At 44.9% G+C, this 69,305-nt stretch overlaps 1 protein-coding gene, 1 long non-coding RNA gene and 1 pseudogene across 4 annotated transcripts; all 3 read right to left on the bottom strand.

Annotated features, from left to right (window-relative positions):
- Window positions 1–24,911: 24,911 nt before the first annotated feature.
- Window positions 24,912–28,110, bottom strand: LOC123112778 (uncharacterized). Its single transcript, XR_006455712.1, has 5 exons — window positions 28,002–28,110; window positions 27,162–27,270; window positions 26,997–27,072; window positions 26,030–26,636; window positions 24,912–25,482 (listed from the first exon to the last, which is right to left on the bottom strand). It is a non-coding gene; the product is annotated as an uncharacterized lncRNA (long non-coding RNA).
- Window positions 28,111–30,684: 2,574 nt separating this feature from the next.
- On the bottom strand, window positions 30,685–51,125 carry LOC123112777 (proline-rich protein 36). 3 transcript variants are annotated; one of them, XR_006455710.1, is made up of 15 exons: window positions 50,126–51,125; window positions 48,366–48,463; window positions 48,167–48,269; window positions 47,875–48,006; window positions 47,177–47,247; window positions 43,212–43,365; window positions 42,643–42,814; window positions 41,887–42,470; window positions 41,279–41,574; window positions 40,885–41,037; window positions 35,935–36,004; window positions 34,621–34,898; window positions 32,353–34,021; window positions 31,613–31,717; window positions 30,685–30,987 (listed from the first exon to the last, which is right to left on the bottom strand). XR_006455710.1 is itself a non-coding variant. In XM_044533868.1 (6 exons), the coding sequence occupies exons 1-6, from the start codon at window positions 50,808–50,810 to the stop codon at window positions 43,327–43,329; spliced, it is 1,128 nt and encodes a 375-aa protein (XP_044389803.1). In that variant the 5' UTR covers window positions 50,811–51,125; the 3' UTR covers window positions 43,028–43,326. The 3 variants fall into 3 exon arrangements, 1 of the variants encoding a protein (XP_044389803.1); XR_006455711.1 differs by lacking the exon at window positions 42,643–42,814; XM_044533868.1 differs by lacking the exons at window positions 30,685–30,987; window positions 31,613–31,717; window positions 32,353–34,021; ... (4 more) ...; window positions 41,887–42,470; window positions 42,643–42,814 and having other exon boundaries at window positions 43,028–43,365.
- LOC123114927 (protein CHROMATIN REMODELING 35-like) lies at window positions 30,872–33,648 on the bottom strand (annotated as a pseudogene).
- Window positions 51,126–69,305: the final 18,180 nt, after the last annotated feature.

Genomic DNA, 69,305 nt, shown 5'->3' with positions numbered 1-69,305 from the left:
GCGGCGGACCGACGGTTGGGAGTGGTTTCTGGGCGGGCGGGGCGGCGCGGGCCGGTGGTGGCTGGCGGCTCAGGGGGTGGAGTTTGATGATAAACTGGAGGCCCTTGATTTCGTATCCAACGGCTGGAAAATCTAATGACCAGAGATGAAAAAGTTAGTCGACTACCATGTAGCCTCACCCCGCACGTACACATGCACGCATGCAAGACACGCATGCATGCAGGCGTGCAACACTCACACGTACACATAACAAATACACGCACGCATGCAGGCGTGCAACACTGACGCGTACACATGCACTCACGAACACACGCACGTACGCACCCATGCATGCAACACTGAAACGTACCCTTGCACGCACACAACACTCGCACGCCTGCATGCACACAGCACACGACGCAAGACACATGCTCAACCTATACGTGCATGCACCCTTTGTTAAGGACATGGATTGTTACGGGTATTGATCAATCTTATCTGTGATAAGCATTGATGTTTGCAGTGGTCTTTATGAATCACAACGTGTCGAATGGGCTATAAACATAGTAGGCTTATCTACATGAAAAAGATGACGTCACATTCAATGATCAATCATTGGTTTATGAAATGCCCGCTTCTGACCGCCCTGGTCCACCAAAGGTTCCTCTGCTGTGCGCTGCCTGCGTTGGGTCACTGACATGCAGGCCATGTACCCAAAGAGCCCACGCGTCAGTGGAAGAACGGCGCGGTGTCCTACGTCAGAGTCGAGGGCGCCACTCGCTGCACGCCCGGCTAAACATGCCTCCTTGCCACATTCAAACGCCTCCATGAAACCCGCCCCTGTGGAAGCCGAGAAACCCACTCTAGACACATGTTCGTTCATGACCGGGCCGGCAATAAACGCAACGCCGGCCAAGCTCCTCCCGTCCGCCATCTATTTAATCTCCTAGTTAAACGAGGCCAAACGCCGGCCAAGAATCGCACACCTTCGCTGCTCCCCTATCTTCTCCTTCACCATTTTGTCCACTCTTACAATGGCTTACAAAGAGTAGTTATTCCGCATCCAAGCCGGCTGGGTAGCCCGCCTGATACGAGCTATGCAGCTCACTGATCCACCTCCCTTCCCTCGCCCGATGGAGCTAGTTGCCGCCCTAAGCCAGCGCGCGGTTCACCAACTCGCCGCTCCAGGCCAGCTCGACGAGGAGCGGCGCACGGGCGTCGTTGCTGCCGTCCACGCTGCCGCCTCGTACCACATCTCCCGTTTCTTTGGCCAAGACTCCCATGCCGGCGGCCACGCCATGCAAGCAACGACAGAAGCCGGGTGCGCGGAGAGCGATGAGTCAGTGGACAGCGCCTCCGCGTCTGCCGCCATCATCGAGGAGAAGGAGAACACGGGAGGCCGCCGCCGCTTGGTTCCCATGAAGGCCACCGCGGAGGCGACGCCGGCATACACAGCAGGTGTCTTGCTGGATCCTTTTGTTGTGAGGACCTTCATCGGCCCCGCATGGGCTCCACGGAAGCGGGGAAGCCCCCTTCCACCATCATCTTCGGCATCAACCAATGATATCAGTTGGGCACTGGGGAAGCAAGCCGTCCTTTGCACTGAAGCATATACCTCCGGGGTTCTCGGCAGTCCGGTGATCGTGCTGCCGGACATGAAGAACACAAATCGATCGGCGTGTTACCATTTAGGTCAGGTATTATATACCTGTGCTGCCCATAACTAGCATCGCATAGTTCATTTGAAATCCGTCATGTTTGTATGAAAATCCGGTATTTTATATGATTTCCGTCGTTGTTTATATGAAATGTCAGTTTTTCTACATGTTTGCATGAATTTCGTCCGGTTGGTTAAGTTGCTGTCATAATGTGTGCGGCTACGGTTGGATGTCATAATTTGTGGGTCGCCGATCAATCTGTGGGCGGCTCGGGCGGCGTGGTGGGACAAAAAACACAGCTCATGCAAGCTCATCTCCAACGTGTGCGCTGGAGGATGCATGAGCACCCAAGCCATTCCTCGTTCATCGGTGGCAAAGGCACCGGTGGACAAAAGGGTCGCCAATATTTTGGCTACCCCGAGCAAGATCCAAACAGCCCCTCCCAACAGATTCAAATCCTTCGTTCGCCGTGGAATTTTGCCATGTGTTGTTTTCATGGACTAGCAAGATGCCCGTGCATTGCACGGAACATCAAGATGCATTTTTTTACAAAACACCTGTTGTGATTGACCCATGCAGGAGTAATCCCATTTTGTAAAAACTAATGATATCTCAAGAATTTTATCGGATAAATGGTATCTCGAGAATTTTATCGGACTCCATTTTTGTATACAAGGCCACAAACCCATATTACATGTACCAAGGCACAAATTAATGTCTCTATGTCAATGTTGCAAGCCACCTTGTTTCCTTGTTTGCTGTGTATTCTTCTCTTTCATGCACATCAAGCCAATGCTCACACTCTCGCATGCATGCAAGGGATAATTAATGTCCTCCTTTGCTAGTACTATGAGGCAAACACCATTAATATTGCATCAATTAGTGTTAGTGGCCTTGTATATCTGCAAATTATAATTTTGATAGTGGCCCCTTGTATATCAAAATGGAGGGAGAAAGATGAGAGATAAGGTGAGGAGGAGTGGGGCATGGTGGTGACTGGTGGTCGGACTGGGCGGAGGCATGGGGATGGACGGCGCATTATGTCTAGGTTTGCATCTCTCTCTCACACACACACGTAGGTGGGGGACGTGCATGAAGAGAAGAGGTGCACGCACGGCACACGTACTCCCATCTCTTTCCCAACCACACCCGCGCGGGTACACGGTGGAGCTCATTTCTATACGAAAAGGCAGCCCACGTGGTAATTTGACACATGTACTGGTTGTCCACTTGGTGGAGGGAGGGTCGTCTACCACGGGTGAACAAACAAATTGTGACTTGACGTGTTATGTTAAAAAAGAGGCAAACCATGTGGGGCCTACCTTAGAGGCAAGGCTCTATACACTGGAGTACTTTTGATGTGTCCCGACAACTCGCAGAACGAGGAGAAGCTTTCTTAGTACGCCGTCTCCCCCGCCCTCGGGTGCGGTGGCTCGTAGGATGAGGTGAAGCTTGCTTACTACTACTGTACGCCTTACGCCCACTCCCTCGCCCACGCGCGCGGTGGCTCGCAGGACGAGGAGAAAATTTTACTACTCCCTCCGTTTACTCCTCATCCCTACTACCTTGGTTAGAGAGATTATCATATTATTTGGAATATATATGTCCTTTAGTACTCCCTCCATTTACTTATACAAGGCCACTATAAAAAAAATACATTTCGCATTTATACAAGGCCACAAATAGTAATCGAGACAAAAGTTACTACTCCCTCCTTTCCAGTGTATGGCTCAATTTCAAAATCTCTCAAACCAAGGTAGACGGTGAGTGGTCGAATTAATTTCGTAGTTTGCACATGTAATTAGTACGCTCATTTTTCTCAAGAAGTTATGTTTACCGAGGCATTAATTAGAACAAATGCATGAATGACCACTAAATTTCCATGAACTTCTACATGCATTGGTGAGTTTTCTCTTCACACTGCTTGCATCGGGTGATCTAACGCACCTCGAAATCCAACATGTGATGGTACTACTACTAGTAGTAGAATTGAGACTTATCAAATGGAAAAACGAATGATTTTAGATGAGCCCTATAAACCCTAGTGGGTACGTACTCCGTAAAATCAGATTTTTCCAAAACTAAGTCGCTCAACCTTTATTTGCTTGTTTCCCTTCCTGCCTCCTTGCCTCGAACAGACTATGCCAAACTCCCCTGACCGGGAAAAGACCCACCCTCGCCTTTTTTAGTTTGGGTTTGTATCGATGGATCGCGCGAAGCAGCAAAAACCCAAGTCGTGTCTTGTATACTCCTCCATCGATGCTGCCTTTCAGGAATTATGTACTTCCTATCGCCAACATGTGGGACATATAGCAACCGGGTCGATGTGTCAAGCACCAAATAACAGTGCAGAAAAGTAGGGGGACGCACCCTAGTCGTACCGCCCCAGTAGTAGTAATGAGCAATGAGACGTCAAATCACAATGTCGCACCTTCCCAGACGGACGAAGCAACCATTATTTCACACTTCGGTTCACCATCATCTCAAACCACGTAGTATTGCTTCTGCCTCAAGAGGGACACGCGCATCGCCTTGGTACATCATGACACATGGGACCACATGACAGGCCATGCTTCCCCGCCGATCGCTCGGTAAAATCACCTCATTTTTACTATACTTCCTCTGTATCGGTTTACATGGCATGCACGTCGTTCTAGGTTGAGAATTTAACTGGCTATATATGTGATGAACAGTAATCTAGCCTTTTAAAAAATGTATACTTTTGTACAGTAGTAGTATCGATGGATTGCGCCATGGAGCAAAAATTAAAATTAAAAAAAGGTGGTACATATAGAGAGAGCTCGTCGCCTAATTATGCATATATTACTATTAAAAAAGTTAGTACGTGCTTAAATGGGGTGCTAAATTCTATTAAAGAAATACTAGTATGTACGTACTGAAGAGTTAAAGTAATGAGAAGAAACATAACATAGTTCTGCTGGGGGCTCACCACAACACACCCCTCAAATGAAACTAAGCACACCTGAAATTAAACTATGCAACTAATCCGGTAGACACTTCATTAGAACCACCATGAGCAACGACACTGCCACCTTACTCGGAGTCCTTGTCCACGTCCTCGACTTCGTCCTTGTTCCTCTTCCTCTTGGCCGATACTTCTTTGCTTGAACCGCACACTTGGCTCTTGCTATTCATCCAACCCTTGTAGATATTGAAACAAAGGTAGCATCCATTGCAGCGTAGTGGATGTGGTCTATATCTAGTACATTCCGCTGCCATGCATGACGATGAAACTTGTAATGAGGTTTCTCCAGTTTACCGTACGAAGGATGAACCATGGCTCCTGCCAGGGTCAGCATTGAAGGCTGACCACTGGAGGGCAGCAGCCGATTCTTCTGGAGGTCGAAGGGGTTGCCTACAACGAGGCCTATCTGACCGAGGACTCTTTTGTCGTTCGTAAAGTCTATAGTAACGAATTTGACTAGGTTACTCTTGAGGAAGTTCTTAAAATCCTAGCATTCAACGTCGGCATGGCATATGTGGTAGACCAAGCATAAGTCATGCACGCAAACCTAGATCACGGCGGGCTTCTTCCTCTCTTCCTCCTTTAGATCCTTCTCTCATCCCAGGACTATGGTGTACTCAACATCTAGCCCAGCGACCCACTCATCATTTGAGTTTTCGAACATGCATCTGAAGAGAGCAAGGCATCCTGTCACCGTCGTGGAAGAACGGGTGTAGATGACGTCGAACTCATCGCCGGTGATGGTTCTAACCTTGTACTCACTGCCGATCATGGAGATTTGGGACACCATGGATTTGGAAGGAGGGTTAGGATTAGTGGAACCGTCAGAATGTGAAGGATGGGACAACTAGGAGCGAACCGCCGTAATATTAAAGGACGTGCGGACGAGTAGGAGCGAACTGCCAGCGTGCGAACGGCAAAGTAGTGGCTTTCCATTCTCCCATGATACAGGCTTCCGAGAGCCGTTGGATCTGAGATCGAACGGTTGCATGGCGTGATTCTAGACCTATGGGAATATCCTATCCTGCGGGGTTATTCTGCAAATTCATGCAACCATTCGATCTTAGATCCAAGGGCTGCCAGCAGCCCGTATCATGGTCACGCCTACCACGACCGTCGTGTCGCTCGCGCGGTCGCGCCCTTGGAGATTTAACACGGTGTGTTAGGCTATCTGATGTTGGCATGTCATACATAGTCATCACTTAGTCACTCATACTACAACAAGGTTAGCTATAAGGTTGGCTATAAGTGTATTTATTTTTTTTACTTCTCTCCATCTCTTTCTTCGTACTCCCTCCGTCCCATAATATAAGAACGTTTTTGACACTAGTGTAGTGCCAAAAACGTTCTTATATTATGGGACAGAGGGAGTAGTATTTATTGCATTTGCCAAGGAGTGACCTCTTCCAATGAAATGGTGCTTAGATGAGGTGCTAAGGGCATTAAATGGCTTAGCAATCAAGTCCCCAATGCATAGGTGCTTATTAGTAGTTTTTTGTTGCTAAGTTTGCTTCATTTAATTAGCTATAGATTCAAAATTGTCTTTTCACCTAGGTACACGCACTTAGCACCATTTCTTCCTTGGGTCACCAGACTAGTCTATCTCTTCTTAATTAACTTGCCACATCAGACTTTATGCCTATGTGGCAAGCTTAGCACCTGTACGAATAAGTAGTACAATAGTGGGCTATAAGCCCGCTTTACATGGCATTTTTGCATATGTGGAGGAAAGAGAGGCAAGGAAAAAGTGGAGAAGTGGGCTCTCATGCAAGAGCCAGCCTCTACATGGTGGAGCATTGGGAGAGGCACCTGTATGGAGGTGGTCAAGAATCAGGAGACTCACGCCGGTCGTAACGCCGCAGTTAAAATGATAATGGCAAGTCAAATCACGAGGCCCCACCTGTCCAGCAGTAACTCGCTGTCAAATCACACAGCCCTACGTTTGCAGCAGCCTACTCCCTCATCTTCTCGCGTCTCTGTCGAACCGACTAGGTGGAATTGCCCCGCCTACCGCGCAGGAAAAGCCCCGCCCTCGACTTTTAAATACAACTACATTCGCTTAAGAATCCAATGATATACTTTTTGTGACATAGTAACTCATATTTAGTTAGTCAAATGGATGACCTAGAACTACGTGCACGCCCTATAAACCGAGACACCTAAAAAAACGAGACAGAGATGGTAGTTCAGCACGTATCTTTTTAGATCAATATAGTCGGGATTCACCAAGGAGAAAAACCAAGTGGTAGGCTACTCCTGTCGAGTTGGCGTAACAACTCAAGCAGGGTCAGTCCGCACACGAAATGGCGACGCACTTAACAGGGCCCCTTTGGCTGACATGTGGCTCATTCACCGTCTTGTTCAGCGTGCAATGCACCAAATTATAGTTCGGAGCAGCGGTTGGAATTGGAGGCACCCCGGTCGTAGCGCCGCAGTAGTAGAAAATGAGCGATGAGGGGTCAAATCACAAAGCCCCACCTTTCTCGTATTAAGCCGGACGGACAAAGCAACCATCATTTCACTCTAGGGTGCAAGAGCACAAAGAAAATAGAAAACAATGATGCGTGCGGCAGCTACCTAGGGCACCCTAGGGTAGGGGCTCCACTACAGATCCTTTTTTTCTGAAAGCGCCTCCACTACAAATTGGCTTCTCCCTCGTCCTCTTGAAGAAAACTGATGGTGAGTGCGGCGGTAGGGTTTGTAGGAGTACTACGGCATGCGGGGCCATGTCATAGTAAATAGGAGAGGGATTGAGTTCGAGTCGACGCCTTAAATATGTGTGGGTCACTTGGTTTTACGGGAACGAGGCAGCATTTTGGGTTCGGGGAGCAGTGGAGATATAGTACGTACAAAAAATTGTGGACGTAGGTTCGACCGAAAGGCAATGATGCATGGGCCCTGCATTTTGATATACCCGGGGCCGCGTGAAATTTGCTACTCTACTCAAAACTAGTAAGGTACACATGCATTGAACGCAAGAGATTTCAAAACCAAATTATGAATAAATACACACTATAGCATGTAAAGCTTTGAGTCATATATGCATGATGTAGATGTTCGTTTAGTTCTTATAGTTCATCTCATTCAAAATCAATTAGTTTTATAAAAATGTTAAGATTCATGGGGTTGTGCATTGTAAAGCATAAAGTAAAAAACTAATAATGGCAATTCATTTAGAGAAAAAAATTCAATTATGATACAGAAGATTCTAGAACAAAGGAGAAGTGCTTGTGTTTTGAGGTTTGTGCATTATGCTTAAGTTCAACCATGGAGTCTTCTAAATTGTACATGTGGCAGATCTGGTGGAATGTTGATGATATCCAACGGCCAGTAGTGCTCGGATTTGCCATCTCTGCAGTGTCGGATTAGCTTCATCCAGCGACCATCTTTCAAAGTTATTGGGCACACTATATAGTTCTTGTGCCATAGTTGCATGTCTTGGAAAAAAGCTACTAGTGGGTTGTACTAGCTATTTAGGAATAGAAGATGTATACATGGAAGTTGTAGGGAAAGAGATGGCATGGAGTATCTCAATTCCTATGAGTAGGGATTGGAAAAGAGATGTCATTTGGTTCACATCATAGGAACTTTTCTATTGAATCTAGAGATGACATGTATCTCAATTCCTATGAGGAGGGATTAGAAAAGAGATGTAATTTGGTTCATATAATAGGAACTTTTCTATTGAATATACGCTAATGTTTATTTTCCTTCGAAATTAAGGGAGTATAGGAATCCATTCATATGAACCAAGTGGCTCTAAAGCTATATAAATGATATCATGCTTATTTCCTTTGAAATGTGGAGTATATGAATCTATTCCTATGAACCAATTGACTCTAAAGGAAAAAATCCTATAAAAATCATATCATATATAGTTCCTATGATATTCCTCGACACCAAAGGATGGTTGAAATTGTTGTGGGTGATACGATGGTCTTTCTTTGTAGACTCCTCCCCCATCTTTATAGTTACCTCTCGAAGATGAATGAAATGATATATATAGGGTATTCTACATGTGCAATTTGGTACATTAAAACTAGGTAAAAGTTTGCGAGGTTCGAATTTCCAATAAAGCTATATGCACTGCATTTTGGAACGGAGGGAACATATGGTAGTTCCTAACACTCACGTGGAAGATTTGTGTGTAGGAGGAGTGGCTGTTCTATTAAATGACATAGCAAAACTGACACTGTCGGATGCCGATCTAGCGGTTCTTACGACGTTCATCAGGAAAAGGCTTGTGGCAAACGTTTGTCGGATAATGATTTACGGACACATGCATTGCATTGATATGTGCCAACCTCTCTCTCACAGACACGCACCCTCACGAGTCATGACTCTCCTGAGTCCTCTCGCACCCACCGTCTATCTGTAGGTAGACATCACGCACATATGTGCTCTTCACACCCTACCCTCAGAATTTCTAAAAAACAAAAGACGTCCCGCACATTTTATTTTAGCTCACATGTCACACACTTATACTATTACTCTTGCGGCGAACGTTCTTTGGGCATAGTATATTGTACTCTCACAAAGAGAAGCGGTGCACGCACGCACTAGTTATCTCACACCCACTCGGGGGTACATGTAGGAGTGCATTTTTTTGAAGCTGGTACAACAAAATCACTCCACTATATATATAAGCAGGAGCCTTAGCACTTGCTTTACTAGGGTTCCTCTCGTTCACTCTCTCATGCTCTCCAGATCTAAGCAAGACATAGGTGGCCACACTCTCTCTCTCTCTCTCTCAGCTCACGGCTGGTCACAAATCCGGCCGGACAACCTCAACCGGGGCAGGGGTGTAGGTGCATCGTTCACACTATCGTCAACGGCAAGGGAGGAGACCAACGACTGCCCCCGTGTCCCGATCGGCGGCCGTGCCGTTCTCTCCGAGAGAGCGCCGGCTCGGGAGGGCCTCCGACCCCTTCTTCCTCCCTGCGTTATTGTGGCCAAGATGCGGCCTCCCGACGCCGTCTTTCCCACATGCCGACGACCCTCAGGTATATATTCCTTCGAAACCTGCCTTGCTCTACTGCCCTAGCTCCCTTGCGGATCTTTTTCTACTTCCGTCTGTTGTTCCAAAGCCACCTAGACTTTTACTATTATTAGAGGTAAAGCTAGTTCATACAGTCGACTCTAAGAGTTGGTTCAAACAGGGAAGAAAGTGGTAAAGTTGTAGCATGAATCTACGACTTGGTTCTAAGAGGAAACGGGGGAAAGTAGTAGATACTGGCTACCCAATTGGTCTCTTGGTTGAAAAGACGAAGAAAGCATGGTGTATGGCGAAGGGTGGGGGGAAGTGGACCTATCTCTTGGTTGAAAAAGGAAAGAAGGTAACAGGTGTTGGGGGACAACGCAAATGAGAATGAGCAGGTCTAGATTTCATGTGCTCACATAGGAAAATGTCGCCGAGGAGATAAAAATGGGACAAATGCAGACATGCTACCTGAGTGTTTGCCGCTCTCGGCAGCCACATCTGCCTCACCACTTTATGCCCCTGCTGTCCCTACGCCCATATCGCTACCGTTAATGTAAAATCACATGAAGCATTAAGCAATGCCACCTAATGTCACTATAAGTAATGGTCTAGTGCCGTCGATAAATTGAAGCAATGCCACCACCATTTTATGAAGTGCTTCCGTCTTGCTTTATTTCCCATGAATTGTGTTTTTGCAAATACACTTAAATCTCACACCGCTAACATTGCTTCATCCTAGTGGAGCTGCACAAATTTGATTGCACATTTACTAACCATGTGCTACTCTCATGATAGTAATACTAATGCTATTGTTCTGCATGTTAATCTAGTGGTAGTGTTGATGTGATGTGATGCTACTTACTTAAGGACACTTCATACTGTCAATCTAGTGCCAATTATAACACAATAGATATATGTTGTTGTTAATCATACGCCACTACAAATATATGTCACTGTTTAAATAAACGTATTTAGTATTTGCGCAAATAGGGATGTCTGTCTCCATATCGTTTCGGGATGTCTGTCTCCGTATCATTTCTATCCGCGCAATCAAAAGCACACACCTCGGTTTTAGTAGAACTGCGCAAAATGAGATGGATATCCCTCGTTACCATCGTCTAACCACCCGTCTTCCAGGTATTCCTACATTGGTAGTTACTAGGTAGAATGACCAACACAATCTAAAAGAAGTTGATTCGTATGTTTTACTTCCTGATTGCAGTGTAGGGACGAGCGAAAACAACTGCATCCTAGTCCGGAATGCACTTTCTACCAGTTCATCCATGAACCAAGGACTAGCTGGCACGGCTGCACGGTGGTTTTTTGGACAGGTGCGCCGACAAGAGGCATTGTGGTCTGCTTATTTCTGCAAATAGCGATGATTAAATTTAGTGGAATGCACAAGAATTTCACCTGGTCAGTACATTGCATGGTTCAGTTCAGCATTCCAGTTGAGACCACAATTATAATTGGTTATTCTGGAATGAGAGAACCTAACCCTGGATGGTGGCAACAAGAAAAAACCAGAGTGAACTCCAGGAAATTTAAGCCTCCCTTTGCTCAGAGAAGCCTTGCTTGTTTTTTCCTGATTTGTAAACCTTCTCACAACTTTGTCTTTTGTTGTGAACTAGTATATGTTTGTTATGTTCTATGAATCATTGAGATGTATAAAATTGCTTAACTTATGCTTTTCAAGTTTTTTATGAAGACGAGTTTAATGTGAGTGTTCCACATGAGCGCTGGACTAGCGTGTGAACGATTGGAATTTACATTGTGGCCTCAGTTAACTGCATGAACCACTGTAACAAGATACATAGTTGCTTATATGTCAGACAGCAGATTGTTGATTGTTAGTTGGTCGATAGCCTAGTGTTGAAGTGAGGTGAGCCAATGTGCCGTGTTTTGCACAACTGCTTACAAGTGGGGTAGCACCAATAGTGTTTACAAGTACTTATGTATACGTCAGCGCACAGTTCTCGAACGAGTGCTCTATTTCATCAAAACACGCACTGCTCGTATGATAAACCGTGACAACTTATGTCTTACCATGCCATATTCATGAAAAAACTAGTGAGCACGCATCTGTTTTGGCAACAATTATGATGGTTCTCACATGATTCACGGGCACACAAAAGTAGCCGCAGTTCCCATAGATGGATTCAAATAGAGTACTAGCCCCAAAGGGCTCGATAGCAGGCAAGGTTCAGATAATTAGACACAATCCAAACTACTACTAAACACTAGCTGGGGCAACTATTTCATGCCTCGATCTAATTTGGGCTGGACACAAGACGGACCTTGCCATGAACATCATCGAGGACGTCCCACAGCAGCTCAATCCTGTGAACCTTCATGAAGACAACCTTGTGGCCTTGCCACTGATAAACTTGTTTGTGGAGGCATGCCACGTCATCTTTCTGCGTAAGCTTGACAAGAACAGTATGCCTCACAAACGAAAGAGTAGCTTTGAACTTCTTGTGCTTAAGTACACCCTGGACAACACGCCTGACAACAGTCAGGCTGGAATACAACTCTTCATTGGTATAATCGCAAATTGCTTCCATGATCCAACAGCCTAAGAGCTCTGTTTTCCCAGTGCGTATATTCAGGTCATCCGCCTCAAAGCGAGTGACATGTACAACCACACAATCCTTGTCTGCATCAGGGCTCTAATTGAAACAGAAACAAATTCTGAATTACTTTCCAGTATAAGAAACACAGGTTATTTAAACCACTATGTATAGCATGGCATTGAAGCTAATAAATTTTTGCATTATTCATCACCACATACTTAGATGAAAAGCCACAATCGAGATCGGCAAATAAGAAAATCACCTTGGGCAGCTCAACGGGGGGGGGGGACACATCCTCAAAGGGGGAAAACTGCTCCTGCAATGCCACAGGGGCTGTAACCTCAAATGGGGCGTTGACCATCTCAGTAGTGGCCGTGAGCGTATTTGGGGTCGGCTCGGTGGCTGCCTCCATCGTCTTGGAGCTCTCTGTCTTGTGGGGATCAGCCTCCCGCGTCTGCTCCAATATCGGCAGATCTTTGCCTGGATCTCCTTGGTCCATCATGAAACTGACGAATACTAGGAGACCACTGAAAGGAAAACACAAGCGCAGTGACAATGAAACAAAAAAGAGAGTGAGGATCGGTTACTGCTTTGCAAAAGTTCTTTTTTTTTCTGAATGAAAATATACCAACATCACGGATCCGATTACCTTCCCTTCGTTCGGTGAGAAGAACAGTGGAAGATGCGAGTGTTGCCTTTCTTGAAGACGGTGAGGGAGAAGGGGATTCAGCGAAGAGTGAAATGATGGTTGCTTTGTCCGTCAAACCTAGACTGCGGGGAGGTGGGTTTTTGTGATACGACGGCTCGTTACTGCTGTGCTACGACTGGGGTGACTCTCTTCCTGCATACTGCCTTCTAATTTGGTGGATGGCATTTGGGCCCGCGTGCTGCATGGCCCGCATGTCGGTGAACAAAAGTATAACGGCATTCAGTAGAGGGAGACGTTTCAATGACCTAGGAGGAGCCATAAGCGGTATTGTATCCACTGTACTAGTAGTAATTGTTTTTCTGGGTAGCTGTAGAGTGTCTCCATTGTACTAGTAGTAATTGTTTCTCTGGGCCCAAGACAAAACAGCCCATCCACACTAGTAAATAGTAAAATCAATTCAAAAGCCCATATATTTACTGAATGAGAGGCGCTACCCACACCCAGCACACCGCCCCCCAAAAAAACCTGGGTGCTCTTCTTCCTCCTCGCTCCCACCCACCTCACTTCAGCTCACTCCACTCGTACCCCCAAATTTCTCACCTCACTCCTACAGAAAACCCCAGCTCCCCTTCTTCCTCACTACTACAGAAAACCCCCAGCTCCCCTTCTTCTTCACTCGCACTACAACTAGGCTCGTCATTCGCTACTCTGCTCAAATCCGTGAGCGCGACGCGATGCCCTCGAGGAAAATGGAGTCGGCTAACCCCAGCGCCAAGAAGATGAGGCTCCCGCCAGCGGCGATGCATGTTGTAGATCCTGCACCGGGCAGCGCGGGGAGAAGCGGCGACCCGGCCCCCACCGGATCCCAGGAACCCGTAGAATCTCGGGTGGACCGCATCAGCGATCTCCTGGACGCCGTCCTTGGGGAGATCATCTTGCTTCTCCCCACCAAGGATTGCCGCCGCACCCAAATCCTCTCAATTCGGTGGCGCTCTCTATGGCGTGTCGTGCCCCTTAATCTCGACTGTCGTCAGCTATCTCTCTTCAATGATTTTGAAATCCCCAGAGCCATCATCTCCTCCCACCAGGGCTCCGTTCAAAGCCTCTGCATCCCGTCATGCTACCTGACCAAGCATACCATGCCCTGCACGGTGGACGCCTGGCTGAAGTCCCCTGAATTCACAGAACTACAGCTGCTTGAGTTCTACTATTCCCCTAGAAATCACATACCACATACCGAACACCATGTACTTGTGCCCTCAGCACCGATGTCCATCTCGCGGTTTTCCTCCTCTCTCCACACCGCCACCTTTGCACTGTGCTACCTACCAGACAATCTGGTACTATACCTTCGACTCCCATTTCTCAAGAAACTTTCACTTGTGCGGGTTCGTATATCGGAGGCCTCATTGCACAGCATCATCCACTCTAGTTGCCCTGCCCTGGAGTGCTTAGTGCTTGTTTTCACAGTTAGAATCGGTTGTCTCCAAATAAAGTCGCCTAACCTTGTAAGAATTGGAATTTCTTTTGACGGAAGGCAGCTCATCATCCAAGATGCCCCTTCACTTCAAAGGTTGATCCTTGATTCTAGTTATTCACCGTTGCAAATAATCGTCCTCTCTGCGCCTAAACTGGAGACCTTGGATGTAATACATGATCTCTGTGCTCATTTCAATATGGTGTTTGGCTCCACAGTTCTTCAGGTACTTTATATTATCATCTACACTTGTAACCATAAGCTGCATTTTATATTTCTGCGCATAAGTTATATATCATCTTGGAGTACACATTTTGTACTAATATTATGTTCTATGCTCAATGAAGAGTTTCTCCATGGATGGCCTATCAATGGTGCTGGATTCTGTCAAGATCTTATATATCCAAATGAATAGTTTTGATCTGAACAAGATTATTAGCTTGCTGCAATTATTTCCATGTCTGGAGAAGTTGTATATAAAGGTGATAATTTCACGCACATTGGAAGCCCGCATATAGTGTACTAGAATTAACCGTTCAGCTGTTGCTCTTTCGACACTCTTTTTTTAGACCTTAACTGTTTTCAATCTTCATGTCTATTTAGGCAACAGGACAGGGTAAGAAAGTTATAACCAATCGGTGGATTCGTAAGCATCGGGATTTTCTCACTTCTCATGAGATTCGATTGAAGACAATAACGCTAGAACGATATGTAGCCAACCGTGCAAACACTAGATTTGTCACATTCTTCCTGCTGAATGCGAGGTTACTATTGTCCATCAGGCTTAAGTTTATCAGTAGCATGGTTTTGACGGATGGGTATGTCGAAGAGCAAAAAAAGGAGTTCCAGGTGGGCAAAAGAGCTTCTAAACGTGCAGGGCTTCTATTTACAACATATTGTGGTCATAATCCAGTAAATTTTATGACCCAGGATGTTCATTCTATGGACGTGACTGATCCATTTGACTGTGACTGCTGAAAACAGTGCTGGAGTTAGATGTTGTTGCCCTTCTCAACCTGGGTTTTTTTGTAAACCTGATAAACAATTAACCCTCATGCTTTTGTACAGTTTGTAAGATGGAGTTAGATGTTCTTGCCCTTTTCAACTCGGCTGTGATTGTCATATTTTCTTTGAAACAAAGCAAATAGCTTGCCATTCGTTTAATTTAGAGTGAAATATTGTAACAAATCCCAACCAAGGGAAATAACATCACCCTCGCCGGCTGCTTGAGCTCACTGTGCATTACAGAAGCCAAGTGATTAGCCCCCATCAGCACCTACAAACTTATTTCGAACTAGCACATCAAATGGGCTGTAAATTTTCATAGGAAATGTTGCATGACCGTGACAGATTTGGATTCCGACATTTGGGACCTGTGAGGAAATAGCCTATCCAAGGTGGTGTCGACTTACTAGCCAGTCAACAAACCATTCTGCCTACAAGCCGTTGGATTGACATCCAACATCTGTCGTGTATCTTCTATCTCTTGTCTTCTTCTTCCTCCAGCCGCCCAAACCAAACCACCCCGTCTCGGCTCCGCCTGCTCCCGCCTCCCATGGCTGGTTGCGCCTCTGCCGCCCTACCGTATGTACCCTCCAACGTTGGCCAGTCCCTCCCTCTATTCCCCCACACGTCCTGTTATTCTCCGGCGATGTCAGCCCCAACATGCACCCGCACCCGAACCAGTCAACCCTCGTACTCCCCTCCGCCTGCGACTGGACCAGCGCATCTTCCACGGCTCCTGTTCGTTCTGTCCGAGGCCTCGCCGTCATCCTCCGCCTTGCGGCCTTGGTTCGCTCGCCGTGCGCGGTGCGCCGCCCTCTTGCGTTGTCAACGTCGTCAACAACCGAGAGGAACTAGGAGATGACTGTACGTGGAGAGGATGGTAGTAGGGACCCACCAGCGTCATGGCAGTACGCAAGCAAGTGCCTTTATATTACAAGCCCAAAATATGGTTCCTCCTAATGGTTGGACATCTAGGGCTCACGCCATTGTCAACATAGTCAATAAACGAGAGAATTACACTACGAGCGGCTGACACCAGGGACCCAGCAGATCGCGCAGTTTTTTTTGAGGAACAAGCAGTTGTTATTTATACTAGTTTTAGCGACGGATCAGGGTAACGACGGGGCTGTGCAGGGGTTGTGGCCCATCTAGCCAGGGTTTTATTTATGTTTACCACATCATGAGCCCCAGTTATGTTTTTTTCTTGCTGAAAATGAATAGCCCGGTTCTATTTTTTTAAAGAAACACCCAAACGAGGCCTACTTGCTTTATCAGCCCTGCTGGGCTGCAAATCTTTCAAAACGAGGAGAGTTTCATTCAGTTTGCCCAGAAATGGGCTGTACATTTTTAAAACACATCAAACCGGGAATTAGTTTCAAATTTTTTTCATTACAAGATTTTAAATTACATTGATTTTTATGCGTGGACAATTATTTGGAATTTATATTTATATAAATTATTTTTCAAAATAGTTTGAATGTGAATCGATATTTCGGGATTAAAAATAGTTGACCGCGCCGAAATATGCAAAATTTCGTATAATTTTTAACCGTGGCCACAATATGGGGTGTAATGCTAACAAAAAGAAGATGGGCTCCAAAAAATGCTTAAGAATTAGCAAATGGGTTGTACATTATTAGAAATAATGGCAGATGGGTTGTATGCTGTTTTCCACAGATTTGGGGCTGACTTGTGCGCCTATTATAGGTTGACGCGTATGCTTTCCTAAAAAAAGGTTGACGCACACGCAACGCCCTGTCAACTTAGTCAACACACGAGAGCAATGACTGTTGGATGTCCATCCAACGGCTGTTGTGCTTCTTCAATCACTGCTCTTCCTACTCCAGCCGCTCAGACAAGCACCGGCGGGACTGCCTGCTCCCTCCTCCCGCGGTCGGCTATGCTGCCGCGCAGGCCTCACGGCCCCATCGTACTCCCATCACTGGCCTAGCCATCTCTCTACTCACCCACACCTGCTGTTATTCTCCGGGGATGGCAGACGAACCAGTAAACCCTCGTACTCCTCCGCGTGGGAAACAACTGCCTAGTATTCCCTGGCTCCATGTCGTTCCCTTCCTAGGCCTCGTCGTCGTCCACCGCCTTGGTGCTCTCGGCGCGGCCTGGTCAACATGGTCAGTGAACGACATCCATCGGAAGTGGACTATACGTGGAGAGGCTGACAGCTGGGTCCACGGCCGCACGCAAGGAAATGCCTCCTTATTACGCGCAAAATAATGATTCCTCCACCTGTACAGCTAGGACCCACGGGAAGGGCCTCTGTATTTCGCGAGAAAAAACGTTCCCCTCGCTGACAGGTCGGACCCACCAGCTATATCTTCGCACGCAAGGAAGTGCCTCCTTATTACACACAAAAAAATGAATACCCCCCTGCTAGCTGGGACCCACCATAGTGGGTGGCTGACTTGTGGGCCTACTAAGTTGACGGGGACGAAGGGCTTTATCAACTTAGTTAATACTCCAGTGACCATATGATGTCCATCCAACGGCCATAGTGCTTCTTCAACCTCTGGTCTTCTTGCTCCAGCCGCCCAAAGCAGCGTCGGTCGTGCCGCCTGCTCCTGCCTCCCATGGCCGGCTGTGCTACCGCGGAGGTCTCATCGCCCCCATACTACTCCCACCGCTGGCCAGGCCATCCCTCCACTAACCCACACCCCCAGTTATTCTACAGCGACGGCAGCCTCACACCGCAGCCGAACCAGTGAACCCTCGTACTCCTCTCCGCGTGGGCATCCACTGCCGCGTCTTCCCCGGCTCCGCGTCGTCCCCTTCCTAGGCCTCGTCGTCGTCCACCTCCTGGTGCTCTCGGTGCGGTGTGGTCAATGTGGTCAACGACCGACTTCCATCGGAAGAGTACTGTACGTGGAGAGGCTGACAGCTGGGTCCACGACAGCCGCAAGGAAGTGCCTCCTTATTACGCGGAAAATAATTATTCCTCCACCTGACAGCAGGGACCCATCGGACGGGCCACCGTATTTCACGAAAAAAAATGTTTCCCCCCTGACTACTGGGACCCATCGGATGGGCCACCGTATTTCACGAAAAAAACGTCCCCCCCCTGTCAGCTCGGACCCACCGGAAGTGCCTCCGTACTACGCACAAAAAAATAATACTCCCAGTTGGGACCCACCTTTGTGGGAGGCTGACTTGTGGGCCTACTAAATTGATGGGGACGGAGGGCTTTGTCAACTTTGTCAATATGAACGATTCTAGCTCCAGTGACCGTACGATGTCCATCCAACGGCCGTAGTGCTTCTTCAACCTCTGGTCTTCTTGCTCCAGCCGCCCAAAGTAGCGTCGATCGTGTCGCATGCTCCTGCCTCCCGTGGCCGGCTATGCTGCCGCGGAGGCCTCACCGCCCCCACTATTCCCACCGCTGGACAGGCCCTGCAGTGACGGCAGCCTCACACTGCAGCCGAACCAGTGAACCCTCGTACTCCTCTCCGCGCGGGCTTCCACTGCCGCGTCTTCCCTGGCTCCGCGTCATCCTCTTCCTAGGCCTCGTCATCGTTCATCGCCCTGGTGCTCTCCACACGGCGTGGTCAACGTGGTCAAGGAACGACTTCCATCGGAAGAGTACTGTACGTGGAGAGGCTGACAGCTAGGTCCACGGCAGCCGCAAGGAAGTGCCTCTTTATTACGCGTAAAATAATTATTCTCCACCTGACAACAGGGACCCACCGGACGGGACACCGTATTTTACGAAAAAATGTTTTCCCCCTGACTGTTGGGACCCACCAGCTACATCTTCGCACCCAAGGAAGTGCGTCCGGGCAAAAAAAACGATTAGCCCCCCTGACTGTTGGGACCCACCAGCTACATCTTTGCACGCAAGGAAGTGCCTGACAGTCGGGACCCACCTGGTCGAAGCGTACGTAGCGTTGTCATTCTGGTCGCGAACGTGTACGTACATACTGGTCGATGTAGAGGCGCGCACGTGTCGTAGTAGAGGCGCGCACGTAGCATGTACACGTACGTACAACGACCAGGGTGCAAGAAAGTAAATACGACCACGTATGTACATACGGGCGGGGTCTCGAACGCCTACTCGCGCATACGTACGGCCAGGGCTCGTGTACATGGCTGGGTTGGAACAAAGAAACTGCGTCGTCGTCATGTTCATGGGGAGGCAATGGAATGTGTCGTGTTCATCGGGAGGCAACGGAATGCGTCGTGTTCATCGGGAGGCAACGGAACACGTGGGAGCTAACCGGCTTGGGTGGAACAGCCATTGGAAACGAGGCATGACGTACCGCAGAACGGAGGAAACGGCCTTGTGTTCGACCGGGCACGTTCGAAACGGGATCTTGTTCATCGGGAGGGGTCTGGCGTACCGCAAAACGGAGGAAACGGACTTGTGTTGGACCTCCTACGGTCGAAACAGGGTCCTGTTGATCAGGAGGCGTGTGGTGTACCACAAAACGGAGGAAACGGACTTGTGTTGGAGCGCTACGGTCGAAACAGGGGTCCTGTTCATCGGGAGGGGTGTGGCGTACCACAAAACGGGACTCCACGGGATACTTTTCATCTCCACCGTCGACCTCCTCCAGCCTCCACGGGCTACTGTTCATCCACCGTCGACCTCCTCCAGCCTCCACCTACGACTGTTCATCCACGGGCTCCTGTTCATCCAGCCTCCACCGCGCGCTACTCCACCGGCTACTGTTCAACCACCCCTAGCCATGGGCTCCTGTTAAACCACCCCTCCAAGGGCTACTGTTCATCCACCCCTCCACCATCTACTGTTCATCCAGCCTTCCACGGGGTCGTCCTGTTCATCCAGCCCTCCACGGGGTCGTCCTGTTCATCCAGCCCTCCACGGGGTCCTGTTCATCCAGCCCCAACCGTCTTGATCGATCGGGGTCTTGTTCATCCAGAGGCAACACCACGGGTTCTTGTTCATCCACCCCCACCGCTCACTGTTCATCCAAACCCACCAGCAACGCTCACTGTTCATCCAGAGGCAACATCGATCGGCTTCAGTTAGCAGCAGTAGCGAAGGAATCGCTCGATTAGGTTCAGTTAACAACCATCGATCGATCACTCGGGTTCAGTAACGCGTAGCCTGCAGTGCAATCGCTCGGGTTCAATTAGGCGACGCCTTGCTCGGGTTTAGTTAGAGCCCAACGCCTCGCACACACGCGCGTACGTGTACGAGAGAAACGCGCATCTCTTGGCCCCCGACCACCCACCATAACCGGGAACTCTCTGAAATTTCCCTCACCCTCGCTTCTACCATGGTTTTTCCGTCAGAATGTCATGCAGCTGCGTCTCCGGGCCGTCCAGGACGAAAAGCCCATTTTCTGTCATGATTTTTTGTCATAGAAGTAGGAGCCCACCACATCTATGATGATACCGGGTTTTGTCACAATTATCGTCATAAAAGTGTCATAAGTATGACAGGAAAAAAATTCGTTCAGCCCAAAATGTCACGGATGTGTCTTTTTTTTTGTAGTGCTAGCCGTCGGCATAGATTAAAACTACGCCGACGGCTGGGCCGTCGGCATAGCCCTGCCCCAGGAGGTATAACTGCGCGACACGTGGCGCCTCTATGCCAACGGTCTAGCCGTCGGCGTAGTTTTAAACTATGCCGACGGCTAGGCCATCGGCATAGAGGTGCCACGTGTCGCGCAGCTGGTGGTCGGCACTTGACGGCGACCACCGTTAGGCGGGGATGTTGCCGTCGGCATAGATGTACGGACACCGTCGGGATAGGATCTATGCCGACGGCCTTTCTATGTCGACGGCCCTATGCCAACGGGGGCCGTCAGCATAGGCATGTCCCGACAGGAATCAGGGCTATGCCGACGGCCAGGGCGAACGGCATAGGGGGCGATTCTGGTAGTGAAGCCCTATCTGTAGCATCAACTTCTTACATTTCTAACAAACATGGATGCATGTACAGGGCAGTTCCTACTGCGGGTTTTTTGAACTTCTCAAAGGCTTTCAACTTAACTTATGAATGATTTCTTTCTACTTGGGACTGAGTTGCAAGAAGACACTGAAGTCTACTAGGCCAGGTAGTTTATCCAAGATATCACCCTTGTAGTGAAGCATGTATTTTGTTAGTTCCCTGAGACTTCTAATAACATGTGTTTTTCTCGTGAAGTTATCATCATTGCAACGGGGTCTCTTTGACTGGGTGAATTTATCAGTGACTCCTTTTTAAATCCTACGAGCTGATATTGATACTTGACTCATTACAGTCAAGATGATAATATCTTGAAAAACTTTGGGCGTACAAGGTTCAAGATGTTGAACACTTCAGCGATGTGATTCTGGAAAAGTGTACCAGATAGGACTAACGTGGAGTATGTACTCTGCGTAGTGATTCTAGCACATTAGTCGACTCATTCTGAGCTGTATGGCCCTCATCCATTATAAGAGCATCTCCAATAGCATGTGTATATTTGGATGTCTATATATTCATATAGACAATGGTCTAAAAAGATTCCCTCATATACACGTCCAGTTTTGCATTAGAATGTCTATATACAGGGACCATGACAGGTGGGCCATCGCTGGGGAGAGGAAGAAATCATGACTGCAGCTGAGTTTAGACAACGCCTTCACATTGTCCAGGCGTGGATATTGTCGAGGTCGATATAGAGGATGTGTATATTTGAACGACCATATAGACAAGCTGTTGGACGCCTGTTTTGGTCTCACGTCGTGGAAAACGAGTACAGACATTCATATAGACAAGCTATTGGAGATGCTCTAAGTAGGTTAGGCAACATAATAAGCAACATGTCCCAGCATGAAGCTGCAACGGTGCCACCCCCATCGCTGTCAACGATCCAAGAGAACCGAGTGTATCCAACCATGAGGATACTCCTATTGGCTTGCCAAGAGTTAAGGATTTCCAACTGATCTGCTTTGGCGCCCTTGACGAATACAAATCATACAGTGGTATGTCCTCCACTTGCCACCGTTGGAGTTCCCTTTTCTATGTACCTAATATGCCTTTAGGAAGTACAACAGGAGGCCTTGCAGAGGGATACTTTGCCAGGAAGCTCTAAATGAAACTAATCAGCATAAATGTTTTACCCGAACCAGGGGCATGAGCTAGATTGGTACCTCCTGGTTTGTCAGAGACTAAATTCTTAAAAGGAAAGTGGAAACCTGCCAACTGATGTGCTCTCATTTGCTTTTCATGTCTTGGATGAATAGAAATGTCTAACGCAATGAGTTCTTCAGCGACTCTAACATCACCCATGACAATATCATCAGAATCCTTTGAACCCATTTCACAAAAATATGATCTTGACCTTGATGCCTGACATGAGGTAAACACAATGTTAATTGATTGTTCCAATGGTACATTTAAATTTCATGAATACCATGTAAAAAATTGAAAATAATGATAATCCAAAGTTCCATATTTGTTACTAAACCCATGTCTTGTGTAATGTAGCTAGGCCACATCATCTATCTATCTATTTATTTATACTAAAAGCAAAACATTGTAGAAATAGAAAGGTAGACTTGAAATTCTCACAAAAATGCAAAACATCCCACCGTTTATTGAACAGACCAGCTTATTGATAAAATTTTGGCACAAACTGTTCCGTTTCGAAAAGTACAGGAAAAAATTGAGCACAAACTGCATGTTCCACATCCTACCATTGTTAATCCTCACATACCTGTCATTTTTATAATGCATGGCAACAATGCACCTAAAAAGAATGGTGCTTCCACTTTTAGGAGAAGCAACATACACAAAGTCATCTATTCTTGACTGATTTCTTCGACAACACTAGCTCACAAGGTACGTAGGCAGTGATAGCCAAATAAAGAATTATTTTGGACAACTACGACTGTAGAGGGATCACGATCTGATATAGCCATTATTCCATAATATCTAAAAACATGAGTGATGGAATCCAGTAACTAGTATTGCAATAGTAAAGTAAGTTAAAGACAATGCAAGCATCTTGACACTGTAGTTAGTATCGCCCAACCCTTCTCTTCAACCAGAAATACAACTAAATGTATATTGCATATACACAGGCAAAACATGGTAAGCATTGGACTAACTAAACTGTAGTACAGTCCTTAGATGTAGAAAAGTTTATTTTAGTTAGATCCATAAATTCCATACAGAAGGGTCCTAGTTCTATGAAGTCAAAATTTGAATGGCAAAAGCAAGAACACTTTAGTGGTTGTACCAACTGTCAAGATGGCATACTAAATCCCTATTATTTATCATTGCAAATTAAAAGAAACAGTTCAAATGTCCAATATGTACTAAAATCTCCAGGTCTTCAAAGCTACATGCTTAATTATGGCCATTGATCATTATACAGGCAGTCCTTGATGCTGTTTTGTTCATAGAAATTAAATAGATTACCCAACAATCTTGAATTTATGTTGAAATAAGGACATGACATGACCGGTGCAGAGAATATGTTAGGGGGATCCATACAAGGAATGATGGGATAAATAGCCATGTGAGGAAGAATCCAACAACTATAATTAGAGTGTATAGTACAAATACATGATACTAAAATAATACATTTGGATTTCTTTTTATATCACACATGCACGAAAAGTGGAAAAAAACTCGCTAGGAGGGCTTGAACCTCCGACCTTGGTTAACAGCCACACGCTCTGGCTAACTGAGCTATTCCAGCTATTTGGATACAAAAAGTATTTAACTATATGTAATATCACTAATGCAAGCTGTAACATACAAAAGCTACATGATCTCTTCCATGGCGAATTCCATCTCAAGTAATTGCAAAAGGTATCCATTTTCTAAATACCAATGTCAATCCAGGAGATTGGAGACGACATAATACACCCACCAAACATGAACCTTTTACTTTTGTTAAACACTAGATGACTCGTTGCGCCAAATGGCGCAAAGACCTGTTTGAAAACCATGTTCGTGTTGATTTTTTTACATTATTTGATAACTTTATGTTTGAGCAAGAGTAAAGATCATGTGAAACCATAAGTGTTGCTAAAATTAGGATTTAGCCAAGTAAAAAAAAAGGTTTCACCAATGATACCAATTTTACCTATTTTAAAGGCAAGTCCTAAGGTAGATAGCACAAAAATTTGACAAAGGAAGAATACATTCAACATAAGATACTATTTCTAAAATCGAAGGACATCATATACATGAACAACATCAGATTAAAGATAAGTATGGATCTTAATCTTATAGAACCAAATTAAATAGAACAAAATAAAAAATGGGGACCGTATATCCACACTGAGAACCAAAAAAGGACAAAATATATGACCAAATAGAAGTGTACACCACAGTACTATTCTCACCAGCATCGTTCAATTTTAAAAAGTAAAAAAAACATCAAACATGGGAAGCTTACCGCCCATCCAAAAAATCATCATACTCATGGCTATCATACATCATATAACATTTTTACTGAGAAGCCACTATTGAGAAGCCATGTGACAATTAACTACTGCATTGTATTTCCCATCACACAATGGACATACAGAACTATCCCATATAAACCCAATCAGTACTTTTTCAGTGTCTATTGCCGATAAAATTGGAGCTTCTCATGTAGATTAGACAAACAAATGAAACTGTAGTTTTAGAGGTATTTTGGATTGACTGAAGCAAACACTCGTCATAGCACAAAGATCTGTTCCAGCCTCTTGCTGCAGCCTAACACATCTGAAGTGCTTTGAAATTACATAAAAACTGAGTCAATCAAGAAAAAGAGCTATAAAAGCAAAATATTCACAATCTTTTGTAACACCCAAAACACTTCGACTTTGCTCACTTCTATATGCAAGTAAATAGGAACACAATGAAGCAAACAAAAACATGAGAAAGCAAACAATGACGGGAAGTGCTTAGGTTTTGTTGCTTAACTACTACTGTATGTTGTGGTGTTATTCTAGGCTGAGCATGGTCGGTTGAAGTATAATCATTCCTGCTTCTAGAGAGAGTGACTCAGATGGGGATGCAGAGTATGGAGAAATAACAGTGCTCTGCTTTTTCATTTTTTGTATCTGCAGTTTATTTTGTACAGAGGTAAGGCAGACGCACAAACTCCTTGCCGTCTTGTCCCGCAGCTGCAATGACGGCGAGGACCTCCACGTGGATCGAACCAATAATGCCAAACACCATCAACCTAGATTATAAGTCAGATGCTCAAACCTACCAAACCTCCTGCAAACAAATAAAAGTGAGTTAATGAGGACATTGTGGTTGATTTGATCTAGATGAAATAGATAAAGAAAAAATGGCACATGCCAAACCGAGTAATTATTCTGCTATGCGTAATGTGGGATTTAATATAAATGGACCAAATTTATTTGAGCCTACAAATCAAAATCCTGATATATGTCACACAAATTACACAAATCAATACTTCTTAAAATACAAATCTCAACTTAAAACATATGGATTGCATCTAAATACAATAGTTATTCACAATAGGCAAAGTAATCCCAGAGTCACACAATGCCTCATGCATAAGGATATAAACAACCAATAAAATTCTATTGTTGTAAATAACTTCTAGTTATGCTCCCAGATTTTCGGCAACAATCTAAAGCACTGAGCAACTGCACTCTTCAGTTGCATTGTCACAGTCTCACAGAGTTATTTATCGATGCAACATCTAAACCGGAAGAACATATGCTTAACAGACAAAACCGAGCAAGAACAGCAGCCTATAACAGAATGCAGGAGACAAGTAGACAACAACACTGACCTAACAGTGCAGTCCTCAGGGGATCTACAAACTCCGGGAACTCGATCTCATCGAGCGCCTTGAAGACGTCTTCAGCGTTGATCGACTGCCTCTTTCCGTCCTTGCACACATCATTGGCCCTGCAAAAAAGACCACCCTCGTGTAACCATCATCATCCCAAGAGTATCACATCACATGGAGAAGCCTAATATTATGCTGAAACTATCGACTCCTTGTGCATTGATTGGTTCTCTCTCTGGCGGCTCCCCCCTCGACCGCAGAGCAGAGCAATTAGCTGAAGAACTACCACAACGACGCATATCAGCCAAGAAACTTCCAAACAATTCACATAAGTATCAAATTCGTCACCCAAATCAGCCAAAAAATGTCACCCTAATTAACCAAATACATCAAATCAATCAGGATTACTCCCAAGAATCAGAGCAAAAACGAATGGATATGGAGGTCACAACCTCTACATAAATGTTACTAAAGTATCCTTCATTCATATTCTGGTCCATGCACAACCATTCAGGTCTAGAAGTCACAAACTCCCCAAATAAAATGTTACAGGAAACAGAAATCCCAAGTGTGTTTCGATACTTCAGTCCAGCCCACAATTTTTTTTCTGAAACAGAAAAGTAAGGAATGAGTATCAGAAACCAACATATGTGGGCTAAAAAGGGGAACAAGCATACATTTGTTCCGACCAGAGGCATGATGTAGACTATTCGATCTCAGTGCACACCCTGGAACAAATCAGAAAATCACAATATAGACACAAAAGGGATTCAAGAAGGTAGAAATAAGTAACAAGATAGAGGGATCCTATCCAAATAGTGAACTGCATTTTTATAGTTTAGACTTTAGACCAACAGGAAATGGGGAATATTGCCTTGACTAAGGATTTGATACATCGTTGTCAGGTAGCAGGGGTTGTGGATTGATACTTTTTGCATGGATGTCAAAGAAAATTTAGTTCATGCACCTGTAAATATCGCCATGGCGGCTATTCCTGTCAGCATTAGGAATCTAGTATGCTACAATCAATCGCTGGTATAGGTCTGTAGACAACCACAACAACAAAAGCATAAATGGTAGGACACTACACCAAAACAAACATAAGAGTGCACAATAGAGAATGCAGAAATACCATTAGAAGTTGTGGTTATCTATCCCTTCAGTCTTGAAGCTCGGCGGATAGCATGTTTGTTCATTTGATTGAGAAGTATCCATTATTTGGCATGTCTTCTAACCTTTAACTGAAAACAACCCAATAAAAGAGTGAGGCCATCCAGCACATGAAATATATTTCTGAAATCACAAAACGATGGCAGCTAATGTGCTAAAATCTGAAATACGTTGTGGCCATCTTAAGGTGGATATATGAGCAATCAATCTGCTCGTCGACCTCAAATTATCTTACTGAACTGATTAACCACTTCCAAAGCTTCTCCTCACAATAGAACTAACTTGTAAATAAAAGATAAAGAAAACAAGGAAGAGTACTATCATATTTCAAAATCCTCAGTGGATGAGCTGGTAACGCAACATGTTAAGAAGCAAAATCTTAAATAAGGACATTTTGTAACTCAAAACCAAATAGGGTTGTAACCAAAGGTTAATTCCATATCAGTATTTAGAAAAGTGAGTGATTTGGTACATGGTAGATAGGATCAATGTGAACCAATAGTATTACTTGGATGCAAAAGGTGACACTTCAAATTCATGCTAAGATGAGAAACACCAGATGCGGCAAATAATAAATCAGGAAATCCTTATACTGAGCCTTGGATTCATCATATAGAGTAAATTTGTGTCAGGACAATAGAGAAATCTCACGAGCTGAGATAAAAAATAAAAATGGTAACCGTCAATGTTGAAGACTGCTCTGCCAGAAAATACATATCAGCATAATGTGAAGGTTTCAAAATATTCATGAAGGAAAGATTTGTAAACACGCATATCATATTTAATCGAAGTTCAGACTGACTCGGTCGGTGTATCCTTTGATTCTTCTATTCCAAAAGAAAAACGGTCTCGCATCTTCTTTGCTTCCTTGCACATGAAACCTCAATTGTTGCATGTATCTGTAGACCATCCACATAAGAAGGAAGAAACATGTTAGAGTATACTACAGAGGAGTTTTACAGCAGGCAAAATATGACTAAAGATTTCTGAGTACGGTACAAAATTTCCACTAAAACTGCAGGGGAGTTACCTGCCCAACTATAGAAAAAATTCAAGTTTTTTTCTTCCTACCTAACAATGGGAGTGTTAAAGTGAAAAGAAAGCAAAGTGTTCAAGTGTTCTAAGTTCTGAATCCTAACAATCATTCCTCAAATAAGAAAAAAAATCTTAACAGGCTAATTTCTAAAATGTAAGTTCAAGTTCAGATCAGTGTTTCACAATGCATTCACGGACATGGCTTCCTTGGGCAGAGCGGCACCATGCAAACCCTATATAATTTTCATCATCTTCAAGTTCGGACCACTGTTTCAACATACATCCACAAACTGTAGGTTTCTCTGAGGCTTAGTAGGAAGAAAAGAGATGGGAATTTGTGTACAAGTGTGTGTGCCTTACCCAATTAGATTGAACCTAAATCATAGCATAGGGGAATCGATCCTGTTCTTGGAACGAATCACCATAAATCAGTGGAATCCATCAAACCCTAGCCTAATTTACTGAACCAAATCTGAACCAAACTAATCTGGGCTTGAGCAAAGGAAGAGGTAGAGGAAGTAGGTTAATACCTTGAGCTCGAAACGATGTCGTCGGCGGGATGCTCAACCTTCTCCTCTCGTTCGCGCCCTGCGCCTCCACTGCCCTGGTTCGCGCCCTTCACACGGACGGGGGACGTAGACCTCCTCTCCCTTGAGGCTAATGCGAGGATCTTGTCGAGCGTGGCCGCCGCCGGCCGGCCTCCCTTCTCGGCTTCTTCCCGCGGTCTGGGCACGGCAGAGGAGTGGCAGATGGCGACGAGGACGATGAGGGAGATCTTTCTCCCTCCTCTCCTTCCTTGTCTCTCTCCCTCTCTCATCTTTTCTCTTCAGCAGATCGGATCGAGCGCCGCCGTTCTTTGCCGCCGCTGGAGAGGGCAGTGAAGAGGAGGAAGAGGCGGCACGGTGGATAGCAGGGCAGAAGGGGAGGAGGCGGCGGCACCGTGGAGAGGGAGGGGAGCGGGGCGGCTAGGGTTGGAGGGGAGGGGATTGGGGCGGACAAGGGAGGGAGGAGCGAGGGGCGCGATGCCGTTTTCTACCTCGCACGGTGTGCTCGCGTGGTGCGCTGCAACCCACGCGTGGCGCGATACGGTGGACTTTTTTTCCTTCGCGTGGTACCGTGCGCTCGATGCCTTCGTTGTGACTACCTACCCCTTCATCCTTTATAAGTTAAAACTGCAGGGGAGTTGCCTGCCCAACTATAGAAAAAATTCAAGTTTTTTTTCTTCCTACCTAACAATGGGAGTGTTAAAGTGAAAAGAAAGCAAAGTGTTCAAGTGTTCTAAGTTCTGAATCCTAACAATCATTCCTCAAATAAGAAAAAAAAATCTTAACAGGCTAATTTCTAAAATGTAAGTTCAAGTTCAGATCAGTGTTTCACAATGCATTCACGGACATGGCTTCCTTGGGCAGAGCGGCACCATGCAAACCCTATATAATTTTCATCATCTTCAAGTTCGGACCACTGTTTCAACATACATCCACAAACTGTAGGTTTCTCTGAGGCTTAGTAGGAAGAAAAGAGATGGGAATTTGTGTACAAGTGTGTGTGCCTTACCCAATTAGATTGAACCTAAATCATAGCATAGGGGAATCAATCCTGTTCTTGGAACGAATCACCATAAATCAGTGGAATCCATCAAACCCTAGCCTAATTTACTGAACCAAATCTGAACCAAACTAATCTGGGCTTGAGCAAAGGAAGAGGTAGAGGAAGTAGGTTAATACCTTGAGCTCGAAACGATGTCGTCGGCGGGATGCTCAACCTTCTCCTCTCGTTCGCGCCCTGCGCCTCCACTGCCCTGGTTCGCGCCCTTCACACGGACGGGGGACGTAGACCTCCTCTCCCTTGAGGCTAATGCGAGGATCTTGTCGAGCGTGGCCGCCGCCGGCCGGCCTCCCTTCTCGGCTTCTTCCCGCGGTCTGGGCACGGCAGAGGAGTGGCAGATGGCGACGAGGACGATGAGGGAGATCTTTCTCCCTCCTCTCCTTCCTTGTCTCTCTCCCTCTCTCATCTTTTCTCTTCAGCAGATCCGATCGAGCGCCGCCGTTCTTTGCCGCCGCTGGAGAGGGCAGTGAAGAGGAGGAAGAGGCGGCACGGTGGATAGCAGGGCAGAAGGGGAGGAGGCGGCGGCGCCGTGGAGAGGGAGGGGAGCGGGGCGGCTAGGGTTGGAGGGGAGGGGATTGGGGCAGACGAGGGAGGGAGGAGCGAGGGGCGCGATGCCGTTTTCTACCTCGCACGGTGTGCTCGCGTGGTGCGCTGCAACCCACGCGCGGCGCGATACGGTGGACTTTTTTTCCTTCGCGTGGTACCGTGCGCTCGATGCCTTCGTTGTGACTACCTACCCCTTCATCCTTTATAAGTTAGATTTGTAATAAAAAACCTTTGGATGCTCACAAAAAGTTTGAACGTTTGATCCACTGTCGCATACTGTCTTGTATGGGTCACGCAGATACATGATAAGTTACAATATGAAATAACAAACTCGAGTATCTCATACAACATGCAACTTATAATACCAATTCCAATTCTAATATAGGCTCATCATATCATATCAGGTAAGGCCCAAGAAACAATCAAGTTGTCCATTCTCGTTCATGAGGAAACAAAAGCAAAGGAAGCAGTTGCAAATTGAAGGTTTTAGATTGATATTGAAGAAACCAAAACCCACAAAGATGCATCAGTTGACCTCGGACCAGCAAATAATTGAAGGTCCAATTTGAGCGAGTATTTGTCATGTATGTCAAACAAATAACCTGCAAAAAGAAGCATCACATTTTGTTTGAAGCCCACAACTGAACAAGTGTCAACTTCATGCTGTAGGCTCATATTTGAAAATATGTACTATAGTACGATAGTGAGTCACATACAAAGTATTACGCTAACAGAAGAAAGCCTGAAATTGATCATCTAGGGAACAAAATTTGATGTGCTAAAACACTAAAGAAACGAAAAATAGTGGTAGCAATACGAGGCACTTGTCACAACATTTAGGTTAGAGCTAGCTGCCAGATGCTGGGTATCAAATGGATAAATTCATAAGGAAAGATGTATGATACATAAAAAAGTAAACACATAACCTATTGGAAGTGAAACATAGCAAAAAAGAACATGGCAAATGGATGTATCGTGCATGCAGATTCTAGAATGTTAACTCTAGCTTAGTAAGAACATGAAAGTTGTGCAACCAAATAAGGAAACAATCAACAAGGATTGACAACTATCATAAGTACTTAGATAAGAGTCACAATTTAGGCACACAATGATATTGATGCAAAGGATGTGCAAACGACACTTCAAAAGATTTAATGACATTAGTATTAAAGTAGGATACTAGAATGTAGGAGACACAACTTAGGTTGACAAAAATGTTATGGTCACCTTGCAGAGACTTCATGGCAGAAATCACCGAGGCAGGAGTTTCTAAGACAGCATAAGCTATTAGGTGTCTACTATTATATCCTCTTTGACCAGCCTTCACAGAACCTGGTAAAAGGGCAAAATATATGTAGAGAAGCAAGAGTCAAGGAGCTTATGCACTAAATGGTGAAAACAAAAAACAGAAAAGAAAAGATTGAGACATAGATTGGTAAGGACAAACATAAAATGTAGTTCAGTTATGAACAAAATGTCAAAAAAAAATATTAGCAAGAGAGTCATATGCATAAAGGGATACGTGCAAGCTCCTGTCTAGCACAGTTGGATGGGACCCCAGATGGATGGGAGACTTTCAACATGTAGAGTGTTTGATGCATCTGAAGCATGGATTTTGAGTCGCTCGACTAGTCACGACTAGTCGACGACTAGTCTACGAGTCACAAAAATATGGTCGACTCAGCTTAGTGTCGACTCGCGACTCTGAGTCGCGACTAATCACAACGGAGGCTCGACTTCTTCCGAGTCGCTGCCCCAGAGCGACTCGCATGAGTCGCGACTCGAAAACCATGATCTGAAGGAAGAGAAGGCCCATAAGAACCAATATAAGGTATCTGTAAAGAGGTACCAAGTCAAGTATTTTTCCTCTTTCTTTTAGTTCTAGAGGAGCCTTACTTAACAACAATGACAATCTCGAACGATCGGAAAGCCATATATACATTGTGTATGTACAACAGCCAGCCTACCTTCACCTTGCATATAAAAAGCCTTGATGTCCTAGCATATCAGCCTGTTGTCCAGCAGCTCATCCCCACTGTCATCGATACCAACTTCGTTCAGCTGGAAGTCCTCCGACGTGCAGCGCTGCTCACTCCATTCAAACCACAGCTTTGGTATCACCTCCTTCTTGAGTGCAGTTTCATAGGTGTTTTCCAGAGAATCAGCTGCTGCGAGCCAACACTTCCTTTTGCTGCCCAGGCCAGTACGCCCGCTCAATTGCCTGACGGGCAACAGAGGGGTTCAAGTGAACATCTAGAATGAAGACTCTTGATGCGCCCACTAGGGAGATGCCCTCCCTACATGCCTTGGTAGAGCCAAACAGGACTTTTGCATCAATAGAGTTGTTAAACTGATCAGTTCTCTATCTTCTGAAGTAGATTTATTATCACCACGGATCACAAAGAACTCTCCTACTTGCCAGCCCCTTGTCTTAACCAATAGACTTTCCAAAAAATTCATGGGAAGTAATGTACTGACTAAATGCAATGACCTTCTCTACCGCAGATTCCACAAGTGCCAGGATATTGGTGAAAAATCTGGCTTTCACACCATCGGCCACGTTGATAGACCGGACCAGACTATCAAGTATCAACAGTTACATCTGTCAAGCTGGAAGCTCTATCTGCAGCATCAACTTATTTCTGACAGACATGGATGCATGTACAGGGCAGTTCCTACTGCGTTTTCTTTACTTCTCATAGGCTTCCAACTTATGAACGATTTCTTTCTGAAGACACTGAAGTCTACTAGGTCAGGTAGTTCATCCAAGATATCACCCCTGTAGTAGTGAAGCACGACTTTTGTTAGTTCTCTGAAGACTTCTAATGGCATGTGCTTTTCTCGTGGTTATCATGATGCAGTAGGGCATCTTCTACTGACTCTGCAACCTGATATTGATACTTGATTCATTATCAACAATAGGATATATGCTGCTATCTTCAGAAACTTTGGGCATAAAAGGTTCAAGATGTTGAACACTTCTGCGACATGATTCTGGAAAAGTCTAAGGACCACATTACATGGAGTAGTTCAGTAAAAAGTTGCAAGTGAAAAGTACACACAGCTAGATCATGGATAAGTTCCTCCTCAGGTCTTTTCTGCAATATAACTCTCTCAAACAGAACTGCTAATGGTTGATAGCTGGCCGAAGGATACTGATTCATTAAAGTTGCACTTGGACTATATGGAACAATTTGACTGTTTTGGTCTCCATCATGCATTGTCTCATTTACTTCATCAATTCCTTCGATTACCACCCTCATGAGAGCACCAGCCTGTTCTGATGTATCAGCTGTTTATTTTTCTCAGGTGTGAGCTGTTTGTTTTTCTCAGGCATCAGTTGTTTGTGTGCTCCTGTGCTTTCATCATCATCATCCAAATCAAGAACTATTATGTCACTCTTTTTCTGTTCTCTTTGCTCAATAGAATTGGCCATATTAGTTTCAACACTCAGCCCATAACTCAGAGCGGGCTCGGGCAGAGTAGAAAGCAAAGTTAACAATTGGACCTTCTGAGCATACAAGCTGTCCCACTCCTCGGTAACACTGCCACATCCCCAACCGCAAATCGTATTTGCAGTAAGTGAGAGATTATTGATGGGGTCGGAAGGCTTTCTTTTTCAACGGTAATACATGCCTACAGAAACACATGACTAATTAGTTATTATCATATAAGAGAGAAGAAATAAATTTGCACCGGCAATGGAAGTAGAACTTCTGCTGATGTTGCATATAAGCCCCATGCAAGGTGGACAAGAAAAATGTGGGATGCGTACAAGGCAGACAGTTACATGTGGAGAACTATAATGATCATAAAATGCAGCGGCCATTATGTAGTAGTCAACCCACTAATTGTTTAACACAAGCATAGTAATTGATGAACAAATAGGCACCTTATTCATCAATTCTTTCTCCTAGGTTTACTAGGTATCTTTATTTTTGGCATCGAGCTCTGTATTTCACCTGGTACAATCCAATTCAAGTAGTAATGAAACTTTATGCATAAAGCTAGTAGCTAGTAGCTACTAGAGATACACTAGAAATATCACCTACAGTAAATTCAGTCCAAATTCAAATGCTGTTATTTGCTTCTAATCATGCACAGAATACCCAGAAAAGGAGTCTCTAAAGAAAAGAAAACACAAAGGTGATGTGAGTGTAAAGGGCAGTGGAAATACTTCAACTGGGCAAACTATATTCACACTAGCATTACAAAGAGCAAAGTTGCTTCAATACCTACAAATATACAAGCTTGCAAACAACAATGTACTAGCAGGAAACAGATCACCACAATAACACCCATGACCGTATCCAGCATAGCAAAGAACAATACTCATGAAACAACCAGAAAGTGGAAACCTGCCAACTGATGTGGTCTCATTTGCTTTTCATGTCTTGGATGAATAGCAATGTCTAACGCAATGAATTCTTCAGCGACTCTTAACATCACCAATGACAATATCGTCAGAATCCTTTCAACGCATTTCACAGAAATATGATCTTGACCTTGATGCCTGACATGAGGTAAACTCAATTCCAATGATGCATTTAAATTTCATGAATGCCATGAAAAACATTGAAAATAATGATAAGCCAAAGTTCCATATTTGTTACTAAACCCATGTCCTGCGCAATATTGCCAGGCCACATCATTTATCTATCTATTTATACTAAAAGCACAACATGGGAGAGATAGAAAAGTAGACTATAAATTCTCACAAAAAGGCAAAACATCCAACCGTTGGTTGAACAGACCAACTTATTGATCAAACTTTTGCACAAACTATTCCGTTTCAAAAACAAAAAATGTTTGAGCACAAACTGCATGAACCACATCCTACCATTGTTTATCCTCGCATACCTGTCATTTTTATAATGCATGGCAACAATGCATCTAAAAAAAGTGGTGCTTCCACTTTTGGAGAAGCAGGAAACAATAATCTGCCATGCTTCTGTTCTAGATTCACGTTAACAAACCCAAACATGTATTAGTCTACAAAACAATATCTCAAATATCCCTGTTAAGCTAGAAAACAACCACAGAATTGACTATTAAGCTTCCCACAAAAAATATTTGAAGATAGGGCTATACTGCTACTGTAGCCCTATGTTTTTTTGTAGACATAACAGAAAGCCAGGCGTACACAAAGCCAACAAACAGACAATTGCATAAGCTACAACCATAAGCATCAACAAAATCTATTGTACTAACTACTAACATAAGCATCAACAAAATCTGATACTGTAGCCCTATGTTTTTTTGTAGACATAACAGAAAGCCAGGCGTACACAAAGCCAACAAACAGACAATTGCATAAGCTACAACCATAAGCATCAACAAAATCTATTGTACTAACTACTAACATAAGCATCAACAAAATCTGATACGATTCCATTTATCTATGCTAAACTACCACATTTATTACCGTTGTCCCTTACACTTTTATATGAATCTCAAGGAACAAAACAAACAGTTAATCTACATAGGCAGAGAAATGAGCAGTAAACAAGCACAAACCAAAGTCAGGAAGTCAAGATTAATGCACATACCTCAGCGAAACACAAGGGCCTTCATCTTATGGTTTCCCATTAGCATACAGAACTACAAAAGGCAGTTGATCTGCACTCCTCACCGTACACACAGGAGTCAGACCAGGCAGAAGTTTGAATCGCATCACAATATCACATGGTCAAATTTGAGCACAAACATCCTACCAATATTTATCTTGTTTTTTTTAATCTTTTATGCATGGCAACACTGCACCTAAAGAAGCGGTGCTTCCACTTTTGGACAAGCATCATACATGAAGTCATTTATTCTATACAATTTCTTCGACAAAAAAACAAACTTGAGTTCATCACACTTAACAGAAGAAAGAAACCCTAGCTGCCAACAAGAGCAATCTCCTCTTCCCTCAGCCTCCGACCGACGATCCGTCGCTGCGGCGCAGAGTGGAGCGGATTCTCTTTCTCGTCCTTTGTGCACTAGGTTTTGGTCTCACAGCGCCGTCGCTCCTACCCTGATGGCGGTGTCATCTCGAATAAAGGTCCACCAGCTCCAATCCTGTCTCGGTGATGCCTGTCGCGGCGTTGTTAAGGTGCCTGGAAGTTTTTGTCCCCATTTTTCTTTATGGACGACGGGCTGGTTATTTGTGTTGTCCGTCAGCATGGACCCATGTGCATCGTCAAGGCAACATCGTGTTCTTTACCAACCTCTTCTCTCAAGCCTTTGCAAGCAAGAATGCCGACTTGGTCTGACGATGCTAGCCCCGATGGCATCTTGACACTAGTCTAGTTAGCGTCGCCCAGCCCTTCTCTTGAGCCAGAGACATAACTAAATGTATCGCCATGCAATTATATGCAGGCTAAAGAAGGTAAGCATTAGACTATCCGAACTACATGTCAACATGGTCCTTAGATGCAGAAAGATTGTTTTGATTTGATCCAGAAATTCCATACAAAAGGGTCCTAGTTCTATGTAGTCAAATCTGAATGGCAAAACAAACAACACTTTACTGGCTATACCAACTGCCAAGATAGCATACCAGTTAATGAGGGTCCTATTGTTTACCAGAGGATTGTCTATAATGCATTAAGGCATATTCGAATAACCAGAGGATTGCACAAAGAATCGAGGTCACACTAGTAGAAAACGACTTTTAGTACCGGCTCGTATGGACTTTTAGTCCCGGTTCTGGAACCGGCACTAATGGGTGGGGACTAAAGCACCCCCCCCCCTTTAGTCCCGATTCAACACGAACCGGGGCCAAAGGCCCACCACGTGGCACGAGCCTGCGCCGTGGTCTGGGGGACCTTTAGTACCGGTTGCCGGTTGGTAACACCAACCCATACTAAAGGATTTTTTTTGAATTTTTTGGAAAAAAATGATTTTTTTTATTTCAATTTTCTGAATTATTTCATGATTTAGTCTCTAATCACCCCTCATAACTGCTCAAGTGTACACCACTCATTCCAAATCGTCTAACTTCCCGGCTGGTCACCCATCCTCTCACTACTCCAGCCTGAAGCACGCTTAACTTCTGAGTTGTATTCCCCCTAGTTTCCAAGTCAACACTTGTTATTTTCCTGACAATAGCAAGTTGTCAATCCTATTAACCCTCAGGAGTTTAGCTTGAGTATGAAGTCATCCGTTTCACTGTTTGAGTTTGAAACTATTATTCTAAAATACAATAATTACTTAGTAATACTAATATTTTTTGAATAAGTAGTTCGACCATAGTTTGACCACAGTTTGACCAAAGTTGACCAATTGAAATAATTATTTAGTAACACTAATATTCTTGAATAATTATTTAGTAACACTAATATTTCTTGAATAAGTAGTTTGACCAGATTTAACCAAAATTCAAAAAAAAACTGAAATTTGAGCATAACTTTTTTTCCTTTTAGAATCTAAGGATTCTAAAAATTTGCAGAACGGCCTACGGCGGTCAAAATCGGATGCGGATTTTCGTGCTGAACATTTTGATATATTATACGTTTTTTTCAACATCGTATGCAAAAGATATAGTCGTTTTACTTTTTCATCACTTTTTTGCAAAACATGTCCAAATTTAAGTTCTAAAATTTTCCTAATTAGTAGATGTAGTAACATAACTACATCTCAAAGGATTTTAATTTTTGAAGTTTTTATTATTTTCTTTTTTTTTCAAAACTGAAATGGTGATTAGGGGGGGGGGTAGAGTTTGAAAATAGCCCTGTAGTGTCGGTTTATGTCTCCAACCGGGACTATAGGTTAAGACCCCTTTAGTGTCGGTTTGTGACACAAACCGGGACTATAGGTTAGACCTTTAGTCCCGGTTTGTGTCACAAACCGGCACTAAAGGCTCTCGTGGGGCCCCTGCCTGACTCCAGTCTGCCACCACCCCTTTAGTACCGGTTCGTGGCACGAACCGGTACTAAAGGTTTAACACGAACCAGCACTAATGCATAGTCGTTCGAACCGGCACTAATGGTCACATTGCTGCCGGTTCAGTTACAAACCGGAACTAATGTGCTTCACATTAGGCCCTTTTTCTACTAGTGTCAAGAAACTAGGTGAACACAAAAAACCTGCTTCAATTATTACCATTAGTGCCGGTTCAGTTACAAACCGGGACTAATGTGCTTCACATTAGGCCCTTTTTCTACTAGTGTCAAGAAACTAGGTGAACATAAAAAACCTGCTTCAATTATTACTACTTCAACTGTGAAGTTACACAAGATAAGACTGGGTAGGCTCATTCATGCCAGGCCATTCCTCATAACCTACATTGACTAGAACAATGATTTTTCTATTAAGCGCCAAGGATTCGAGAGGCTGGGGTTGAAAACGTAAGGAGAAGCCATAAAATGGAAAGATCCATTATATGTTACATTAACATTACTCATGGCCAGAGTAGTTGTACAAAATGATTGTCGTGTGAATCTGCGAAACCACACACCAGTGTGATGAGTTAGCAGCTAAACAGCTATATATTATAAGCATTGTATCCTATGCATAGAGGAATAGTATCTTACACATATCTGAGCAGAAATGGACTCCCAAAAACATATTACACACGCAAATAAAACAAGCATTTCATGGATACATTGAGGGACATTGCCATAAATGCCAAGGAAAATACACTAATATAATCACAATGGTAAACTGACAGGGGAAATGTAAGGATGTATGGTAATGACTTGAATCAAACATACCGGTCTTTGTGTAGACAAACCAAACATCCATTTAACTACTATGGCATACAATCTAATCCAATCCAATCCAATCCAAATTCATGGATAAATTTGAAAAACATTGCAAGATCAAATTGATGGTCAAATAGGTTCATGTTTTTAGGGTCATGGCCAAATAATTTCCTCTGAACTAACACACACACAACATTTCTGCTTGAGTTGCACATTTGTACGGAGCAGTTGCAGTGTCGCACCATCTAAGAATAATTTTACAGAGCTAGCATCTCCTACTTTGTTCTTTCTAGAATAAACATGGAAAGATGCATCATTTTCTTAGAAGAAGAGACAAAGTGGCTGATACAACATTTTTCGGCCTACTGTGCTAACCTGTGGGATTAGCAACCAAAATTGGCAATTTCTATTGACAATTACGGTGACAGCTGACAAGAGAAGTATACAGAAACTAAGGGACGATTGCGGCTTGCCTCGGCTCCCTAGTGGCTGCTGCGTCACCCGTGGTGCGGGTGCAGCCATGTGCCACGATGCTGCCTGTCGTTCCGCCTCCCAACATCCTCCTGCGCGGCGCGCTCTCACCACCGCTGACCGTGAATATGATACAACGCTGCACCTGCCGCCACCGCCATCTCCCTCTCCGTCTCCTAGAGGGGCCCTTTGTGTGCGCCCGCCCGTCAAACAGCAGTGGCTCACAATGGGCTTTCCCGACTGGGCCTCCATAATGTACATCTAACACAATTAAGAGGCCCACTACCAACCTCAAACACAATCACCATTAAGGCTCATCATCTCGCCATCTTCCTCCTCCGCTTGAATCCTCCCATGCCTCATTCTAAAAAAATGACTCCTCACCATTTCCTCCTTCCTCGCCGGCTGCGCGGTTGGACAGAGATCCCCTACTATTTGCCACGGGCGGCGGGTACATGCACCCGCCACCGATGAGGACACGGTACGGCACAACACAACCAAAAAGATCTTCATAGTTCCCAAGCATCCACCGAAAAAGAGGACGCCCGGCGGACAATTCCGCGCATCCCTCCCCTGCCAACGCAAGCCTCGCCCGAAACCGCAAGGAATGCTACCACCCCAACCCTGCGTGGCACCCACACACAAAGGAACATGGATCGAGAGTCATGGCATATGGTTACTAGGTTGGCCGAAGTGTGATGGACACAACTGTGGCAATTTAGCCAAAAGAGCATGACAGGTGGGCTAGGTGACTAAGTGATTATGAACCGAACACAATCAATCTTGCCTGACTAACCCTCCGTTCCTTTATATAAGGTGTATTTGTGATTTGATAAAATACCAGAATGTAAGGTGCATTTCTTCTAATTCCTCATAATTTCCTTATTAGCCCTCCAAAAAAGGGAAAGCATCTCTCTCCTGATTGTCTGTATCTCTCCTTGTAGGAATATAAGGAAAGTATCTCTCTGTCGATTGCATGTATCTCTTACTTTCCTAGACTAATTAATTTACTTGCCACTAAACACCAAATTTGCCATGGGTAATTTCGTCCTAACATGTCTATAATTATATGCCTTGGTCACCGTGCCGAAAATAATACACCTTACATAAAGGAACAGAGGGAACCCCACACGTGCATGTGGGCCGAAAATTAAAAAAAATGTATTTCAAAGTAGTTTCAGCACACCAAATGGGAATCCCACACGTGCCTGTGGGCCACTTTGCCTGTTGCTAAAAAGGTTATTTGCTAAGAACTTGCGGAAAAATAAAACTACATATGTTGCTAAACGGCCTCAGAGTTATAGAAGCATCATCACATATCTTAAACAAATAACATACCTTTCTCCACTGATAATCAATGATTGTGTCAGGCCTTCTCACAATCATACCGCGGACGCGGCATACATGGCCCAGATCTTCATGAATCTGTATTTCATGATTGCAGACGTTGTTCACCTCTTTCTCATTGGATGCCTCTTCAAGTGTGTCGAGCTGGCCAATAAATATAACTAAATCATTACGGCAAACAACATAAATCCAAATAAACAATTTACTGAAGATTAAGTTTGCAGATTTCTCTTATTGAGTTGAGCTCATCTATTCTCAAACTTAACAAGTTGAATCAATTTGCAGACAGAGCACGCTATTATAAGCACAACTATCAAATTACAAAATGATATGTTTCAAAATGTTGCACCAACAAAAGTCATAAATCTGTTATTATAATTTGTACCTTAGAGCTTTCAAGTGCCACTGAGTACTCATTCCAAAAATCTTCAAGATCATCACTTTCCTTTTCTTGTATATTTTCTTCCTCCATAGGCTCGTCTTCCCCCACAGGATTGTAAGGTTCTGAGGGCAAATCAAATACTGCTGGATTTGCTTCATTTTTTCTTTTTCTTTTTCTTGGCACAATTTCAACATCCCCATCTACTTGGGAATTTGGATCAACTTTTCGTTTATTTTTCTCTCCTTAGGAAGTGAAGGGAAAACTTGTGTTTCTGCTATTTTCTCCTTATGGGTAGCGACCTACATTGAGCAGGAAGAGTTACGGCTGGAAGATAAAACTTTCAGCATTGAATTGGAATAGATTCAGCAAATATCAAACAATTATACTCCATTATTTTCAGTACAAGAGAAAGGGGTACTTGTGAACTAAGATGTGACAAATAATTATGGATGAACATTAAAAAAATTGAAAACAAAGATAACAGTTTCGCAGCGCCCTTCAGAGATACAGATGAGGCAGTGCAAAGTTGATGCTACTAGTTTGTCATTACAAACATGTAGAACAAAAAACAATAATATAACTCTCAGTAAAAAAATGCAAGTAAAACGTACATACAGCCAGATCATGGATACGTTCCTCCTCAGGTCTTTTCTGCAATAAAACTCTCTCAAACAGAACTGCTGATGGTTGATAGCTGGCCGAAGGATACTGATTCATTGAAGTTGCAGTTGGACTATATGGAACAATTTGACTGTTTTGATCTCTAGCATGCATTGTCTCATTTACTTCATCAATTTCTTCGGTTACCTCTCATGAGAGAACCAGCCTGTTCTGATGGTATCAGCTGTTTATTTTTCTCAGGTGTGAGCTGTTTGTTTTTCTCAGGCGTCAGTTATTTGTGTGCTCCTGTGCTTTCATCATCATCATCCGAATGAAGAATTATTATGTCACTCTTTTTCTGTTCTCTTTGCTCGATAGAATTGGCCATATTAGTTTTAACACTCGGCCCATAACTCAGAGCGGGCTCGGGCAGAGTAGAAAGCAAAGTTAACAATTGGACCTTCTGAGGATACAAGCTGTCCCACTCCTCGGTAACACTGCCACATCCCCAACTGCGAATCGTATTTGCATTTTGCAGTAAGTGAAAGATTATTGATGGGGTCGGAAGGCTTTCTTTTTCTGCGGTAATACATGCCTATAGAAACACATGACTAATTAGTTATTATCATATAAGAGAGAAGAAACAAATTTGCACCAGCAATGGAAGTAGCACTTTTGCTGATGTTGCATATAAGCCCCATGCAAGGTGGACAAGAAAAATGTGGGATGCGTACAAGGCAATCATAAGTAGAAGCCCAGACAGTTACCTGTGGAGAACTATAATGATCATAAAATGCAGCGGCCATTATGTAGTAGTCAACCCACTAATTGTTTAACACAAGCATAGTAATTGATGAACAAATAGGCACCTTATTCATCAATTCTTTCTCCTAGGTTTACTAGGTATCTTTATTTTTGGCATCGAGCTCTGTATTTCACCTGGTACAATCCAATTCAAGTAGTAATGAAACTTTATGCATAAAGCTAGTAGCTAGTAGCTACTAGAGATACACTAGAAATATCACCTACAGTAAATTCAGTCCAAATTCAAATACTGTTCTTTGCTTCTAATCATGCACAGAATACCCAGAAAAGGAGTCTCTAAAGAAAAGAAAAACACAAAGGTGATGTGAGTGTAAAGGGCAGTGGAAATACTTCAACTGGGCAAACTATATTCACACTAGCATTACAAAGAGCAAAGTTGCTTCAATACCTACAAATATACAAGCTTGCAAACAACAATGTACTAGCAGGAAACAGATCACCACAATAACACCCATGACCGTATCCGGCATAGCAAAGAACAATACTCATGAAACAACCAGAAAGTGGAAACCTGCCAACTGATGTGGTCTCATTTGCTTCTCATGTCTTGGATGAATAGCAATGTCTAACGCAATGAGCTCTTCAGCGACTCTAACATCACCAACGACAATATCTTCAGAATCCTTTCAACGCATTTCAGAGAAATATGATCTTGAACGTGATGCCTGACATGAGGTAAACATAATGTCAATTGATTGTTCCAATGGTACATTTAAATTTCATGAATGCCATGAAAAACATTGAAAATAATGCATGGCAATAATACATTTAAGTTGGTTGAACAGACCAGCTTATTGATCAAATTTTTGCACAAACTATTCAGTTTCAAAAACAAAAAAATATTTGAGCACAAACTGCATGAACCACATCCTACCATTGTTTATCCTCACATACCTGCCATTTTTATAATGCATGGCAAGAATGCACCTAAAAAAAGTGGTGCTTCCACTTTTGAAGTAGCAACATTCTTGACAATTTCTTCGACAACACTAGATGACATGGAACGCAGGCAGTGACAGCCAAATCAAGATTTTTTTTGGACCAACAAGACTGTAAAGGGATCAAGATCCGATATGACCGCTGATTTCTCATAACACTCACTAAAAGATATTCATACATACTGATAAATATAAGGGCCTTTTTGAGATAAGAAAATCCCAAGTTGTCAATTGAGGAGATGGTGATTTATTTAACTTATCATGCAGCTTGACAACAAATATCCAACTAATGCCAAAATGGCAATCAGTCATGTTCTCAGTAAAATACCGGAAGGGTACTAAAAGGAAACAGGAACCAGATTTATTAAACTATTAACTGATGCATGACAAGAAACGGTGATATGACATAGCAGCATGCAAACCCTAAGCTAGATCGACCAGATTGGCGTAAGCACTATTGACGAATCCAATCTTTTACAATTTACAATATAGTTGATCATAAGAGATCCATTTCAAAGCTCTTTATAACAATAGTAGAAATATGTGCTGACAGCTGTGTGGTAATGTTTCAAGCAAAAACTAGGCGACACTAAACCCAAAGGTCAAACTGCTACCAGCACTGTAGAAAAGAACACCAGAACTCTATCCTATAACTGTCCTAGGATTGCCTCAAAGCTTTAACAGAAAAACTTAGGCTAAGGAAACAATAATCTGCCATGCTTCTGTTCTATATTCTCGTTAACAAATCCGAACATGTATTAGTCTACAAAACCTAATGTAGTGATGCCCAAAAACAGCTAAAATCTTTTTTGAGAAAACGCAAAAGACTTGCGTTTCTTTGTATTGAAAAGATAGAGTTTGTTATAGCCTCCTAGGAGGAGCGATTAACAAAGGCAACAGGGTTGACTATTAAGCTTCCCAGAAAAATATTTGAAGATAGGGCTATACTGCTACTGTAGCCCCATGTTTTGTAGACATAACAAAAAGCCTAAGGCGTACACAAAGGCAACAAACAGACAATTGCATAAGCTACAACTATAAGCATCAACAAAATCTATTGTATAAACTACTAACATAAGCATCAACAACATCTGATACGATTCCATTTATCCATGCTAAACTACCACATCTGTTACCGTTGTCCCTTGCACTTTTATATGAATCTCAAGGAACAAAACCAAAAAGTAATCTACATGGGCAGAGAAATGAGGCTTTGAGTGGATTGGGGGGGGGGGGGGGAGTGGAGGTAATGGTTGTCCCGTCATGTAGAGGCTGATGCACCATCATTGACTGAAGTGCAATTGTACGAAGACAGATCCGCTATCAAGGATGGAGCAACAGCGGTGCAACACAGGTCCGCCTTGTAGACAGTGCTACAAAATGGATGGCATGCCAACACAGCTACCATTTGTTTTAGATGAATGAAGAACAACATCAAAGCCAGCAGACGTTAAATATGTAGAGTACAAGATTAATGCACATACCTCAGCAAAACACAAGGGCCTTCATCTTATTGTTAATATTTATCCTCACATACATGTTTTCAAAATTCTTTTATGCATGGCAACACTACACCTAAAGAAGTGGTGCTTCCACTTTTGGATAAGCATCATACATGAAGTCATTTATTCTTTACAATTTCTTTGACAAAAAAACAAACTTGAGTTCATCCAAACACACTTAACAGAAGAAAGAAACCCTAGCCGCCAACAAGAGCAATCTCCTCTCCCCTCAGCCTCCGGCCGTCAACCCGTCGCTGCGGCGCGGAGGGGAGAGGATTCTCTTCTCTCGTCCTTTGTGCAGTAGGTTTTGGTCTCACAGCGCCGTCGCTCCTACCCTGATGGCGGTGTCATCTCGAATAAAAGTCCTCCGGCTCCAATCCCGTCTCGGTGATGCCTGTTGCGGCGTTGTTGAGGTGCTTGGAAGTTTTCATCCCCATTTTTCTTTATGGACGACGGGCTGGTTATTTGTGTTGTCCGTCAGCATGGCTCCATGTGCATCGTCAAGGCACATCGCATTCTTTACCAACCTCCTCTCTCAAGCATTTGCAAGCAAGAACGCCGACTTGGTCTGACGATGCTAGCCCCAATGGCATGTTGACACTAGTCTAGTTAGGGTCGCCCAGCCCTTCTCTTGAGCCAGAGATGTAACTAAATGTGTCGCCATGCAATTATATGCAGGCTAAAGAAGGTAAGCATTGGACTAACCGAACTACATGTCAACATGGTCCTTAGATGCAGAAAGATTGTTTTGATTTGATCCAGAAATTCCATACAACAGGGTCCTAGTTCTATGTAGACAAATTTGAATGGCAAAAGAAACAACAATTTACTGGCTGTGCCAACTGCCAAGATAGCATACCAATACTAATGAGGGTCCTATTGTTTACCATTGCAAATTAAAAGATGTACACACTAAACCTGCAGGTCTTCAAAGCTACTATGTCTAACTGTGGACAACCATTGGCCTTTATACAATGTCTCCAGCATGATGTCTTGTTCATACAAAATAAATAGATTACCAAACAATCTTCAGTTTATGTTGAAATGAGCGCATGACATGACCAGAGCGGAGAATACATTAGAGGGATCCAGATAAGGCATGATGGAAAAATAGCTTGCTGCAGAACGAATCCACCAGGTAAATTAGAGTGTCTACTATAATGCACATGTTGGAATACCAGAGGATTGCCACAAAGAATCGAGGTCAAGAAACTAGGTGAACATTAAAAACCTGCTGCAATTATTACTACTTCAACTGTTAAGTTACACAAGATAAGACTGGGTAGGCTCATTCATGTCAGGCCATTCCTCACAACCTACATTGACTAGCACAGTGATTTTTCAATTGAGCGCTAAGGATTCGAGAGACTGGGGTTAAAAATGTAAGGAGAAGCCATAAAATGGAAAGATCCATTATATGTTACATTACTCATGGCATATGGTTACTTGGTTGGCCGAAGTGTGATGGACACAATTGTGGCAATTTGGCCAGAAGAGCATGACAGATGGGCTAGGTGACTAAGTGATTATGAACCGAACACAATCGATCTTGCCTGAGTAACCCAACAACAGAAAACATCTTTGGACAGAACAGAACTTTGCTTATCTTCAAGATAAGCACCTTAAAGAGCACCAGGCACATGCCATGTCATGGACTTTGTGTAATCAACAATAAAACTATATTTACGTAATAAGCCCACCAAATAGAAACCTTTTACTTTTGTAAAACATTGGTGATAAGAAACCTTTAGTTGCTCATAACTGTATTGTATGGGCCACGCAGATACATGATAAGTTACGGTACGAAATGACAAACTAGAGCATCTCATACAACATTTAACTTAAAAAGACCAATTCCAGTTCTAACATAGGCTCATCATAGTGTATCAGGTAAAGCCTGAGAAACAATCAAGTTGCCCATTCTCACCCATGAGGTAACATAAGCAAGGAAGAATTTGCAAATTGAAGGTTTCCGATTGATATATAAGAAACTGAGACCCACAGGATTTATTGCCTAGCACGAGCCATCAGTTTACCTTGGACGGACCAGGAAGGAACTGGAGGTCCAATTTGACTGAGTACCGGTCATGCATGTCAAACAAATAACCTGCAAAAAGAAGCGCCATTGTTAATTTCAAGCCCACAACCAAACAAGTGTCGACTTCGTGGTATAACACTGACATATTTTGGGATAGTGAGACACAAACAAAAGAAGGGATTATGCTAACTGTAGAAAGTCTGAAATCAATCGTCTAGGAAACAAAGTTGATGCACTAAAATACTAAAAAAAAAAGGAAAAATAGTAGTAGCAATAGGAGGCACTTGTCTCAATATTCAGGTAAAAGTTATCTGGCAGATGCTGGATATGAAATGAATAAATGCTACACTTATATTTGCAAGATGTGTGATATATAAACAATAGTTAACACACAACCTACTGGAAGTGAAACATGGCAGAAAAGAATACAGCAAAGGGATGTATTCTCTATTCTGCATGCAGATTCTAGCATGTAAACTCTAGCTCAGTAAGAACAGGAAAGTTGTGCAAACAATCACCAAGGGTTGACAACTGTCGTAAGTACTTATGTAAGAGTCACAACTTAGGCACACAATGATATTGATACAAAGGATGTGCAGACCAAAGCTCAAAAGAATTGGTAATCTAAGTATCAAGTATAGAATACTACTAGAATGTAAGGGACACAGTTTCAACTGACAATGATGTTATATTCACCTTGCAGAGACTTCATGGCAGAGAAGGCTTGGGCAGGAGTTTCAAAGTCAGCATAAGCTATTACATGTCGACTATTATATCCTGTGTTGACCAGCCTTACTGCACAGAACCCAGTAAAAGGGCGAAATATATCTAGAGAAGCAAGAGTCAAGGAGCTGAAGCACTAAATGGTGCAAGCTAAAACACAAAAGAAAAGACTGAGACATAAGATTGGTAAGAACATAAACATACAACATAATTCACTTATTAATAAAATGACAAATAAACTCAAAATAATAATAGCAAAGGATACGTGCAAGTTCCCATCTAGTACATTTGGGTGGGAAACCTTCAACATGTAGGGTGTTTGATGCTTCTGAAGGAAGATATGGTTCATAAGAACCAATAGAAGGCATCTGTAAAGATGCACCAGGTCAATTAAATAATTCCGTACTTCACATTTACTGACGAAGCTGCTAGTCTTAATGAGGAACAAGGGATTATTGTGTTACCTCATTGTTTATGTAAGGCCCATAAGGCAGTCCCATTGATTCATCAAATCCAGCCATTTCCTGCTCACAACCAGTCATCCGCGGTCCAAAAGGCATGTCTACAGAAGGGTGTAATAACTAAATTATATACTTATATATGTTACTGGGAAGGAATGAACTTCTAAAAGACACTGGGCGGCACGTGACTCATGATTGCTAACAAATAGGGCTAAAGGGGGGCGGATCCCTCCCTTAACTGTCCACTGTTAGGTAGAAGTGAGACCACTCCGCCAATATACGTGGAGAGCACCCAAGCGGATAAGGTAGAAGTGAGACCACTCCATGAATAAACGCGGATAGCACCCAATCGGAGTCCCCATGGGGATTTAAACGCAGATGTGTAGGTTGAACAAGCTGAACTCCTACCACTGGGCTAGCGCTCAGTTCTCTGATCATGATTGCTTGAAATTATTAATTATACCTACCATTTAAAAAGCAAGCCCAATAAAAAGAAACAGGACAACATTAACTAAAATGTGGATCTAACTAGATCACATATCAAGAAAGGGACATCCGGAGAGGGGGAAAAGGCAATCTCACTGTTACGGCGTTACCAATGTGGAAAGGGTTTAAATAAGTTAAAAAATGACGAGTATATCAACGTTTCAGTATCGTGCTAATGATGACCTCATTTGTCAATATGAGGTTGAAATGGGCATATGCATGCTGATTTTTCATAACACACATTAAAGATATTCACACATACTGATAAATGTAGGGAGCTTTTTGAGTAGATGATGATTTATTTAACCTATTACGTGCAGCTCAACGACGACAACAAATATAAAACTAATGCCCAAATGACAATTAGTCATACTCAATAAAATATTGGAATGGTACTAAGAGGAAAGAGGAACTAGCTTTATTAAACTATTAATTGCTGCATCAAAAGTAAGGGTGCTATCGTGCTACGACGTAGCAGCATGCAAACCCTAAGCTAGACCGACCAGATTGACGTAAGCACTATTGACGAATTCCATTTTCTTAAGACTTATAATATATTTGGTCATATGAGGTCCATTTCAAAGCTCTTTAGAACAATAGTAGAAATATGTGATGTCAGTTGTGCGCCAATGTTTTTAACAGAGCAAAAGCTAGGCAACACTTAATCGACATGTCAAAATGCTACCACCACCATAGAGAAAAAAGATCCCAGAACTCCATCCTATAACTATCTTAGGATTTTATTTTCTTCAAAGATTTAAAAGGAAAACTTAGGCTAAGGAAACAATAAGCTGTCATTAACAAATTCAAACCTCCAGTCTACAAACGTGATGCGGTGATGCTTAAAAACAGGTACAATATGACAATCAACAACATTTCAAATATCCATGTTGAACCATAAGAGAAACAACCACAGCGCTTACTATTAAGCTTCCCAGAAAAAACTCAAAGATATGTCTATACTGCTCGCTGTAATCGTATATATTTTATATAGACATAATCGAAAGCCTGCCATGCATATGGCCAACAAACAGACAATTGTATAAGCTACAACCATGATCATAAATAAAACATTGTATGAACTAGAACCATAAATATCAACAAAATCTACTCTATAAACTACAACCATAAGCGTCAACAAATCTGATACGGTTTCATGTCTCTTTGCTAAACTATCACATCTACTACTGTTGTCCCTTAAACTTTTATATGAATCTGCAGGAATAAAACAAAGCATTAATCTAACAGAGGCAGAGCATTGAGCAGTAAGGACAAACCGAAGTAGTCAGGGCGGTGACGCTTGAGAGGAGGGGGGCCAGCGGGCAAAGGCGGCCGTGCCATCATGTGTACAGCCTGTGGGAGATGCAGCGCCGTCATCGGCAAAGGGCTGGCACGCAACAGCGGGTGCCCCATCATGTATCCGGCAGGTGGAGGCTGCAGCCCCGTCATGGGTTGAGGGCCGGCAGGCAACAGTGATTGCCCCATCATGTATCCGGCATCATGGATGAAGGATGGAGGACCGGCAGGGAAAGGCAGAGGTGCCATCACAGGTCTGCCTTGCGGGGGCACGGTAATGACCGGCTCCCGCAGGGAAATCGGCACCACCGTGTTTGCCCCTTGCATCACCAGATGCGTCACGGGGGGCCCTTGCGGGGGCGTCGGCGCCGCCATGTACGCGCCCTGCTGCGGGGCCGTCTTCATCACAGGCGTGCCTTGCGGCGGGGGCGGCTCCGTTATGTACGTGGCGCGCTGCTGCAGGGCCATCTCCGGCGCTGCTTGCAGGGGCGGCAGCGCCGTCAAAGACCCTTGCTCGGTCGGGAGCGCTCCAGGAACGCCGTCAATTCCCCCCGACGCGGCGGCCTGGTGGAGCGGGTCGGCGTCTAGCACGGGCGACTTGGGGACGGCCATGGCAGCCTGGTGGACCGCGTCGGAGGCGAACGCGGATGAGTTGCGGGCGGCCATCTCTGGCGACTGGCGGCGGAGAGGGCAGGACGTGCCGGATCTATCCGCCGGAGTGGGGTAGGGTTTCGAGAGACGGCGGCGGGTGAGGGTCGGAGGAGGCGCGGGCTGGGGCTAGGGCTAGGGAAACGGGGCATCCTTATATGCGACGGCGCGCGCTCCGGGTTGCCGGTTTTGGCATCCGGCCGTGGCATCGGGGTCGCCGTTGTGGAAGGAAACGCGGAAACGGCGAGGAGGTGCGGCGCGCGTGCCTGGCGAGTGTGAGCGCGCGGAGGCGGCAGTGCGAATGGGGGCGTGGGTTTCGCGTGCGGGGCCTGCGTGGGTTTCTGGTGGGTTGGGTCGTGCTCTCTGGCTTGCTTTCGGCGCAGGCCCAGATTGCAGGTAAAGACTGCCCATGGCAGAAAATGAAAGAATTCTGTGCTCTACAAGTTTGTTTCCAAGGTCATTGCAAACAGGAATTCAAAAAAAAAAGGCCATTGCAAACAGATTTCATTTTGCGGGAAATCTTTTTATCTATTCATTTTTAATCATGACAGCACAACGAACATCTTAAAAGATAAAAATAGAATCCAGATCCGTAGACCACCTAGCAACGACTACAAGCACTGAAGCGAGTTGAAGACACGCCGCCTTCGTCGCCCCTCCCTCCCGGAGCAGGTCATAACTTGTTGTAGTAGACAGTCGAAAAGTCTTCGTGCTAAGTCCCCATAGGACCAGTGCACTAGATAACAACCATTGTCGTTGAAGAGTAGCCTAGATCGGAAGGATCCAACCTATAGACACACGAATGTAGACGAACTACGACCAGATCCGAGCAAAACCACCAAGGATAGATCCATCACAGACACACCTTCACACAACCCACCGACGATGCTAGATGCACCACCAGGGCGGGGGCTAGGCTTATTTCATCTTCAGGGAGCCGTCGTCGTCTTGTCTTCCTGAGTAGGACACAAACCCTAATAAAACTCGAAGGAACATCTAAAAATGGAGCCCTCCCACCGGTAAGGACCGGGATCCACCGCGCCGCCATGGCCCTAAGGCCACCTGAGACGAGGTGGACCGGCGGCGCCGCCGGCGGGAGGCAAAGGAACCCTAGTGTCGATGCTAAAACCGGTAGACCTCGGGGTAGGGGGTCCCGAGCTGTGGATCTCGGATCAATGGGTAACAAGGGACGAAGGAGACAGTGTTTACCCAGGTTCGGGCCCTCTTGAAGAGGTAATACCCTACGTCCTGATTTGATTGTATTGATGATTGTGTATCGAGTACAAGCTTGATCTACCTCGAGATCGTAAGTAGTGTTCTAACCCTAGGGCTAGGTGGATGTGATTATGATCGGATCCCTTCTACAGGCCAAACCCCTTGGCTTATATACACGTCAGGGGGATACCTAGGGTTACATGGTCGGTTGTTGGTCTAGAGATGAGCATGGCAGCGGCCGAAGCGGTCCTTGGAGTACACGCCAGGTCTTCGGTAGAGTCCATCTTGATCACGTCGAGGTGCGAGACTTCCGAAGTCCTTCCTTGTGAGAATGGTGGCCCATAAGCTCGGCTCAAGGACTGTGGGCCAACTAGGTTGGTACCTGTTGGTGTCAAAACCGGCGGATCTCGGGTAGGGGGTCCCGAACTGTGCGTCTAAGGCTAATGGTAACAGGAGGCAGGGGACACGATGTTTTACCCAGGTTCGGGCCCTCTCGATAGAGGTAATACCCTACTTCCTGCTTGATTGATCTTGATGATATGAGTATTACAAGAGTTGATCTACCACGAGATCGTAGAGGCTAAACCCTAGGAGCTAGCCTATGATTATGATTGTTGTTCTCGTCCTACGGACCAAACCCTCCGGTTTATATAGGTACCGGAGGAGGCTAGGGTTACACAGAGTCGGTTACAAAAGGAGGAGATCTAATATCCGAATCGCCAAGCTTGCCTTCCACGCAAAGGAGAGTCTCATCTGGACACGGGACGAAGTCTTCAATCTTGTATCTTCATAGTCCAACAGTCCGGCCAAAGTATATAGTCCGGCTGTCCGGATACCCCCTAATCCAAGACTCCCTCAATAGCCCCTGAACCAGGCTTCAATGACGATGAGTCCGGTGCGCAGATTGTCTTCGGCATTGCAAGGCGGGTTCCATCTCTGAATACTCCAAGATAAACTTCGAACACATGAATCGTGTTCGGCTCTGCAAAATAAATTCCACATACCACCGTAGAGAGCATAATATTCCATAAATCCAATATGCTAATAGCTTTTCCTAGCATGACATCACGCCGTGGCTCGGTTACTATGAACCGTTTTTCCCAGCCCGCCACTACACGTGTTGTGAGGCGGTTTTATTGGCACATCTTGTCGAAGCAGAGATCGTGTTCCTGTTATCGCGGGATTCTCATCAATACGTGTGTGGGTAACCCAACTACGCATGTTGGTATGATTCCTCAATTATAGGCAAGTCCCAAACGGTCACGCCGAGGACGCTTGATATTCACCCCCTTTACAGAGGGGCCGAGGCCTATCCCTCTTTCTTACCACGCTTGCGCCTTTCCGCATCTCGAGTTCCAACACCCGAAGTTCAAGCTTAGGCACCTCGGATCTTCAATCATGTTCGGATCCAACCTTCAAGGCTGGTGGATGGCCTCCTCTGTCACAGAGGAGGACATTGCGAAGCTCAGGGAGGCCAGATATCTGACCGCCGATGTCAAGCACAGGCTTCCTGCTCCAGGACAGGTCATCCCCACTCCCGAGCCCGACTAGAGCGTCGTATTCGTTTCTCACTTCCTCCGAGGCTTGGGCTTCACCCTCGATCCCTTCGTGAGAGGGCTCATGTTTTATTTGAAGGAAATATGCCCTAGAGGCAATAGTAAAGTTATTATTTATTTCCTTACATCATGATAAATGTTTATTATTCATGCTAGAATTGTATTAACCAGAAACATGATACATGTGTGAATACATAGACAAACTGAGTGTCACTAGTATGCCTCTACTTGACTAGCTCGTCTATCAAAGATGGTTATGTTTCCTAGCCATGGACAAAAGAGTTGTCATTTGATTAACAGGATCACATCATTGAGAGAATGATGTGATTGACTTGACCCATTCCGTTAGCTTAGCACTTGATCGTTTAGTATGTTGCTACTGCTTTCTTCATGACTTATACATGTTCCTGTGACTATGAGATTATGCAACTCCCGTTTACCGAAGGAACACTTTGTGTGCTACCAAACGTCACAACATAACTGGGTAATTATAAAGGTGCTCTACAGGTGTCTCCAAAGGTACTTGTTGGGTTGGCGTATTTTGAGATTAGGATTTGTCACTCCGATTGTTGGAGAGGTATCTCTGGGCCCACTCGGTAATGCACATCACTATAAGCCTTGCAAGCAATGTGACTAATGAGTTAGTTGCGAGATGATGTATTACAGAACGAGTAAAGAGACTTGCCGGTAACGAGATTGAACTAGGTATTGAGATACCGTAGATCAAATCTCGGGCAAGTAACATACCAATGACAAAGGGAACAACGTATGTTGTTATGCGGTTTGACCGATAAAGATCTTCGTAGAATATATGGGAGCCAATATGAGCATCCAGGTTCCACTATTGGTTATTGACCGGAAACGTGTTTCGGTCATGTCTACATTATTCTCGAACCCGTAGGGTCCGCACGCTTAAAGTTAGATGACAGTTATATTATGAGTTTATGTGTTTTGATGTACCGAAGGAATTCGGAGTCCCGGATGAGATCGAGGACATGACGAGGAGTCTCGAAATGGTCAAGACGTAAAGATCGATATATTGGACGACTATATTCGGACTTCAGAAAGGTTCCGAGTGATTCGGGTATTTTTCGGAGTACCGGAGAGTTACGGGAATTCGACGGGGAGTATATGGGCCTTATAGGGCCATACGTGAATAGAGGAGAGAGGCCGAAAGGAAGGAGGCACGCAGCCCCCCTCTAGTCCGAATTGGACAAGGGGTGCAGCCCCCTTTTCCTTCGTCCTCTCCCCCTCTTTCCTTCTCTCCTACTCCAACAAGGGAAGGAGGAGTCCTACTCCCGGTGGGAGTAGGACTCCCCCCTTGGCGCGCCCTCCTCCTTGGCCGGCCGCCTCCCCCCTTGCTCCTTTATATACGGAGGCAGGGGGGCACCCCAGAGACACAACAATTGATCATTGATCTCTTAGCCGTGTGCGGTGCCCCCTCCACCATAGTCCTCCTCGATAATATTGTAGCGGTGCTTAGGCGAAGCCCTGAGACGGTAGAACATCAAGATCGTCACCATGCCGTTGTGCTGACGGAACTCTCCCTCGACACTCGGCTGGATCGGAGTTCGAGGGACGTCATCGAGCTAAACGTCTGCTAGAACTCGGAGGTGCCGTAGTTTCGGTGCTTGATCGGTCGGGCCGTGAAGACGTACGACTACATCAACCGCGTTGTTCTAACGCTTCCGCTTTCGGTCTACAAGGGTACGTAGACGACACTCTCCCCTCTCGTTGCTATGCATCACCATGATCTTGTGTGTGCCTAGGAATTTTTTTGAAATTACTATGTTCCCCAACATTATTACGGGCTAGATTTTCACGATCTAGCTCCGGACTCCATCCTTCACATTTCGTTGTTTATCATCGTGTGCGAAGCCTTCCTCCACATCACCCCACACTTCGGCTTGTGGCTCAAGACCTTCAATGTAAAGCCGAAGGTGATCGAGGGGCGACACGCAGAGTGCGGAGGCGCTGCAATAAGCAGAAACGCCGATGCCCCATGGCCAGAGGGTTCCTTCCCGAAGGTGTCCGGTCTGTGGCAACGGAGGTGGTTCTATATCACAGCTCCCCGAGGCACAAAGTGGGCTGCTGCCCCCGCCTTCCGCTCGGGCCGTCCGCCTCAACTGGCGCCGTGGGCCAATGTGGGACTGGACTGGGGGCCTGCTAATGACATACCGACATTGCAGAGCCGCATTCGGGAGCTTCTTGAGAGGGATATCAATCTTATCAGGATAATTCAGGTAATGCTAGTTTGACGGGCCCTGCCCTGCAAACACCGACCTCTCCGGATGTGGGAGTTCAACCCAGAAGGTCCGCGAACTATCCAGCACTTCCTCGACATGATGCTTGAAGGGATGTATAGGTTATTCTTCAGACCATGAATAAAGTGTTCGGATACCACCGAGGATGCGGGCCTGAGCTGCAACCGCCCAGATACCCAAGTGAGTAACCCTGTAACCGAACACTTCGTTTATATTTATCACAACATTATTCTGAAAACTTGTCCACGGCCAGGATTGGCTCAGCAAGGCGGAAAGGATCAGGTGTCCGGCCCCACTTCCCGAAGGCTCACCTAGTCCTGCGATAGCCAGGATGCTTAGACGTGCGCTAAGTCAAGTGCCCTCGGGGAAAGACGAAGGGAAGAATAAAGAAGCCAAGCTTCACACATTGCACATCCAAACCGGGGGAATTACTGCCTCCTCGAAGGAGGATAACCGGGGAGGTGAATCCAAGGTTTCCTCCCCCGCGGGAATAAAAGGGCCACCTCCGAAGACTTGGAAACGAAGGTGCCTAAACATGGGAAGAAAACTTCACCAGGGGGCCCGGCCCCGAAGGGCGTCCTCACTGCACCATGCCCGCAAACGGGCCATCCCTCCAGCGAGCTATAAGTTAATCGTGAATAAAAAGCTATTGCTTCCTCCTCCGAGAACAATAACCAGGATCTATCCTTTGCAGTTCCGCTAGTAGCTCTTCTCAACAGAGTTCGTCTTCGGGGGTCCTTCTTCCGGAGATGATGGAGAGTGAAACCCCACCTGCCTCTCCGCCCCATGGGGCGAGCGACCCTGAGGTGTCGTCAAGGAGGAGCCCAGATCCGTCGAGGCCGGAAGCTAGCACTTCGGCCGCCCTGAGCCCAGAGTGTTCGGCTCCCACGTGGGGCAATAGGAAGGGTCCGAGACAGTCCGACGCTCAGCCGGACACACTAACGGGCCTTCTGGAGCAAGCTACTTTATCAGAGGATCACCGTACGTTGATGGGTACGATTTTTGAGAAGATTTCATTTGCCACAAGCGGGTTGAATGAAGCTTTTGCGAGCCTGCTCAAAGGCTTTGAGGTACATAATGAAATACGTAATTTTTCGGTTGTACCGCACGCGCTAGGCGTGCTCCCTATAGATAGTAGCCCCTGAGACTCTGGTTGCCAGCCCTAGGCGACAAACGGAGGATCACACTCTCAATTAATGATCGCACTGCATTCATGTGCAGGTGGCTAAGGGTCCGGCGATAGACTGGACCGCTGAATTCGCCAAACCGAGGTGACAAATTGATGTGGTGGACGCCGACATCATGCTTGTGAACGAGTGGCTTGACGAGTCACAGAGTATGTGCTCTTTTTTCCTCATTTGTTATAGGAAATATTTAGAGGATCATAATGTTAATGTGATATGCTTTTGGCTGCAGGCGGAGCTGCTGCCGTGGAGGCCCTGGGGGTGGAACTTGCCCTAGCCAAGGAACAAGCCCGGGCTAGCAATGCGGCTGCCCTAAAGGCGGCCGAAGATTTGAGAGCCGAACAGGTTGCTCATCACCGAAGTGAAGATAAAATAGCCGAGATGGCTGTGGAGCTGAAGAACGCCGCCGGCCGATATGAGCTCCTTGAACAGGAGAATCAGGCGAAGTCGGCTGACCTAAAGAAGGCCCTTGATGCGGCCAAGGAGACGCGTTCTAAAATTAGAGACGCGCGGGAGGAGCTTTGACAGGCCGGAGAAATCGCGGCTGGAAGCCCCTATTTGTTGCAGATGAAGTTCTTAGATCCAAAGTATGCTCCTCTGGATCGTCTTTGGAGCGCTGCAGACGCATATGCGGATCTGGCAAAAAGTATGGCTGATGCGACCAAGTTCTTCAAGGATCAAAAAGATAATGAAACAGAAAGGTTATTCTGGTCGCAATTTAGTGCTCCAACACGCCCGTTGCCATTGAGTGAGAGGATGGCCGCTGTGGCTGAGCTCCATAGGTTGTCCGATCTTGCAATGAGGTCTGTAATAGACCATCTATGGCCGAAGGGACCGAGGCCGGACAATTATTTTGGTTTAGTGCAACAATTCCTTGGTGCTGTATCGTGAATCGATGCCATGAAGAGGTCGGCGTGCATAGAGGGTGCGTGGATGGCTCTTGCCCGTGTTAAGACATATTGGGCAGATATGGAGGCCACCGGCATTGCAACCCAGAGCCCGGCAGGAAGCCAGGACCCAGCCAAGCACTATTTTGAGCAGGTCACAGAAGGTGCCCGTTTAATAGAGGCTCAGTGCTCGAAGAATGTCATGTTCGAGTGACAAGTTGTTCAATTGTAAAAACAATTCTATTTTGATTATAAAGGCTATGTTTATACTTTTGCCCGAAAGTTTTATAGTGCCTCCTGTGCGGCCGTTTTTCAGTATGTATATATCCTGAAAGTTAGCAGTCGTTGGCTTCAGCCCCCACGCATATAATGCGGGGGTGTTCGTGAAAATGTGCGTAATGACACTTGATCCAACGTCTTGGTCCATTAAGGAGGTGATCACACGTCGAACTAGGCAACCGGACTATATAGCTTTAACACTATCACTTAGCCATAGGAGTTTGACGGTGGGGCTACTATATATCCCCTGGTACCTTCGCGTGCATCCGAATACGGGCGCGTATGTACATGACCGTGAAACGGTCCTTCGTTAATGCGGAGGAATCCCGAAGATTCTGATTAGTCCTCGAGTGGTTGACCAGTCTCTCGTTGTATCATGACAGTCAGTTTTCGGTTTTCTCTACTGAGGTGCTCATCCGGAATAACCAGGGCACAATCGCAGTAGTTCTCCTTTGGCCGCCTTAGCCGATACAATGGAACGCAAGGCAGCAAACCCAGGAACCGGGCAAACCCAACATTTGACCAAAGACATGATTCAGAGCTGATGCATATAAGGCCAAACTCGTGACGCCGAACACTACTGAAGGTATTCGGACTTTATAACATATACTGGGCTAGGTAGCGCCCTTGATTATGAACCATGTATTTCCAGCTACGCGCATTAACCGGTCGTGGCGAAATGCCAATAACGCCAGTATCCCCTGTGGGTGTATTGAATACCCGTGGGATGTCAAGCAACAAGAGACAGTAAAAAAAGGTTTACACATGGGCTTAATCTAAAGAGAAACCTTTGAGCGGGGCCCTGCTGCACATCTGTGCCTTTGTCTCTGTTGTGTCGTGTCCTGGAAGGGTGTCGCACGAATGGTGCCTGTAAAAAGGAAAACTCATGCAAAAGAGTATGGCGTAAGCATGCAAAAAGTTGGTTTATTCTCAATGATAGTAGAAATGTGAAACATTGGCATGTTAGTAAGGTCAAGCCGAATTGTGGGCTTTATTACATGTTTTTAGCCCCTGGTTCCATTGATGGGGGAATATGTATAGCACCTAGCTCAGGTTTATCTGGGCTGTTACGGATGGTGGTGCGCCGGACTCGTCTAACCGTGTCCATGGTCTTAACGACCGATCATGCAGTCTGATAGGAGAGGTCGCTTAGTGTCCGGCTGCTAGAGCCGCCACATACTCTTCCGCACATTGGGAACACTCTATGTTTCCGCTAACAGTGATGACACCACGTGGACCGAGCATCTTGAGTTTAAGGTAGGCGTAGTGTGGTACTTCGTTGAAGCGAGCGAAGGTCGTTCTTCCGAGTAATGCATGATAACCGCTTCAGAAGGGAGTGATGTCGAAGAGTAATTCTTCGCTTCTAAAGTTGTCGGGAGAACCTAATGTCACCTCTAATACGAGGGAGCCCTTGCAGTGGGCCTCAACGCCTGGTATCACTCCTTTTAAGGTGGTGTTACTTTGGCTGATTCTGGATGGGTCTATCCCCATCTTACGGACAGTGTCCTGATATATCAGATTAAGACTACTGCAGTCGTCCATGAGTACGCAAGTGAGATGGTATCCATCGATTATTGGATCGAGCACCAAGGCAGTCGATCCTCCGTGCTGGATACTAGTCGGGTGGTCCCTGTGATCAAAGGTTATCGGGCAGGCCGACCAGGGGTTAAATTTGGGGGCGACGGGTTCTACAGCGTATACGTCTCTGAGCGCGCGTTTGCGCCTTCTCGTCGTGTAGATCATGTTTACTGTTTTGACTTCTGGTGGGAATTTTTTCTGTCCCCTAGTGTTCGGCTAGCTAGGCTCCTCGTCTTCACTTGGCGTTTCTCTTCCCTTGTGTTCGGCATTTAACTTGCCGGCCTGCTTGAAGACCCAGCATTCTCTGTGAGTGTGATTCGCAGGTTTTTCGGGGGTGCCGTGAATTTGGCACAATCTGTCCAGGACTTTGTTCAAGCCGGACGGTCCTTCTTTGCTGCCTTTAAATGGCTTCTTTCGTTGACCGGGTCAAGAGCCCCTGAATCCGGCATTGACCGCCGTGTTGTCCGGACTGTCTTCCTTGTTTCGACGCTTGTTTTTATTGCGCCGTGGCTTCCCGTTGCCATCCCTAATTTCGGATGTGCCCGGGTCACTGGTGCCTCTACGGGCCAACCAGCTGTCCTCACCCGCACAGAAGTGGGTCATAAGACTTGTTAAGGCCGCCATTGTCCTCGGCTTTTCTTGGCCGAGGTGTCTGGCGAGCCACTCGTCTCGGATACTGTGCTTGAAGGCCGCTAGGGCTTCGGCATCCGGACAATCGACAATTTGATTCTTCTTGGTGAGAAATTTGTTCCAAAGCTTATGGGCTGACTCTCCGGGATGTTGTATTATGTGACTTAAATCGTCTGCTTCCGGAGGTCGGACATAGGTCCCTTGAAAATTGGCCCTGAAAGCGTCCTCAAGTTCCTCCCAACTTCCGATTGAATTTTCGGGGAGGCTTTTCAACCAGTGCCGAGCTGGCCCTTTCAACTTGAGGGGTAGATATTTGATGGCGTGGAGGTCATCCCCACGAGCCATGTGGATATGAAGGATAAAATCCTCAATCTAGACCCCAGGGTCTGTCGTTCCATCGTATGCCTCTATGTTCACGGGTTTGAATCCCTATGAAAATTCGTGATCCAGCACCTCGTCAGTGAAGCACAGAGGGTGCACCACCCCTCTGTATCTGGACATGTCGTGGCATGCTGTTGACTGGTGTTGTGTCCGGTGTTGATTCTAAACTGGTATGTGATCAGTGTGATCGTCTTGGTGACCATAATCCCGTGCCGGAGCATGTCCTCTAGATCCATATATGGACCTGGTCGCGCCGGCCTTTTTGTTTAGGAGCTCACGTAAATCGTGTGCGTCTTCAGTAGCTGTTCTATCGCGACCATGAAGTGGTTGGTTCGGCCGATTGGCCGTATTGTTCTTCGGTGGAATGGGCTCTACGGCTTCATCGTCGAATTCGGGCAGCAACTTGCGCTTTGGGTAGCTCTTTGTATGGCGATCGTCGCCGTATTTTTCTTCGGTGTCTAGCACTTTTTTCCACCTGCAGTTGAGTGTAGCCTACGTGCCTTAAGCCTTTGCTTCTGCTTCTTTAGGCTCCTCGCAGTGGCCATCAGCCTTCTGCGGAGGTTATCTTGTTCCAGGCGTTTTTCCAAGATGATGAATGCATCATTGTCTGGACTATCCTCCTCTCTGGAGGCAGGTTGGTGGGTTCGACCCTCGGGATCGCTGTGATCAGGCGTTTGCTCCGGGCTGTGTTCGGCGTGAACTGGCTCATCCTGCTCCATCGCTGGGTCCATATGGTCGTTATTGCCTTCGGAGTCGACCGGGGTGTCAATTTTCCTTTCGCTATTATCACTATTTTTACTGTGACTGGACTTGGAGCGGCGCCTGCGCCATCATTTTGGCTTTTGTCCGGGGGGTTTATCCTCTGTTGTGTCCTTTTTGTCGCCGTTGTTCTCCTTGGGCATGTCCACCATGTATATATCATATGATGAAGTTGTTGGGGAATGTAGCAATTTCAAAAAAATTCCTACGCACACACAGGATTATGGTGATGCATAACAATGAGAGGGGAGAGTGTGTGTACGTACCCTCGTAGACTGAAAGCGGAAGCATTAGAACAACACGGTTGATGTAGTCGTACGTCTTCACGGCCCGACCGATCAAGCACCGAAACTACAACACCTCCGAGTTCTAGCACACGTTCAGCTTGATGACGTCCCTCGAACTCCGATCCAGCCGAGTGTCGAAGGAGAGTTCTGTCAGCACGATGGCATGTGATGATCTTGATGTTCTACCGTCGAAGGGCTTCGCCTAAGCGCCGCTACAATATTATCGAGGAGGACTATGGTGGAGGGGGGCACCGCACACGGCTAAGAGATCAAGAGATCAATTGTTGTGTCTAGAGGTGGCCCCTGCCCCTGTATATAAAGGAGCAAGGGGGGAGGAGGCGGCCGGCCAGTGAGGAGGCGCGCCAAGGGGAGTCCTACTCCCACCGGGAGTAGGACTCCCTCCTTTCCTTGTCCAAGTAGGAGAGGGTAAAGGAAGGGACAGAGGGGAGGAAGGAAAGGGGGGGGCACCGCCCCCCTCCTTGTCCGATTCAGACTACAGGGGGAGGGGGCGTGCGGCCTGTCCTGGCCGCCCCTCCTCTTCTCCACTTTGGGCCCAAGTGGCCCATTAACCCCCCGGGGGGTTCCGGTAACCCCCCGGTACTCCGGTATATATCCGATAACCTCCGAAACTTATTCCGGTGTCCGAATATAGTCGTCCAATATACCAATCTTCATGTCTTGACCATTTCAAGACTCCTCGTCATGTCCGTGATCACATCCGGGACTCCAAACAACCTTCGGTACATCAAAACTTATAAACTCATAATAAAACTTTCAATGAAACCTTAAGCATGCGGACCCTACGGGTTCCAGAACTATGCAGACATGACCGAGACATGTTTCCGGTCAATAACCAATAGCAGAACCTGGATGCTCATATTGGCTCCTACATATTCTACGAAGATCTTTATCGGTCAAACCGCATAACAACATACGTTGTTCCCTTTGTCATCGGTATGTTACTTGCCCGAGATTCGATCATCGGTATCCCAATACCTAGTTCAATCTCGTTACCAGCAAGTCTCTTTACTCGTTCCGTAATACATCATCTCGCAACTAACTCATTAGTCACATTGCTTGCAAATCTTATAGTGATGTGCATTACCGAGAGGGCCCAGAGATACCTCTCCGACAATCGGAGTGACAAATCCTAATCTCGAAATACGCCAACTCAACAAGTACCTTAGGAGACACCTGTAAAGCACCTTTATAATCACCTAGTTACGTTGTGACGTTTGGTAGCACACAAAGTGTTCCTCCGGTAAACGGGAGTTGCATAATCTCATAGTCATAGGAACATGTATAAGTCATGAAGAAAGCAGTAGCAACATACTAAATGATCAAGTGCTAAGCTAACGGAATGGGTCAAGTCAATCACATCATTATCCTAATGATGTGATCCCGTTAATCAAATGACAACTCTTTTGTCCATGGCTAGGAAACATAACCATCTTTGATAAACGAGCTAGTCAAGTAGAGGCATACTAGTGACACTCAGTTTGTCTATGTATTCACACATGTATCATGTTTCTGGTTAATACAATTCTAGCATGAATAATAAACATTTATCATGAAATAAGGAAATAAATAATAACTTTATTATTGCCTCTAGGGCATATTTCCTTCAGTCTCCCACTTGCACTAGAGTCAATAATCTAGTTCACATCACCATGTGATTTAACACCAATATTCACATCTGTATGTGATTAATACCCATAGTTCACATCGTCATGTGATCAACACCCAAAAGGGTTTACTAGAGTCAATAATCTAGTTCACATCGCTATGTGATTAACACCCAAAGAGTACTAAGGTATGATCATGTTTTGCTAGTGAGAGAAGTATAGTCAACGGGTCTGTCACATTCAGAGCCATATGTATTTTGCAAATATTTTATGTCTACAATGCTCTGCACGGAGCTACTCTAGCTAATTGCTATCACTTTTAATATGTATCCAGATAGAGACTTAGAATCATCTGGATCGGTGTAAAAGCTTGCACCGATGTAACTCTCTACGACGGGCTCTTTTATTATCTCCATAGTCGAGAAATATTTCCTTAGTCCTCACTAAGGATATTCTTGACCGCTGTCCAGTGATCTACTCTTAGATCACTATTGTACTCCCTTGCCAAACCAGGGCAAGGTATACAATAGGTCTGGTTCACAGCATTGCATACTTTATAGAACCTATGACTGAGGCATAGGGAATGTCTTTTCATTCTCTTTCTATTTTCTGCCATGGTCGGGTTTTCAGTCTTACTCAACTTCACACCTTGCAACACAGGCAAGAACTCCTTCTTTGACTGTTCCATTTTTGAATTACTTCAAAATCTTATTAAGGTATGTACTCATTGAAAAATCTTATCAAGTGTCTTGATCTATCTATATTGATATTGATGCTCAATGTGTAAGCAGCTTCACCGAGGTCTTTCATTGAAAAACTTTTATTCAAGTATACTTTTATGCTATCCATAAATTCTATATTATTTCCAATCAACAATATGTCGTCCACATATAATATCAAAAATGCTATAGAGCTCCCACTCACTTTCTTGTAAATACATGCCTTTCCAAAAGTCTATATAAAACCATATGCTTTGATCAACTTATCAAAGCGTATATTCCAACTCCGAGATGCTTGCACCAGTCCATAGATGGATCGTTGGAGCTTGCACAATTTGTTAGCACCTTTAGGATTGACAAAACCTTATGGTTGCATCATATACAATTCTTCTTTAATAAATCCATTAAGGAATGCAGTTTTTGACATCCATTTGCCAGATTTCGTAAAATGTGGCAATTGCTAACATGATTCGGACAGACTTAAGCATCGCTACGGGTGAGAAAGTCTCATCGTAGTGAACCCCTTGAACTTGTCGAAAACCTTTTTGCAACAAGTCGAGCTTTGTAGACAGTTACATTACCATAAATGTCAGTCTTCTTCTTGAAAATCCATTTATTCTCGATGTCTTGCCGATCATCGGGCAAGTCAACCAAAGTCCATACTTTGTTCTCATACATGGATCCCATCTCAGATTTCATGGCCTCAAGCCATTTTGCGGAATCTGGGCTCATCATCGCTTCCTCATAGTTCGTAGGTTCGTCATGGTCAAGTAACATGACTTCCAGAATAGGATTACCGCACCACTCTAGTGTGGATCTTACTCTGGTTGACCTATGAGGTTCGGTAGTAACTTGATCTGAAGTTTCATGATCAATATCATTAGCTTCCTCACTAATTGGTGTAGTTGTCACAGGAACCGGTTTTCGTGATGAACTATTTTCCAATAAGGGAGCAGGTACAGTTAAACCTGGGCAAACGTCGGGCCGGGCCGGGCTTGTAAAAGCCCGACCTTCATTTCTCAAGCCCGAGCCTGGCCCGAAGCCCGAAATACTCCATATTTTCAAGCCCGAGCCCGGCCCGAAGTCAAGCCCGAAGCCCGAAAGCCCGGCCCGAATGCTATTTTCTAGTACATGCATGTGCAAGCCTGACCTGAAGCCCGAAAGCCCGGCCCGAAATACCGGAAAATTGAAGCCCGAGCCTGGCCCAAACTATCTTTCGGGCTGCAAAACAAAGCCCGAGCCCGGCCCGAATGTCAAGCCCGGCCCGGCCCGGCCCGGGTTTTTCGAGCCAGGCTCGGGCCGGGTCGTCGGGCCGGGCTGCCCATGCCCGGGTTTAGGTACAGTTACCACATCAAGTTATACTTTCCTCCCACTCACTTCTTTCAAGAGAAACTCCTTCTCTAGAAAGGATCCGAATTTAGCAACAAAAGTCTTGCCTTCAGATCTGTGATAGAAGGTGTACCAAATATTCTCTTTTGGGTATCCTATGAAGACACATTTCTCCAATTTAGGTTCGAGCTTATCTGGTTGAAGTTTCTTCACATAAGCATCGCAGCCCCAAACTTTAAGAAATGACAACTTTGGTTTCTTGCCAAACCACAGTTCATAAGCCGTCGTCTCAACGGATTTTGATTGTGCCCTATTTAAAGTGAATGCAACTGTCTCTAATGCATAACCCCAAAACGATAGTGGTAAACCGATAAGAGACATTACAGGTCGCACAATATCCAATAAAGTGTGGTTACGATGTTCGGACACACCATAACGTTGTGGTGTTCCAGGTGGTGTGAACTGTGAAACTATTCCACATTGTTTTATATGAAGGCCAAACTCGTAACTCAAATATTCTCCTCCACGATCAGATCGTAGAAAGTTTATTTTCTTGTTACGATGATTTTCCACTTCACTCTGAAATTCTTTGAACTTTTCAAATGTTTCAGACTTGTGTTCATTAAGAAGATATACTCATATCTTCTTAAATCATCTTGTGAAGGTTAGAAAATAACGATACCCGCCATGAGCATCAATACTCATTGGACCGCATACATCAGTATGTATTATTTACAATAAGTCACTAGCTCATTCCATTGTTCCGGAGAACGGAGTTTTAGTCATCTTGCCCATAAGGCGCGGTTCGCAAGCATCAAATTATTCAAAAAATCCATCTTTATGGAGTTTCTTCATGCCCTTTACACCGATATGACCCAAATGGCAGTGCCAGAAATATGTTGCACTATCATTATCAACTTTGCATCTTTCGGCATCAATATTATGAATATGTGTATCACCATGATCAAGATTCAATAAACCATCAACATTGGGCGTATGACCATAGAAGGTTTTATTCATGTAAACAGAATAACAATTTATTCTCTGTCTTAGATGAATAATCGTATCACAATAAAACATGATCTAATCATATTTATGCTCAACGCAAACACCAAATAACATTTATTTAGGTTCAACACTAATCTCGAAAATATATGGAGTGTACGATGATGATCATATCAATCTTGGAACCACTTCATCGTTACTTCACCCTCAACTAGTCTCTATTTATTCTGTAACTCCTGTTTCGAGTTACTAATCTTAGCAACCGAACAAGTATCAAATACTCAGGGGCTACTATAAACACTAGTAAGGTACACATCAATAACCTGTATATCAAATATACCCTTGTTCACTTTACCATCCTTCTTATCCACCAAATATTCAGGGCATTTCCGCTTCCAGTGACCATTTCCTTTGCAGTAGAAGCACTCAGTTTCAGGTTTTTGTCCAGCTTTGGGCTTCTTCACGGGAGTGACAACTTGCTTGCCATTCTACTTGAAGTTCCCTTTCTTTTCCTTTGCCTTTTTTTCTTGAAACTAGTGGTCTTGTCTATCATCAACACTTGATGCTCTTTCTTGATTTCTACCTTCGTCGATTTCAGCATCACGAAGAGCTCGGGAATCGTTTTTGTCATCCCTTGCATTATAGTTCATCACGAAGTTCTACTAACTTGGTGATGGTGACTAGAGAACTCTGCCAATCACTATCTTATCTCGAAGATTAACTCCCACTTGATTCAAACGATTGTAGTACTCAGACAATCTAAGCACTTGCTCACTAGTTGAGCAATTCTCCTCCATCTTTTAGGCGAAGTATTTGTCAGAGGTCTCATACCTCTTGACACGGGCATGAGTCTGAAATATCAATTTCATCTCATGGAACATCTCATATGTTTCGTGACGTTTCAAAAACATTTTTGTAGTCCCGGTTCTAAGCCATAAAGCATGGTGCACAAAACTATCAAGTATTCATCATATTGAGCTAGCCAAACGTTCATAAAGTCTACATCTGCTCCTGCAATAGGTCTGTCACCTAGCGGTGCATCAAGGACATAATTCTTCTGTGTAGCAATGAGGATAAACCTCAGATCACAGACCAAGTCTGCATCATTGCTACTATCATCTTTCAACATAGTTTTCTCTAGGAACACATATAAAAACATAGGGAAGCAAAAACACAGGGAAGCAACAATGCGAGCTATTGATCTACAACATAATTTGCAAAATACTACCAGGACTAAGTTCATGATAAATTAAAGTTCAATTAATCATATTACTTTAAGAACTCCCACTTAGATAGACATCCCTCTAGTCATCTAAGCGATCACGTGCTCCAAATCAACTAAACCATGTCCGATCATCACGTGTGATGGAGTAGTTTTCAATGGTGAACATCACTATGTTGATCATATCTACTATATGATTCATGTTCGACCTTTCGGTCTCCATGTTCCGAGGCCATAACTGTATATGCTAGGCTCATCAAGTTTAACCTGAGTATTCCACGTGTCCAACTGTATTGCACCCATTGTATTTGAACGTAGAGCCTATCACACCCGATCATCACGTGGTGTCTCAGCACGAAGAACTTTCACAACGGTGCATACTCAGGGAGAACACTTCTTGATAATTAGTGAGAGATCATCGTAAAATGCTACCGTTAATCAAAGCAAGATAAGATGCATAAAGGATAAACATCACATGCAATCAATATAAGTGATATGATATGGCCATCATCATCTTGTGCTTGTGATCTCCATCTCCGAAGCACCATCATGATCACCATTGTCACCGGCGCGACACCTTGATCTCCATCGTAGCATCGTTGTCGTTTCGCCATCTATTGCTTCTACGATTATCGCTACCGCTTAGTGATAAAGTAAAGCAATTACAGGGTGCTTGCATTTTCATACAATAAAGTGACAACCATATGGCTTCTGCCAGTTGCCGATAACTCGGTTACAAAACATGATCATCTCATACAATAAAATATAGCATCACGTCTTGACCATATCACATCACAACATGCCCTGCAAAAACAAGTTAGACGTCCTCTACTTTGTTGTTGCAAATTTTACGTGGCTGCTACGGGCTGAGCAAGAACCGTTCTTACCTACGCATCAAAACCACAACGATAGTTCATCAAGTTAGTGATGTTTTAACCTTCTCAAGGACCGGGCGTAGCCACACTCGGTTCAACTAAAGTTGGAGAAACTGACACCCGCTAGCCACCTGTGTGCAAAGCACGTCGGCAGAACCAGTCTCGCGTAAGCGTACGCGTAATGTCGGTCCGGGCCGCTTCATCCAACAATACCGCCAAACCAAAGTATGACATGCTGGTAAGCAGTATGACTTGTATCACCCACAACTCACTTGTGTTCTACTCGTGCATATAACATCAACGCACAAAATCTAGGCTCTGATACCATTGTTGGGGAACATAGTAATTTCAAAAAAAATCCTACACACACAGGATCATGGTGATGCATAACAACGAGAGGGGAGAGTGTGTCTACGTACCCTCGTAGACCAAAAGCGGAAGCGTTAGAACAACACGGTTGATGTAGTCGTACGTCTTCACGGCCCAACCGATCAAGCACCGAAACTACGACACCTCCGAGTTCTAGCACATGTTCAGCTCGATGACGTCCCTCGAACTCCGATCCAGCCGAGTGTCGAAGGAGAGTTCCGTTAGCATGACGGCGTGGTGACAATCTTGATGTTCTACCGTCGCAGGGCTTCGCCTAAGCACCGCTACAATATTATCGAGGATGACTATTGTGGAGGGGCGCACCGCACACGGCTAAGAGATCAAGATA

The sequence above is a fragment of the Triticum aestivum genome, chromosome 5B, assembly GCF_018294505.1.
Source record: "Triticum aestivum cultivar Chinese Spring chromosome 5B, IWGSC CS RefSeq v2.1, whole genome shotgun sequence".
NCBI lineage: Eukaryota > Viridiplantae > Streptophyta > Magnoliopsida > Poales > Poaceae > Triticum > Triticum aestivum.
This window is presented reverse-complemented; position numbering and strand designations above follow the sequence as displayed.

Excerpts from the sequence above, each read along its gene's own strand:
- LOC123112777 (XM_044533868.1), bottom strand. The coding sequence starts at position 50,810 with ATGGCCGCCCGCAACTCATCCGCGTTCGCCTCCGACGCGGTCCACCAG. Across the intron at positions 48,464-50,125 it reads TCACCGCCCTGACTACTTCG|ACATGCCTTTTGGACCGCGG; the intron begins GTTTGTCCTTAC and ends ACCCTTCTGTAG. Across the intron at positions 43,366-47,176 it reads TCCTTCCTGGTCCGTCCAAG|GCATCACGTTCAAGATCATA; the intron begins GTAAACTGATGG and ends ACCTCATGTCAG.